Source organism: Pleurodeles waltl, chromosome 1_2 (assembly GCF_031143425.1).
Source record: "Pleurodeles waltl isolate 20211129_DDA chromosome 1_2, aPleWal1.hap1.20221129, whole genome shotgun sequence".
Lineage (NCBI taxonomy): Eukaryota > Metazoa > Chordata > Amphibia > Caudata > Salamandridae > Pleurodeles > Pleurodeles waltl.
The window spans coordinates 665,133,269-665,205,357 of record NC_090437.1 but is presented as its reverse complement, the minus strand read 5'-3'; positions in this window follow the sequence as shown (position 1 = coordinate 665,205,357).

The window sequence follows — 72,089 nt, the reverse complement described above, 5'->3', positions numbered from 1 at the left end:
GGTGCTGGTGTGGTGTCCTGTGGAGGTGTCTCCTGTCCAGTAGCGCCGGCGGAGGTGGTGGGCAGTTCATAGTCCAGGCCCCTTGTTGTGCCACAGTGTCCCTCCTGGTGTTGAGGACTTCCTTCAGCACCCCTACGATGGTGCCCAGGGTGGAATTGATGGATCTGAGTTCCTCCCTGAAGCCCAAGTACCGTTCCTCCTGCAGCCTTGGGTCTCCTGAAACTTGGCCAGTACCGTTGCCATCGTCTCCTGGGAATGATAGTATGCTCCCATGATGTTGGAGAGGGCCTCGTGGAGAGTGGGTTCCCTGGGCCTGTCCTCCCCCTGTCGCACAGCAGCCCTCCCAGTTCCACTGTGTTCCTGGGCCTCTGTCCCCTGAACGGTGTGCCCACTACCACTGCCCCCAGGTCCCTGTTGTTGTTGGGGTGGTGGGTTAGCCTGGGTTCCCTGTAGTGGTGGACACACTGCTGATTGACGTGTCCTGGGGACAGAGGTATGGGCCCGCTGGGTGGGTGCTGTGCTGGTGTTTCCAGAGGGGGGTAAGCTCTGTGGTGGCCTGTGACTGTGTGATGGGAACCGACTGTCCCGAGGTCCCAGATGGGCCGGGCTGGTCGTCTAGATCCAGTTGGACAGAGCTGCTGTCATCACTGTGGGTCTCTTCTGTTGGTGGTGTGGACATGTGTGGACCCTCCTGTGTGGTGACATTGGGTAGGGGTCCTGCAGGGGTGTAAAAGCATGATTATTGCATCTGTGTGTACCATGGTGTGCAATGGGTGGGTGACCGTGTACCCCAGTGCTTGCATTCCTGTGTGGGACCTTGTGTGATGATGGTTTAGGGGGATGTATGGGTATGTGCCGTGGCCATGCATTGGTGATGGGTGTCCATGCTTTGGTGTTGCATGCAGGGCTTGGTGTTGGGATGTGTGGTTTGTGATAGTGGGTCATGTGTGAGGAGTTGGAGTGATGGGGGTGAGGGCAAGAGTGGGGGTATGTGATAGCATGCAGGTAGGGTGGGGGATAAGGTAGTTAAGGTTTGACTTACCAGAGTCTATTCCTCCAGCTACTCCTTCGAGGCCCTCAGGATGCAGAATCGCCAAGACTTGCTCCTCCCATGTTGTTAGTTGTTGGGGAGGAGGTGGGGGTCCGCCGCCAGTCCTCTGTACCGCGGTGTGATGTCTTGAGACCACGGAACGCACCTTCCCCCGTAGGTCGTTTCACCTCTTCCTGATGTCATCCCTATTTCTTAGGTGCTGTCCCACTGCGTTGACCCTGTCCACTAATCTGCGCCATAGCTCCATGTCAAAGCCCAGCTCACCTAAGTCCTTGTTCAGTTCTGATGGAGGTTGAAGACAATCCGACCCCACCCTGAAACTGCTGGTTCCAGCACACTAGTTTTTAAAACAGTGCACTAAGAACAGAAGCTCAAGGGAAGGGGGGAAGTGGATAAAATAAAATAAAGAGACAACACCGTTCTTGCGTTTCCACTGTTGAAGTGCTGCACAAATCTGCGGCCCTCTCTGACTTCTGTAGAAACTGGTGCCTAATGAAACATAAACAAAGAACAGATAAGTACATCCTATTCCTAACTGGGTTCCTGACTATCCCTTTATTTATTAGAAATGTGCTTCTAAAAGTACCTCTTGGATCCTGGTCTCTAGTTTCCAGGTTTGGAATGTGTTACTGCTCTGGGATGTGCTTTCTATTACTCTAAAGCTTCTAAAACATTAAACAAATACCGTTATCAGAATTACCAATATCAAACATTCATCTTATATAACTAAAGCCTAAATTGCCAATAGCAGACTCACTTTTCCCATATTTCCAGAATCTTTTATAAAACAAATACTGTACTTTTATGGCAAAATACAGCATGTAATTTGTGCAAGTCCTTGATTTACTGTTTGCCTTGCTGTTAATGGTTTCCACGGTTCGATTCTTAAAAGTTCCATAAAAAAAATGTTTGCTTCACAAAGTTCCGCAAAGTATTCTTGTAACAAAGAGTTTGAATCACAATGATCGTGGAAGGTATCTTGTTTCAAATTGTCTATACACGAATCCAGAAATTGTTGTCAAAGTTCTTTCAGGTAATAAAAGTTTTGCACTTACTTGTTGCTGGCAAGAGATACTGATCAGTCTAACCTTGTCCTCTTTCTCTTTTGCAGGTTGCTTGTAGGAGAGAGGCTGAGGCAAGGAGGAACCGGAAACCGGAAGAAGGAAGAGCCAGCAGCTGCGCCCATTGAAGCCAATGAAAGTCTGTAGAGAGCAGGAGTGCCAGCGCCGAGGGATCTGTCCTCAGGTAAGCGGGAGGTAGACGAGCACAAGCACTGGGTGAGGCTCGGGGGCTGCCTTTTATAGACAGGGCTGGGTGTGGTCCTCACATGCTGCACATGTTCTTGAAAGGTGTGCAGAGCTGGGTGTGGTTTAAAGAGCTGGGTGTGGTCCTCACATGCTGCACATGTTCTTGAAAGGTGTGCAGAGTTTCAGTTATTATGCAAATGAGTTAAATTAACACATGGCCTAGAGAGGAGTGTTTTAAAGAAGCCTTGGTAAAAGCAAGGCCCAATGTGTAAACAAAACAGCACATTAAACAACATACACAGAAGCCTGGGGGGGGGGAAGGTGAGATAACAAGAAAGGCTTTCAATAGTAAGTTTAAAAGGGAGCTATTACAGAACCCACTAGTGCAGTGAGAAGGGACATGCTCTTTGCTGTGCACAAACCCTAACAGTTGCCCCCCTCAAAGGCCCTCCTACAGGACAGGGTTTTCCTGGATTTTTTAAATAAAACCGTCTAATCAGCTGTGGGGCATGTACATATGATGCTGGTTCCCATGAATTCTCAGATTCATCATATCCTTTCCATTCTACTAAATAAAACAGACGTCCACTAATTCTTTTTGAGTCTTTTATGCTTTTCACTTCATATTCTAGATTTCCCTTAATTGGTATGGGTGGAGGTGGTGGTTCAGGTCGGGTTTTTGGATTGTACGGCTTAAGCAAGGACACATGGAATGTAGTATGTACTGGATATTCTTTTGGTAAATCTAATTTTACTGTTACCGGGTTTACTATGGCAGTTATACTAAAGGGTCCAATGAAACGTTGTTGCAGCTTTCGGGATCCCTCTATGTTTAGGTTCTTTGTGGAGAGCCATACCTTGTCACCGATTTTATACATTGGGGCCTCAGATCTGTGTTTGTCTGCTTGTCTTTTCATGCTTTCCTTGTACTTTAATAAATGTTTCCTGGCTTTGTCTTGTATGTCACCTAACCTTGTTAGTCTATCCGTTACTGTAGGTAACAGAGAATCTTCGAACAAAATGGGTATAGCTCTTGGATGATACCCCTGCAAGAAATAGAATGGTGAGCAAAGTAGAGCTGAATGCTCAGTATTATTATAAACAAACTCCGCTACAGGGAGAGCTTCCAACCATTCACTAGAATAATCAGCCAATAAACAACGTAGCGTTTGAAGTAAGGTTTGGTTCAGTCGTTCAGTCTGTCCATCTGTCTCTGGGTGGAAAGCAGTGGATAATGCCATCTATTTTCAGTTTTTTACATAATTTTTTCCAAAATATAGAGTTGAACTGGCTCCCTCGGTCTGACACCACTTTGCTTGGCAAACCATATAAACGCACAATTTCCCTTATAAAAATATCGGCAAATTCTGCCGCCGTGGGTAATTTCCGTAATGGTACAAAATGTGCCATTTTAGATAAAAAATCCACTATAACCAACACTGTTGTGAAAGATTTTACAGGTGGTAAACCTACAATAAAGTCTATGCTCACAGTGTGCCAAGGTTGCTTGGGTGTTGGCATTGGTATTCACAAACCGTCAGGAGCCTTATGAGAAGATTTATGTCTTGCACAAATTGGACAGGTAGTGACAAATTGCTTAACGTCCTTTCTTATAGTGTCCCACCAAAAGTGTTTTTGCACATTTTCCAGGGTTTTTACCCAACCAGGATGACCTGCCAACGGTGAGGCGTGATGCCAAATTATCACCTGTGTTTGTAATTCAGAGGTGGGCACTAACAGCATGTTGTCGTGATACAATAAACCTCGTTGTATTGTGTTATGGGAATCCTTTAACCAATCCTGAGGTGCTATTTGCATGTGTGCATTATATAGATCTGTGATGAAATCCTTCTGTGGTACTGGTGCCAAAAACTTTTGGGGAGGAATAATGGGTTCTCCTATTTTATCTTGTTTCATGTCTGAAGTATGTCCGTATCTAGATAACACATCAGATTGAATTTGTTGTGCACCTGGTCTATAAGTTATTACAAAGTCAAATGTGCTAAAAAAAATTAACCAGCGCATCTGACGTGGTGTTAGTGCTTTAAGTGATCCAAAAAACTGTAGGTTCCTATGGTCAGAAAAGATTGTAACTGGGTACTTGGCTCCCATTAAATGGTGCCTCCATTCTGAAAAGGCTACTTTGATAGCTAGTAGTTCCCTTTCAGCCACAGTGTAATTTTGTTCAGCTGGTAATAACTTTTTGGAATAGAAGGCTATAGGATGTAACTGGCCATCTACTGCATCTCGTTGAGAGAGAACTCCTCCTAAAGCTACTTGTGAAGCATCGGCTTCAACAAAAAAAGGCAAGTCAGGATCAGGATGTTTCAGAATTGGGGCTGAAGTGAACTTTTGTTTTAGGAGTTGAAAGGCGTGTGCCGCCTCATCAGTCCAAAGAAATCGTTGCCCTTTCCGCAACAAGGTAGTTATTGGGGCCGCAATGTCTGCAAAATGTGCAATAAACCTCCTATAAAAATTGGCGAAACCCAGAAATTTCTGAATATCTTTTACAGAGGATGGTTCTGGCCAATCAGCAATAGCACTGATTTTCTTTACATCCATAGTTATTCCTTGAGGTGACAGGCAGTATCCTAAAAAGTCCACCTTGCTGACATTAAAAGTACACTTTTCTAACTTAGCAAAAAGATGATTTTCTTTTAACTTTGATAATACTGCACGAACATGTTGGGTATGTTCTTCTGAGTTCTTAGAGTAAATGAGGATGTCGTCTATGTATACTATGACACAAACGTCCAGGAATTCGTGTAGGACCTCATTTATAAAGAACTGAAAGGCCGCAGGGGCATTACATAACCCAAAGGGCATTACTGTGTACTCAAATAAACCAAACTTTGTCTTGAAAGCTGTCTTCCACTCATCCCCCTCTTTTACTCGGACCAGGTGGTAAGCTCCCCGCAGATCTAGTTTAGTGTATACAGTAGAATGTCTTAATTGATCCAACAACACAGGTATTAGAGGAAGAGGATATTTATTCTTTATTGTAGCCTTATTTAGTCCTCTATAATCGATACACGCGCGCAGGGATTTATCCGGCTTCGGGATAAAAAAGAGTGGAGATGACACCGGAGATGTGGAATGACGGATGAACCCAGACTGTAGTAGGTCATCTAGGTAGGTTCTTAAGTATTTGGTTTCTTCGTCAGTCAAAGCATATACTCTGTTATTAGGTAAAGGGGCCCCTGGGATAAGATCTATACGACAGTCATAAGACCTATGTGGGGGCAGCACACTAGCCTTTACTGGATCAAAGACGTCTTTAAAGTCAGAATATTCAGGAGGGAGACTTGGTTCATCTTGTATAACACTAGCACAGTGTAATACTGTGCTCTGTTCTGTACCTGCTTCTTGATAGCAATTGGTTCTACAGAAAGAGGAATCCAAAGTAACATTTCTATTCACCCAATCAATTTTTGGGTTATGAGTTGTTAACCAGGGTACCCCGAGAATCAAACCAAAATTAGGAGTATCTATCAGATCAAAGCTAATCACCTCTGTGTGCCCGTTCTGACAGACCATAACAAGTGGACTTGTTTGTTTTGTGATTAATCCAGAGGTCAATTCTGACCCATCCACTGCACATACTGCTTCTGGACAAGGCTTTAGGCACATAGGAAGTCCTAAGTTTTCAGCTAACTTATTATCCACAAAATTTCCTGTCGCGCCTGAGTCCAGTAGGACAGGGAGAGAATGCCTCACTTGGGTAGTAACAATTAAAACGACCTGAATTATGAAATGTCTAGGTATGTGCGGTACCATGAAGGCTGCAGCATTAGAGGTTTGATTAAGATGTTTTCTCGAACAAGTAACCTCTCCCCTTGTCGAGCTTAATCGTTTCCCGATTCAGTTGAGGAGGTGGAGGAAACAGCACCCTTTCGTGGATTTTTAGGCTTTACTGGACATTCTCTGGCAAAGTGACCTGCCCTTCCACAATATAAACATAATTGAAGTTTTCTCCTTCTTTCTTTTTCCTCTGATGTGAGTGAACCTCTGAGTGTCCCTATTTGCATAGGCTCAGGTTCAGGGAGTTTATTATCTGGGTCTTTCTTCTCGTGTCTAATAAAAGTTAACCGTGATTCCAGTTTGTATTTATCTCCCTTTCTTTCTCCTAGTCTATGTTCTAATTTCACAACTAAATCTACAAAGTCCGAATAGTCTTCTGGCAAATCAACGATATGAGCCAGTGTGTCTTTTAACTCGTCTCTCAAACCTTTATAGAAAAGGGAGACACGCTTTTCTTCTGGCCAGTGTGTCTCGGTGAGTAAACGATTAAAACTAGTGAGATAGGTCAATAAATCCTTGTTACCTTGTTTAAGATTTAAAAGCTCATTATCACTTGCCTGCATGAAAGTGTGTTTTGCAAAAAGGCTGGTCATGGTACGTTTAAATTGATTCCAATTATGGAGGATGGGATCATCTCTCTCCACGAAAGGGATTGACCAATTGGCTGCTGTGCCACCCAAATAAGACAAGACGAATGCCACTTTCGTAGCATCAGTAGGGAACTGTTGTGGCTTACAAACGAAGTGTAATTGACATTGATTGATAAAAACATGGAATTTGTTACTATCTCCATGAAAACGTTCAGGTGCTGCTAAGGGCACAGCATTAGGAACATTAACAGTGACCTCAAGTGGGGGAGGCAAAGTTGTATGTTTTGATGGCGCCCCTGTCTCTGAGGAGGTTTTAAACAAAGGCGTAAAAGCTGTGTTCCACTGAGATACCCTAAATTTATACCTGCTTAAATCCTGTTTTAAAGAGGTATTCTCCATCTTTAATCTCTCTATTTCCTCTTGCATATGTTGCAAGATGCCAGACACTGATTCATTATGAGCCAAGTCCTCATTTAGGGCTTGCGCCATATCCGTGACGTCAATGCCCTCTATTTCTTCCCCGATATTCATCGTCCACCAGAACTGACATATTTTTTTTTTTATTTATTTAAGGCTTGTGCTTCTGTCAAAGCCCAGCTCACCTGTGTCCTTGTTCAGTTCTGATGGAGGTTGAAGACAATCCGACCCCACCCTGAAACTGCTGGTTCCAGCACACTAGTTTTTAAAACAGTGCACTAAGAACAGAAGCTCAAGGGAAGGGGGGAAGTGGATAAAATAAAATAAAGAGACAACACCGTTCTTGCGTTTCCACTGTTGAAGTGCTGCACAAATCTGCGGCCCTCTCTGACTTCTGTAGAAACTGGTGCCTAATGAAACATAAACAAAGAACAGATAAGTACATCCTATTCCTAACTGGGTTCCTGACTATCCCTTTATTTATTAGAAATTTTCTTCTAAAAGTACCTCTTGGATCCTGGTTTCTAGTTTCCAGGTTTGGAATGTGTTACTGCTCTGGGGTGTGCTTTCTGTTACTCTAAAGCTTCTAAAACATTAAACAAATACCGTTATCAGAATTACCAATATCAAACATTCATCTTAATATAACTAAAGCCTAAATTGCCAATAGCAGACTCACTTTTCCCATATTTCCAGAATCTTTTATAAAACAAATACTGTACTTTTATGGCAAAATACAGCATGTAATTTGTGCAAGTCCTTGATTTACTGTTTGCCTTGCTGTTAATGGTTTCCACGGTTCGATTCTTAAAAGTTCCATAAAAAAAATGTTTGCTTCACAAAGTTCCGCAAAGTATTCTTGTAACAAAGAGTTTGAATCACAATGATCGTGGAAGGTATCTTGTTTCAAATTGTCTATACACGAATCCAGAAATTGTTGTCAAAGTTCTTTCAGGTAATAAAAGTTTTGCACTTACTTGTTGCTGGCAAGAGATACTGATCAGTCTAACCTTGTCTTCTTTCTCTTTTGCAGGTTGCTTGTAGGAGAGAGGCTGAGGCAAGGAGGAACCGGAAACCGGAAGAAGGAAGAGCCAGCAGCTGCGCCCATTGAAGCCAATGAAAGTCTGTAGAGAGCAGGAGTGCCAGCGCCGAGGGATCTGTCCTCAGGTAAGCGGGAGGTAGACGAGCACAAGCACTGGGTGAGGCTCGGGGGCTGCCTTTTATAGACAGGGCTGGGTGTGGTCCTCACATGCTGCACATGTTCTTGAAAGGTGTGCAGAGCTGGGTGTGGTTTGAAGAGCTGGGTGTGGTCCTCACATGCTGCACATGTTCTTGAAAGGTGTGCAGAGTTTCAGTTATTATGCAAATGAGTTAAATTAACACATGGCTAGAGAGGAGTGTTTTAAAGAAGCCTTGGTAAAAGCAAGGCCCAATGTGTAAACAAAACAGCACATTAAACAACATACACAGAAGCCTAGGGGGGGGGAAGGTGAGATAACAAGAAAGGCTTTCAATAGTAAGTTTAAAAGGGAGCTATTACAGAACCCACTAGTGCAGTGAGAGGGGACATGCTCTTTGCTGTGCACAAACCCTAACACTCCATCTCCCTAGCTATGGAGGTGTGCTGCACCTGTGATCCGAATAGCCGTGGCTCTACCTGGATGATTTCCTCCACCATGACCCTGAGCTCCTCCTCAGAGAACCTGGGGTGTCTTTGCGGTGCCATGGGGTGGTGTGGGTGATGTGTGGGATGGTGCGTGTTGTGATATGTGGGGTAATATTTAGTGGTGTGTTGTGTGGGGTGCGTGGATGTTATGTGGGTGATGGTGTTGTGTGCCTGTGGATGCTTGGCTGTAGATTGTAGTGTCTCTCTCTGGCCTTCTTTCGGGATTTTTGTCGTTGGGGTTTGTGGGTGATGTGGGTGTGTGTTTTATATTGTATTGGGTGTGTGGAAGTGGTGTTTGTATGTGTATCAGGTGTGTGTATTTGGAATTGTCCAATGTGGATGTGTTTTGTAAATGTGTGTTTCTTTTGAGCGCTGCGGTGTGTACCGCCAATGGAATACTGCGGTTGAAAGACCGCCACGTGGATTCGTGGGTCGTGATAGCATGGGCGTGTTTCTGTTGGCGTGACGGTGGAGGTTTTGTTTTCACCAGTTTATCACTGACCTTTGGTGTGGCGGACTTGTGTGGGTGTCTGAATTTTGGCGGATTCCGTGATGTGGGTCATAATAGCTGTGGCGGATTTCTGCGGACGCGGCGGTGTGTTGGCGGTCTTCTGCACGGCGGTAAGCGGCTTTTACTGCCAATGTTGTAATGACCCCCTTAATGATGAATCCCACCTCCAATACAGGGGATAGAATCTCTATATTAAAATATATTTCAGGAGCAATGGGGATGTTTGATCAGCAAATTTCTAGTGTTGAAGAGCAACTGTTGACATCTGGTTACTGTATTCCACCTCCGCCAAGAAAGTTGGAAAAACATGCTGAGCTCTGTGACCCTGAAAGGAGCATTAGTATAGAGATGGGCAGAAATCAGGAAAGGAAGAATGTTGAAAATAGCTGTGTCCAAAATACCTCGGACATAATATCAGTTCAAGACGTGTCCCCACCTTCACCTAAGCATCCAAGGAAACCTGTGACAGGCAGGGTGCATAATTCCTCTGTTATCAATATAAAGAAGGATGACCCAGCAAACACTTTGAGAAGGCATCTGCCAAAAAAAGTAACCCGGAGGAAAACCCCAAATAAACCAGTTGAAGTAACCTTAAATTCCCTCCTTAATATGTACGAAGCAATAAACGATTTGAAATCATTGGTCCAGACTTCACTGGACTCTTTTTCAGATTGATTAAGAGCAGTAGAGAGTAATCTTGAAGAGGGTTTAGTCCTGATGAAATCCATACAGCCTGGAGAACTACAACCCCCTAGAAAAGTTCCTACAGTATCACACCTAATTAAAAATACTGTGAGTAACCCACAATCTAAAACTCACATTAGGAAAGCTCCTATTGTTTCACATCTATCTTCAAGCTCTACGTGTAACCCCCACCACAAGCCTCAATCACTAGTCAAGCACAGGTTAAGACACTAAACAGAAAGTCGCCCTCAGATAGGGTGATTCGGCCTGTTAAAAATTCTATTGGGGAGGAGTATACACGATGGACAACACCGGAATCCTTCTATACACCAAGGGACTTTTTACATCTACCCCCAGAAGTGACACCATACGTAGTGATCCTGGCTAATGTTCCTACCCTGGGTGATCAGTATCGGGAAACATGGACAAGTTTGAGAAATAAGGGCCATATGTACGAAAGCTTTTTCCCATAGACACAGAATGGGTCAAATCCTTTCGTACATCTGGCCCTAAGTCCCTTAATTGGATTGGAACTCGGCTGGATTCTGGTATGGTGGGCCCCCTTTTTGATAATATAAAAATGGTGAGGAGAATGAAATGGATAGGTACTAGTCAGAAAATGCTGGACTGAGATTGTGTGGTACTTTCATTTAAATCCCCTGAACTAGTCGAGAGAGTTATTCACAAATGTGGGGCAAGGCATATTACTGACCAGGGTATTTCATTATTACCTTTGGGTTACTTTTATCAAAGCCCTGTGGGTCAAAATTTTAACAGAGGTCGAACAAGTCATTCTACAGAATTAATTAATGTGGATTCCACCTTTTCTAGTACCAGGTTCCACGTCCGGTCGACCCTTGAAGACTTGGATTGACTCAGTAGGGTTGAGAAAGGAATCTTTAATAAGATGGTACCAGAGATAAATGTGGAAGGGCGAAAGACAAGGCAGGAAAAACCACTTAGGGTATTAACCCCTATAGCCCATAGTGGTCTAAACCCTTTGACTACAAATAATACTCAGGACCAGAGTCAACAGAAACCAGAAATAACCTTAATCTGTTGGAATGTGGCTGGCCTAAAGAACAAGCTTAATAATGAGGAATGGATGAATTTCATTGGAGACTTTTCTTCTGTTTGTTTACAGGAAACCTGGCTCTTAAATCCCGTACATATAAATGGGTATAAAACACATCACACACCAGCAGTACCCTCAGAATATGGACGCCCTAAAGGGGGTTTATGCACGTATATCTCAAATAAGCTTACCCTAACAAGTTTAAAGATGCGAATTTCAAACGTATATTACTAAGTGATTGTAAGTGACCTTGACCAGATGATCCAATTAGTGGTCATTAATTTTTATAACAACATACCTATGGGAGAGGTGCTTACTGTCCTAATACAACTGGGAGAGGATTTAGAGGAAGTTTGTATAGAATCCAGGAGAGAAAGCTTTATCTAATGGGGTGATGATTTTAATATCCATCTCTGTAAGGAACCCTCTACTAAGATATGTGGATTGTATGAAGAAGATATGGGTCCCTGGGCTCACTTTACTCATAATCCCCAAGGTGATGCTATGAATGTACTGGTGCATAAATTTAACTTGTCTTTTATAAATGAAATTTATTCTGATGTTCCGCAATTTAGGCCAACCTTTAATGGTAGGAGAGCAGAGACAGGGATTGATTATGTTTTAATGTCTTCTCATTTCTCACATTATCTTTCTAAATTTTCACTTCATGATATAGCAATAAGTGATCACTTTCCCCAGAGCTTACACATTTCATAAGCTTCTATCTCACAGCCCCAGAAGGATAATGACGCCTTGGTAAACGATATTGAACTGGCTTCACGCAACGGTTATTCATTGTGATGGTCCCAAATAGAGCCACAGGGTCTTTTGAAACAGTTAATTTGCAAGCATACATGAGATTTTATGGACTGCCTTACGGAAGACATAGATCCAGTTAAATGTATTACTTCCTTTTCTTTGATATTGGAAGGTGCGAAAAAAGTTTTGACTAATAAAAGAAGAAAGGTGGGACAATGGAATAAAACGGGCTGGTTTGACTTGGAATGTACGAAAGCACATAAAAAACTAAAGAAGGCATTTAGGGCCAGATGTAGAAAGCATTTTGTATGGTGCAAACTGCGAAAATCGCAGTTTGCACCATGCAAAATGCCGTTTGCAATGCACATTCACAATTTGCGAGTCGGTACCGACTCACAAATTGTGAATGCGACTCGCAAATAGGAAGGGGTGTTCCCTTCCTATTTGCGAATCGCATCGCTATGCTAAATTGCTTTGTGACCGCGAATGCGGTCGCAAAGCAATTTGCAGTTACCACCAGTGTCACACTGGTGGTAACCCATTCGCAAAAGGGAAGGGGTCCTCATGGGACCCCTTCCCCTTTGTGAACGTTGCCAATAAGGGTTTTTTAGAGCAGGTAGTGGTCCAATGGACCACTGCCTACTCTGAAAAACCGAAACCAAAAGGTTTCGTTATTTTTTTTATTTTGCAACTTGTTTTCCTTTGAGGAAAATGGGCTGCAAAATAAAAATAAAAACTGCTTTATTTAAAAAGCAGTCACAGACATGGAGGTCTGCTGACTACAGCAGGCCACCATCCCTGTGAGTGCAGGGACTCGCTATGGGGTCGCAAAATGCGACCCACCTCATTAATATTAATGAGGTGGGTCTTTGCGACCACATAGCGACTCGCAGACGGTGTCTGAGACACAGTAGTGCATCCAATTTTGCAAATCGGAAATTGCGAGTCGCACCGACTCGCAATTTCCGATTCGCAAAATCGGAAATTGCTACATCTGGTCCTAAGTACCATACCAAGATTCCCAAGTGAGGTTCGGATCCGAAGATACGAACGTAAGGAGGCCATTAGGAAAAGGAAAATTAATTTGAGGGAGGAAACTTGGGAATCCCTCCATAATGCCAGTTTCATGAAAGATAACATCCTCTTCTGGAAAATAATTAATTCTCCTACTCCAGGGGTAAGACAAGACCCCAGAATGGAGATTGCAATAGCAGAAGAGGATTGGATTGGCTACTTTTCCAAGATATATGGCATTGCTCCTAAGCTAGATTCATTTGATCTTTTAACTAGCGACTCCACTCAAAATAATTTACCTCTGATTGTAACACCCCACTTCGGATTAAAGCCGGAAAAGCTCTGGGTCCTGATGGTGTCCCGGTAGACTTATATAAGGCCAACGTACAAATATGGGGCCCCATATTGACCCAGGTGTTGAGGGCCTGTTGTATTTTAGGTCCTTTACCATCATGGCAAGACTCAATCATTGTCCCCATATTTAAAAAAGGTGATCGTCTCAACCCAGCCTGTTATAGACCCATCTCATTACTTGATTCATTAGCCAAAATTGCCAGGAGAATTATCTTAAACAGACTACAAGAGTGGGCTGGAAAAAAATAACATCTTGTCTGAATTACAGTACGGATTTCGCCCAGGAATAGGCACTGTAGAACAGGGACTGAATCTAAATATTACAATTGGGAAGTATACAAAGATTAGAGAAGGTAATTTGTATCTGGCCTTCATAGATTTGTCCTCAGTATTCGACTGTGTAGTCCATGATAAACTATGGAAAATCCTAAATTAACTGGGGGTAGATATGACAATAATCCAGTTTATATGGGAACTGTATTCAGGAAGTAGGGCGAAGGTGAGATACGGGATAGGGGGGAATGTACCAGACCATTTGGTATACACAGAGGTGTACGCCAAGGCTGTGTATTAGCACCCTTCATATTCTCAATATATATAAATAAACTGGAATTAGAACTAATAAGTAAATGTAATGATCTCCCGCAAATAGGTCATCGCCCGATCCCAGCTTTACTTTATGCAGATGACGTGGTCCTTATGGCCCGGGCCCCGATAGCTCTACAAAGACTCCTAACAACCTGTGTAACTTATATGTTAGAATTGGGCTTAAATGTCAATCGTTCCAAAACCTTTACAATGAAATGTGGCAAGAGAATCACCAAGTTTAGAGACATTACCATGCAAGGTGAGAAGATTGATAGTACCTCAACATTTGCCTATTTGGGAATAATGTTTGATAAAGATACGACATGGGCTCACCGTGTAAAGGTTAAAAAATTACAGTTCATTAAGATAACTATGGCCCTGAAGAATTTTTCTAAGCGATTAGGGACGATTACACCACAGAATATGCTAAAATGATATAGAGCTAAATGCATCCCTTCGGTCACCTTTGGAGCAGGTGTATGCGGATATATCAATTGTAACGCGATTCAAACTGTGGAAAACGATTTTTTGCGATATTTGTTAATGGTACCAAGGGGCACTTCATCATATGTTAGCCACGCTGAACTAGGGGCCTCTTACTTGGTGGATCTAATAAAGATACAACCCATATTGTTGTGGTAGAAAATCTGGACCTCAGAATATGCTGGCCTAATAGGTCCGTTTTATGAGATTCTATGGCTTTAACATATTCTTTAAGAGTCCCATGGCTGAATTATATTAGGAATTTCTTCATAAAGATGGGTCATAAAGAATATTACAATAGGCCAGAACTGTTGGAAACCTTAAGCAGGAAAGAGCTGAAGTCCCTGTCCCTGAAGTATTTAGAAGATTTGAGGTGGTTAGTAGAGTCAAAAAAAAGTAGCGTTATGACCAATCAATTGATTTTGACCACGGATTGCATGCAATTTTCTCTGATGTATGTAGTAAAACCCAGACATCGTTTTCTTCTTACTCGGTTGAGGCTGGATACGTTTCATTGTTTGGTAGCTTTCCCTATTACAGGGAGTGCAGAATTATTAGGCAAGTTGTATTTTTGAGGATTAATTTTATTATTGAACAACAACCATGTTCTCAATGAACCCAAAAAACTCATTAATATCAAAGCTGAATATTTTTGGAAGTAGTTTTTAGTTTGTTTTTAGTTTTAGCTATGTTAGGGGGATATCTGTGTGTGCAGGTGACTATTACTGTGCATAATTATTAGGCAACTTAACAAAAAAAAAATATATACCCATTTCAATTATTTATTATTACCAGTGAAACCAATATAACATCTCAACATTCACAAATATACATTTCTGACATTCAAAAACAAAACAAAAACAAATCAGTGACCAATATAGCCACCTTTCTTTGCAAGGACACTCAAAAGCCTGCCATCCATGGATTCTGTCAGTGTTTTGATCTGTTCACCATCAACATTGCGTGCAGCAGCAACCACAGCCTCCCAGACACTGTTCAGAGAGGTGTACTGTTTTCCCTCCTTGTAAATCTCACATTTGATGATGGACCACAGGTTCTCAATGGGGTTCAGATCAGGTGAACAAGGAGGCCATGTCATTAGATTTCCTTCTTTTATACCCTTTCTTGCCAGCCACGCTGTGGAGTACTTGGACGCGTGTGATGGAGCATTGTCCTGCATGAAAATCATGTTTTTCTTGAAGGATGCAGACTTCTTCCTGTACCACTGCTTGAAGAAGGTGTCTTCCAGGAACTGGCAGTAGGACTGGGAGTTGAGCTTGACTCCATCCTCAACCCGAAAAGGCCCCACAAGCTCATCTTTGATGATACCAGCCCAAACCAGTACTCCACCTCCACCTTGCTGGCGTCTGAGTCGGACTGGAGCTCTCTGCCCTTTACCAATCCAGCCACGGGCCCATCCATCTGGCCCATCAAGACTCACTCTCATTTCATCAGTCCATAAAACCTTAGAAAAATCAGTCTTGAGATATTTATTGGCCCAGTCTTGACGTTTCAGCTTGTGTGTCTTGTTCAGTGGTGGTCGTCTTTCAGCCTTTCTTACCTTGGCCATGTCTCTGAGTATTGCACACCTTGTGCTTTTGGGCACTCCAGTGATGTTGCAGCTCTGAAATATGGCCAAACTGGTGGCAAGTGGCATCGTGGCAGCTGCACGCTTGACTTTTCTCAGTTCATGGGCAGTTATTTTGCGCCTTGGTTTTTCCACACACTTCTTGCGACCCTGTTGACTATTTTGAATGAAACGCTTGATTGTTCGATGATCACGCTTCAGAAGCTTTGTAATTTTAAGAGTGCTGCATCCCTCTGCAAGATATCTCACTATTTTTGACTTTTCTGAGCCTGTCAAGTACTTCTTTTGACCCATTTTGCCAAAGGAAAGGAAGTTGCCTAATAATTATGCACACCTGATATAGGGTGTTGATGTCATTAGACCACACCCCTTCTCATTACAGAGATGCACATCACCTAATATGCTTAATTGGTAGTAGGCTTTCGAGCCTATACAGCTTGGAGTAAGACAACATGCATAAAGAGGATGATGTGGTCAAAATACTCATTTGCCTAATAATTCTGCACTCCCTGTATGAATGATTGGAGTCCAATATTAGGTGTTTGTCCTTGCGATTTAATGACAGTACAAAGCACAATACATGTGGTCCTTTTTTATAAATTTTACTAAAAACTGAGAAATAATCTTTTAATTCCTTTTTTAAGATTTTTACACATCCGACAATGTTGTCCCGCCTATTTATATCTTCAGATGTCACCCTCTACTGAAATATGTTATATTTTAGCTAATTTTTTAAGCTCCATAATATTTCAGAGAAAATGTATGGACAGAACAGTAATATGGAATGTGAGGCTCTTAGATTTTTTGTAATTGATTAACATGTTAGTAATGTATAATTTATGCCTACACATCACTAAATGCTAAATAAATGTGTCTTGGAGTAGACCTGATGAGGAGCTCTTTTATAGTAGTATGAAATATTATGTTTTATATGTAAGCATAATTTTAAATTGACTTTTAACCATAAACTTTGATGCATACATTGTATTTTAGATACGTTGTTGACTGAATGGGGCCTAATTCAGGGTCCCAAAAGTGTCTTTTATATATGTGACTATGAGATGATTTTATATTGATTGTAATGGCAATGTATGTTTTCGCTTTTATGGTCCATGGAGACCGAATAAAGAATTTATGAATGAAGGGTCTGGCCATATGATAGCCATATTGGCATATGACTCCATGTAAACTAATTACTAAATCAATAAGGTGCAGCTATGAAATGTCAACAGTAATCTCCATAGCACTGTTCAACATGGTAGGTTGTTTCTTCATAACTCGAGACAACTGTAGTTTTTATCAGGTCAGTTGCTGTAGACAGGAGGCTGTAGAATTCCCTCTGTAAAAACATATACTTGAATAGGAAACCACTGTTACTTTGATGCACTCATTGCCTTATTATTGTGTATTATTTATGTTATTATTTATAATGTGATATAATTGAAGATTGTAGTGCTTACTAACAAAAAACAATGCTAATATCCAATAAGGTATTTATTTCGGGGTAATACTGATGAGGCCTTGACCAGGAAGATGTTTATTTAGCAATATTTCCGAGTCTTTCATCCAAATCTGTAGAGTCTTCTTTTCGTCTTAATGCATGATTAGTATTTGTGAACCTTACTTCAGACCTGCAGCAGTACCATGCAGTGACCCGGCCCTATGTTCCTCATCACACAGCTGCTCTTCAACATATACATGCTCCCACAGCCTTCCTTCCTATTCCAGAGCTGAAAACAACATCAGCAGGAGCATCGACTAAATCAATACACGAAAATGGAGGTACTCATTGTAGACCAAGTAGATGTGGCCTCTACAGTCACCAGTATCAAAAGAAGAAAACCCATTGGAATGCACATATATGGTGGCCTCAGCACCCACACAGCAGTTGTTTAATACACTCGTCCAACTCTTCCAACACACACACACGATGTACTTACTCGTTGCTAACACCGCAAAAAAACACACCCAGGGGCACCTGGAACCACTTCAGAGTCTGACTCAGGGACCCAGTGAAAACAGAAACGTAATGCCAGATCAATGGACTTAAACAAAGAGAAAACATGTTAAAGGCTTCTCTGACCTTTAAAATGTGCTCAACGGTAATGTTACCACAATTGAGGCGGAGATTGTCCGACTTACTTTTGATGAGCTATTTTTGCAGGTGGCTTGCATTAAGCATTGGTGAAAGGGCGCCCTGGCCGCGCTCGCAGGGTTCGGCTCTGCTCCCTCGCTGTGACCAGAGTTCTGTCTCGTGACACCCCAGATAGCCGCGAATTTGTCAGAAAGCAGTGGAACAAATGTAAAGTCACATTTTAAATATATACATCGTGAGTATTTATAACAGCGCTGTATGCGTTCTAGGACTGCCGATATCACATATTCTCTCCCACAATCACATCCTGGTATAATAGAGTTTCGCATCCCTTTATAGCCCTCTGCACCCCGCCCCCGTCATAGCACCTCGCGCCTTAGATTGTCCGGCTGCAACGCAAGCGTTCTCTGTGAACATAAACGTGCTCCTGGGAGTTAGGAACGCGTTAAATCAAATACCAGTCAACAAACCTATATTACTCTGCTCACGGATACGTCTTTCAGGGACTACTTTGGCCTCCTCAGCGGGGGCTCTGGATCTCAAATGATTTGCAGCGTGTTTCCGTGGGGCTTTCTTGGATGTCACTCCCCGCATTCTTCAGGCACCGTACATCAAAGGGACCCGCGCTTGAATGGACTTCTGCCGCCCATCTGCCCTCTCCCTTCCCTCTTAAGATAGCGGTTCCTGCTCATTTCAGATGAATCTGCAGAGGTTTCTGAACACTATCTTAGAATGTACCATTATTGTTGATTTCATCGACAGGTTCTTTCCTCTACAGAAGGTGCTAGTTTCGCGACACAAGCGTTTTCTGACCCCCAGGTATGCTTCGCCCAGTTAACTCATGCAGGGGACCCAAAGTTTTCAATGAAACAGCTGTCGCCTGTACGCCTCTGCTTCCGGCAGCGGGAAGGGCACTATGCAAAGTTCAAGGAGAGTGCTGGGCAGCTGAAGTGAAAACCGTGGAACATTACAGCCCCCCTCTGCGAAGGATACAATTATGAACAAAAAAAAGAGGAATGCGGATGGGGAGTCTGCAACTGCCCTCCTCCTCTACAGCAGCAGGGCAATGTCTACCCCGTCGCATTACTATCCAGTAATCTCCGTTCACCCCCCCTCGGATTGCCTCACAGCTTCTTTTCTCTCTGTTCCTACTTAAAAAGTCAAGTGCTATGTATGTGGCATTTGTTTAGAAAACCAGACCATGGTTCCGCTTCTCGGTGTGACAGGAACTCAGACTCCCTAATGTTATAACAGGATAGATTTGCAATTTTCATTTGAGGCCAGTGAGAAAGCTCGTGCGGCGCCAGAGGTGAAGTTTACAGGTACAATTGCTGAGACAAACTGCTTAATATTAAGCCTTTTACCATTCCGAGGCTGACGAAAATGATTATCAGTGTAATGTTAATATGAAGTGGCTGAAAATGTTGCCCGAACATATTTCCTTTCACTGCAATCAGAACATTCACCGACAAAGAAAATATTTCTCGCTATGGTACAGTCAAAATACTTTATCAGGCCTCACTTGCAAACAGTGTACAGCCTGGTCAAATTGGTGTAATATTCCTACTCGCACGTGAACAGCAGGAGCAGAATACACTGCTTGTTTGCTTTTTTGCTTGTCCCATTGGCATTTATATAACGCGTTGTAGAACTGCCATTTGGTTAATGGTGGGAGTTAGGTGTGTGACTGCAGTTTCTGTTGTGCAGGGTGAGGACGTTTCTCGGTTAGGCCTGCACATTTTGTTTATCCGTGCTTACTGATTCAGAGGAGTTAGTGACTGTCTGGTGCAGAAAACTCACACTTCATTGTGCTCACATTGCAGGTGCCACAGTTTGAGGACAGCCTTCTGGTTCCCTGCTGTGAAAAGCATCACTCTACACACCAAGGCTGTGTCCGAAGAGCAGCCTGAGAATGCCATTTCAAAAGAAAACCACCCTAAACTGGTTATAAAGGTTGAGGCAGTGGATCCAGATTCCCTGCCTACAAAATGTGTATAAAAGTCACAGCCAATGCTTTTTTATTACCAAGAAAGGGAGTGCTCCATAGTATACTCAAAAGACTGCTGTATGAATAAGGCTGGTGTATGCCTTAGAGTCAGTCTCCTCCCAGAAATGAGGGACATCACTTGAAGTCTGCACTTCCCGCTGGGGTCCTGCCTAGTGCCAAGAAGCCTGCCTACCTGCTAAGAGATAGCAGGAGCCTGACGTTCTGCAGGAGACACTTTCCATGAGGATAAGCTCTGTGTTTCCCTAGATGGTGGACTCAAGCCCTCATAGACACCAACTTAGGTGACTTGCTTCAAAATCGGGCTGTTCCTCCTTCACCATTCGTTAATCTGGATGGGTGATTGGGGAAAAACATGAAAATGTAAGTGGATGAATGAGTGCATGTGTTATGATGAGGGACATAGTTCATGCATGATGAGTTAAAGAGTGCCTAAACTCACCAGTGACTGACAGGACACTTTCAATTACAATCAGACATATTAGTATTGCCAGGTCTAGTTATTAATGAATTACAGCCTCCTTTTTTCAGAGGACAGTGTAAGCATTTTTAAAAATGGTTATTCTGTCTGCCCGTCTCGCTCATGACCAGTCCAGGAATATACTCCTTTAGAAACACACTGGGTCAAACATCCTTTGCTTTTCAGGCCAAGTTCAGAAGGGACACACAATACCTAGCAAGTTAGTGTACACACATGATTTTTGTGTATCAGATATACAAAAGCATTGACCTGTATTATTTGCAATTAAATGCATATTGAGACCTCACAGCATCATTATAAACACTTTTCTAAGTTGATAAAAGCTGTTATTTTAGTTGTTCTGGGTCCCAAAGTTCATGAAAAAAGTGAAGTACTACTTCAGTGGTGTATTCTGATTTTTGGTTTTGAAAATCTGATTACCCTGGGAGAAACAGCATAAAACACAGCCAACTATTCAGTTTGTGTGTTCATGTAAGAGAGAGATTAAGAAAAGGAGAGAGAGAGAGAGGGATACACCAGAGCAAAGGTGTTTTAGAATCGATATAGGTGGCGAGAAAGAGTGTGTGAAAGACAGAATGCATAGTGAGAGGAAGATTGTGTTGTGTGAGAGAGGATGGAGTAGAATACCACTTACTGACACATTTGCTGGACTCTTATGATGGACCTGTATGCTGACCTGTACCATGAACCACTATCCTACTCTTAAGACATCCAGAGCTATAAGAACTCTACATTTTCACTTTCAACATTCACTAAAACATTCGGCACTTTCTAGTAATGCACACATATTAAGTACTATAAAAATGGTTATGTATCACAACAAAAGGAATGGCATCAAAATGCACCTCATTTACCCACCCACACCTCTCCCTGCCCACAACCAATTGATGCATCATCAGTTCTTGCAGTCACTAATACATGCATGTGACAACACCAAACAGACAGAATCTAGCCTTGCCTGCAAGCAATATAACCTATAACTCCCAACACAAATGTCATGTTTTACTCCTAATCAAACCTGCAGCATCAGAGTGTTACTTTAAATCACATATTCCGCATCACATAATAGGTACCTGATAATTCACTAATTCGAGTTTTGGATGGTTTCATTTAGACTCAGGCATATTTACAAGGAGCTTGTGCTGCAGTTGCATAATTTTTTTAAAGCTCCTGCAGGGCATTTTTTGATCCATATTTACAAAGCAACAAATTAGGCCCAATGCATCAACTTTTATAGGCCTGCCTCAAAAAATACCTTAGTTAGAACTGGCTGTACCACAAAGTTTATTATGTATGCAGGGTAGTTGTTCCCCTGTAAATTCTCATTCACAACTGAGGCAGTGATATTTACAAGTTTTGCAATGTACGACACATCTTTACAATGCGTCACTTTCAGCCTGTAATGCCTCAAAATTCCTATGCCTCTGTGACCCAGGTGTAGTAAGTGACGCAGTGGCTGGGTAATGGGAATCTGACCAGCTGAAGTCACTTAACACACTGTAATGAGTTATAAAAACACATTCCTTCAACTAGTAGTAGGCCTACACATGTAAGAATAATGTTGTAGGACCCCTTGACCAACCCAGGACCACGGCACCTGAGATATTGACTGCAGAAATGCAATGTGACAGAGTGTACTCCATGTAAGGGACAGGCCAGGATTGTCACATATCCATAGAGGAATGGATCCCCAAGCCCAACCAAGCTTATTCCAAAACACAATAGGAAGTGCACACATAAGGTCAGTAATACATGAATTGCCACTTCGCATTTCAGCATATACTGATATCCACTCACATTCAAGTGCCACTCAATATGTCACACATACTCAGGTCTCTACGTACATATAAGTATGCTATGCCCACTGGTATGTGACATATAGCCATACTTCATACTTGTCTACATTACATTCTGGACCACAGTAATAGAGTACAAGGTGAGTTTTTCACAATTTTCCACTCAGTTACATTGGTCCCCACTCATTAAACTACTTGCATCAATCAGAACTGCTTCATCCCCTATGTTTTTTGATGCTTTGCTGAAGTTGTGCTTGTTTTAAGCCCAGCTTCAGTGATGCGCCACATTTCACCCTGATGCATTGTGTCACCCTTCCAACTGACATCCTTGGGACCTTACACCATGGTGCGCCGTATTGTAAGTAGGACGCATCCATAGAATCTTAACCTGCCTTGCCGCAGCACAAGTATTTTTGATTCATTGCTGCCTTAGCGCAGCGATGCATCATTTCTTGCAAATATACTTCCATAGATACATTCAGTTTATCCATCAGCCTGATAACACAATCATACAATTACAGTAAATTAACAAAGGCTCAGTGAAATATTTATTGTTGTCTGCAATCGCTAAAAACTGCAACAGAGAAAAACGATTACAGCCTAAGCTAAACCTAAAGACAGAAATGATGATATATGTCAATTGTTTAATTGAAGTCCCTAGAGCAGTAGTCTCCAAACCTTTTAATGCCACACCCCCCGTTGAAAAATAAAAATCATTGCACCCCCCCCGGAATTTTTCACATTTATTTTATAAAGATGGCAATGTTTAAATATGTCTAGACCTATTTAAATATTGCAGTTAAGTACTGTTTCATTGTTAAAAACACAATAACATGCTTCTGCTTAAAGCAATGGCCTGTTATCGGTATAATGCTTCTTTTGGCCTGAGTCTGGCACCCCCCCGGGACCACTTGAGGCCCCTCAATGGGGGTCCGCCCCCCCCAGTTTGAAGACCTCTGCCCTAGAGGTACTAAGTGAAGGCAAAATAAATACATAATTAAAGCTTACATTGTTAAAGCAGCGGTGACGTTGAAGAGTACTGGGCTGAACGTTGATCCTTGAGGGACTCCCTAGATCAGTTTCTTGGGCTTTGAGGTATAGGAGAGATGTCTAACTCCATACGTTCTGGCTTTGATGAAGGGGCATATCCATTTGAGGGCTGGTCCACAGATACCCCAGTGCTAAAGCTTTCTGAGGAGTGACTTGTGGACGACCACATCGAAAGCTGCGAAGAGGTTGAGTAGGATGAGTGCAGCCTACTCGGTCGAGGATGCTTCTGATGTCATGGGTGGCAGTAATGAAGGCTATAGCTGTGCTGTGGTTAGTGCAAAAGCCAGATTGCAAGCTGTTTAGGAGTTGAGGAAGTTCTAGGTGGTATGTGAGGTGGATATTGATATCTTTCTATATGAATTTAGCTGGAAAAAGAAAGGAGCGAGATGGGTCTGTAGCAACTGAAGGTGTTGGGGTCCACTGTTGGTTTCTTCAATAAGGTGTTTACTTCTACATTTTTGAGCAAGACAGAAAGGTGGCGTGGTTACGGAGGCATTGATGATAGCAGGATGCACGGGAAAGATGATGGCTCTTCCAATGTTGTAAATGAAATGAGGGCATGGGCATGAGCGGGCTCCTGAGTGGACGGTAGTCATCAGGGTAGTGGTGTCTATTTAATTTGAGAGGCTTCCAATTGCTTAGCTGCTGTTTGGTGACGAGGGAGGTGTCCTGCTGTGCATTCATATCGGTATGCTGTGGGTTGAATGTGTTCTAGATCTTGGCAATCTTCTGTTCAAAGAAGTCTGACAGGTCATTGTAAAGTGCTTGGAATGGGAGGATGATGTTGGCAGTAGCAGAGTTGGAGAACTCCTTGACAATGGTGAAGAGTTTTTTGACGTTGTTGGGACTTGTTTTCTTTGTCTCTCATAGTTGTTGGTGATAGAGCTTGAGGGTGGCTTTGTATGTGGATCTTGCAGCAGTGTTTTTATTGAGTCTCTATTTTGTCTCAGGATGTTTTCATTGGCGCTTGCACTCCCGAAGGTCATTTGTGCACCAGCTGGGTCATTTGTTCTTTTTTTGAGGTCTTGTTTCTAGTGATAGCGATGCAGTTGGCGCAGTCGGTGAGCCAGTAAGATCTTGGTGTCGACATCAAGGTTCCCGGTATGGTTGGGTAGCATTCCTGGGGGTCTTGGTCCAGTTTTCTTTTGATATTTTGTCCTAGTGTCTTGATGGGTCTTTGGTTCTTTCTGATGGGGTGGCTTGGTGGGCCACTCGTAAATCCAGTACTTTTTGTGCCACCAATAAAGTGATAATGTAAAGGATGATGCCACAGCAGCCTTGTTGAACAGTTTTAAAACTGCCATTTTAAACTGTCAAAATTACTCTGGTGCCAGACCTAAACCTTCCTTTCAAAAAGCAGTAATCCATCCCTAAGGTAGGCCTTTACAGCCCTAAGGCAGGGTGCACTATATTTAATGTTGGACATATTTATGTTATATGTTTACAAGTCCTTACAGTGAAGAAGTCCCTAAAACTATTTTCAATGTAGCAAGGCTGCCTGTGCCATAGAAAACACTGAATTACTTGATTACACTTAATAAAGCTAGGTTCAGATTGGCACTAGCTACACAAGTACTCAAAACACATATTTTCCTAGTTACATTTGTCTATTTTAGAAATAGTAACTTTAGAAAGTCACTGTTGTGCTGCTTACAGCCTTTAATCGCATATTCAAAATTAATCTCCAACTGGCACCTGGCAGCTTGCTGGCATCTTGCAAGGAAGTGTGAATGGGTCTCAGGAAAGGGAACAAAAGGGCCTTGGGAGGGATGGGGTGTGAGTTCTTCCTGACAGGATAGCCTTGAAGGTATGCCCACCAACTGCACAAGCTTCAAAGGGGCATCCTCTATCACAGGCAGGTGTAACTCAAACAACAGTATTCTCATTCCATTGTCCACAAATTCATGGTAGCACCAATCCCAACTGTTTGCAATGGGAGTTTTGCATTTCCATAGACACATCCCCAGGGTATGCCCAGAGCTCTGCCCAAGAGAAGCAAGGTTCTGCCATGTTGGATTTTTTTCGGAGCAGTGCACTGTGGGATTCTTCAGAGCCAATATCCCAGGTAATGATGTAAAAGTTGGTAGGGTTACCCCTGGGAAATGTTTCCCTATTGATCAGGGAGTCTCACCCACCCTCAAGCCTGCTGTTGACCGTGTGGAGAGAGATCCCAGGGGCTGGACCTAATCCCACTTGTACAAAGGACAAAGAGGAGGACTTTAAAGGTCAGTTGACAGACTTCCTGTTAAGTTACAGGGCCACAAAAGCTGCAAGAAGCCTTCTTTTTCCAAGAGCCTTGGTGACCAGCTCCAACTTGATTCTCCCTGGACCCTGCTGGCGGCTTCTACGAGGATGAATTCTAACCCCAAACTGGTGCCCACAAAGTACTGGCCACTGGTATGACCCTAAAACCTGCAAAACTGGACACTTTGAACATTTTTCACAACTTTTCCTCCAGAGAACCAGCAGAGACCGGGACGGACATTGAGTTACTAGTCAGATAAAATGCACTGGTTTTTCATACTGAAGGATTTCAATTTCTAGAACACTTTCCAAGTCCGCAGATAAAGGGATTTCATCAATGTCAATGTCAAACAGCATCCAAGCGCTGATGAGACCTTCCTCAGTAGAATTCTGGGCTTTGCCCGCTTGGACTTTCCTAATGTCGATGACAACTGTGCTACGTGTCCTGCTGGAGTTCAGGCTCACAATAAGGACCCACACTTCATTGGGCTGCAGTTGTCGAGCCCTCCTTTGGGTCAAGTCTGCAGCCCAACCCACTGAGGGGGTTTTCATCCAGAAAATCTTCTAAGTCAGAGGGTACACTTTCCACCACAACAAACCTGGCCCCTGTACCAAATCAGTAGTAGCTTGCGGTCAGCTTTAGTTTTTTACTTGAACCCAGTCAAATGCAACCGGATAATCGTGATAGGCATTTGGCATTTTGGGCATTATTTCAACTTAAAACGTCCAAAAATGATAATAATTGCAGTTTCCTACATCTGATTTATGCCATTCTAGAGTCTATTTATTTAATCATTTTTACTCTAGTACAATACATATTAGTGAGGATTTTATTGTGTTGTGTTGTATGCTTTTAACTGCTTTGCTACTGATAAATGCTTTACACATTTCTCCTAAGCTAAGCCTGTTTGCTTCCTGCTACAGCTACCAAGGTTTGGAGTCAGGTTTAATTTATTGAGACCTAACTTGACCTAATTGTGACATTATTACTTGATGAGGCATCACATGCTAAGTAATAATCCACTGTTTGGCAAGCGTGACTAAGGTTTTTGACAAATGACTCCAACCTATTACCGGGGTGCCCGGAAATATATCTAATTGGATGGAAAGTATGCTCAGCTCTCTTTGTTCACAAAACAGAAATGGCATTGAGCCTTGACAGAGATGTTTGAGACATCGTAGGGTGTTTACTATCTTTGCCTGGTGTGGGAGTCTTTGGTATACTATGCTCAAAGAAAAAGCAAAGAAGCTCAAATGTGATAGACCTGGCACATTTTTGTTATTCACCATGCTAAAGTGGTATCAGCTGGAATTAGAATTTACAGGGAAGAGACAAGAGATCTAATACAAATGTTCTGACTGTACAAAACGACAAACAACATAATACAGTTCTACTTATTACTGCATCCAGCAGCTCGGTCTTTTGCCACAAAACATGGAAACAGATTTATAGATGTGGGACATAGTTTACACTCAAGTTGTCAGGGAACGAGGAAAGCTATAGCAAAATTGAAAGAGAATCAGTAAACCAACTCTTCACTCATTCGAGGAAAGAGAGGAGGATACATTCAGAAAACTGTCACAATCATCAGCAAAAAGGGAAAAAATTGAGCATTACTAGGCAATCACAAAAGATGTTGTTCTCATTAAAGACAACTGTGTCCCATCATGGAGGGTAATCATGCTGTGCAGTTGAGATGATATACTTAATGATCACCATTACTTGATGTTTCTTTTAATGGAAATGGCTAGTTCAGGGGTCTCCAACCTCTTCTATCATAAGAGCTACTTGCATTCAATGAAAGTCATAAAACGCTATTAATATTATTAGTGTTGCAATAGTGATCACATCAGACAGGATTACATACAAGCCAACTCATGCAAGATTATCAGCAGCGATCACCTTATAGCATCAAGCACACTTGCCAGCGCCAATGTAAAAAAAACGTGTGATTGAATCGCTCCTCTCTGGCCCATGCAATTGAAATGCTTCTAAATTGGTAAACACAGCAGCCAAAGCTGCAAGTTTCCAAGGATGTGTCTGCCTAACATTGAATGATTTATCAAGTATTAACTTTGGATATAACAGAACCTAAAATGTGTATTTGTAAAACACATGTTCACCCTCAAGGGTATTTTGAATACATATTATTGTTGTTAAAAACTCAGTATTTGGAATGGTTGAATGGGAAATTCCATTAGAAATTCAACTATTTTTCTCCAAACATCAGCTTATTAGTTCTGGAAATAAACATATGTTCTCCTCCAATTTATGCCTTTCAATTTTACATATACTAATTCAATTAAGCAAAAGTTTCTAATATAGCAGGCTGGGCTGCAAACAGCAGAGCTATGTACACCTACCTGGAGAGCTGCCAAGAGCTCATGAGCTACTCCTTGAAGAAGCCTGGGCTAGATTATCGGGTGGATTCACAAAAGCATTTATGAGTGCGGAAGTAGTACTACAGTAGTAATCTTATATGTACTCTTACATGCCTTTGCGCATTAGATCAGAAACGTCCAACACTGTAATAGGTAGAGTGCAAGCAAGATATAGGTGGTCATTACAACCCTGGCAGACGGTGTTAAAGCGGCGGTAAGACCGCCAACAGGCCGGCGGTAAAATTTTTGCAATTATGACCGTGGCGGAAACCGCCAACAAAGACAGCCACTTTAACACTCAGACCGCCACGGCGGTACAGACAAACAGCACGGCGGTCACCGCCAACAGACAGGCGGGAGACAATGTACCGCCCACACTATTATGACAGGCCAATCCGCCACCTTTTCCGGGGCGGATTCACCGCTGATAAAAACACGGCGGAAACAGGCATTTCGAATGAAAAACGCTCACCTCTACACTCTCCACTTGGAAGGAGGACAGCATGGAGCCGGAACTTCATATTCTCCCAGCGCTAGTCTCCCTGCTCTTCTACGAGGAGTACCAACGCCGGCAGCGAAGACCACGGTGAGTACTGCACCTATGACATAGGGGAGGGGGGAGGCAAAAAACAGGGACACACACACTTAACACCCCAACCCCCACCCCGACCCTCACCCACTACAACACACACACCAATGCATATCTATACATTACAGTAACACCCCCCAAGCCCCCCGGAAGAATGAAAAGATAAAAGGAAATGAGTGCAACTATTGTAATATATCAAAATTCAGTATGCTAAAATATACATATATATATACACTATAAAAAAAATATACACCACGATTAGTAGTCCAGGTTTTGCACCATTCATAGTCCGTGGACCACTGGGCCCAAAATGCATGGGCGAGGCCCACACAAGATACCCGAACATGACGGAGAGAACACTGCAGGGGCATCTGATGGAAATACAACAGGCACCTTAGGGGGAAGGGAAAGGGGGGGCACCTCAGCTGGATGAGTACACAACGCCAGATCCACGAGGGGGTACCATGCCCATTGATGTATCCTGGGGAGTGCAAAGCCACAGTCTTTCAAGTCTCTACAGTGGGTGGGTTGCCCACAGTACCATCCTGGGGAGTACAAAGCCACAGTCTCTCAAGTCTCTACAGTGGGTGGCTTGCCCACTGATCAATCCTGGGGAGTGCAAAGCCACAGTCTGTCAAGTCTCTATAGTGGGTTGCTTGCCCACTGTACCATCCTGGGGAATGCAAAGCCACAGTTTCTCAAGTCTCTACAGTGGGTGGGTTGCCCACTGATTAATCCTGGGGAATGCAAAGCCACAGTCTCTCAAGTCTCTACAGTGGGTGGCTTGCCCACTGTACCATCCTGGGGAGTGCAAAGCCACAGTCTCTCCAGTCTCTACAGTGGGTGGGTTGCCCACTGTACCATCCTGGGGAGTGCAAAGCCACAGTCTCTCAAGTCTCTACAGTGGGTGGCTTGCCCACTGTACCATCCTGGGGAGTGCAAAGCCACAGTTCTCAAGTCTCTACAGTGGGTGGCTTGCCCACTGATCAATCCTGGGGAGTGCAAAGCCACAGTCTCTCAAGTGGATGCATGTCTCCACTGGTTCTGGAGGGGGACTGGTGCCCAGAGTGCTTCATCCTGTGCAGGACAGACGGAGTGGATGCTGTTCTCCACTGGTTCTGGAGGGGGACTGGTGCCCAAAGTGCTTCATCCTGTGCAGGACAGACGGAGTGGATGCATGTCTCCAGTGGTTCTGGAGGGGGACTGGTGCCCAGAGTGCTTCATCCTGTGCAGGACAGATGGAGTGGATGCATGTCTCCACTGGTTCTGGAGGGGGACTGGTGCCCAGAGTGCTTCATCCTGTGCAGGTCAGACGGAGTGGATGCATGTCTCCACTGGTTCTGGAGGGGGACTGGTGCCCAGAGTGCTTCATCCTGTGCAGGACAGACGGAGTGGATGCTGTTCTCCACTGGTTCTGGAGGGGGACTGGTGCCCAGAGTGCAGCACTCACCCAGTGACGGTCCCAGTTGCTTCACTGCCCCTGCCGCTAATGGGCTAGCGGTGCTCGCTTTGGCGGTCTTTGCCCTGTTCGGCGGTCCTTGCCCTGTTCAGCGGTGCTTGCCATGGCGGTCTTTGCCCTGTTCAGCGGTCCTTGCCCTGTTCAGCGGTGCTTGAGTTGGCAGTCTCTGACCTGTTCAGCGGTGCTTGCCCTGTTCAGCGATGCTGAGTTGGCGGTCTCTGACCTGTTCAGCGGTGCTTGCCCTGTTCAGCGGTCCTTGCCCTGGCGGTCCGTCCATGCCCAGCTGGGCTGTGGCTGGTGGTCCTTCATGGGTCAGCTGGGCTGTGGCTTGCGGGGCCTTCCTGGGCAGCTGGGCTGTGGCTTGCGGGCCCTCCTGGGCATCTGGGCTGTGGCTTGCGGGCCCTCCTGGGCAGCTGAGCTGTGGCTTGCGGGGCCCTCCTGTGACAGCAACGATGGGGCTGGCGGTGGCCTCCTGGGCAGCGACGTTGGGGCTGACGGTGGCCTCCTGGGCAGGGAGGATGGGGCTGGTGGTAGCCTCCTGGACAGCGAGGATGGGGCTGGCGGTGGCCTCCTGGGCAGCGACTATGGGGCTAGCGGGGCCCTCCTGGCCAGCGGGGATGATGGCGGGCTTCTCCGCCGTGCTGCTCCTCCCAGACTTTGCAGGTTTCTTCTGCCCCTTCCCCACCTTGGGAGGAGTCACAGCTGAGTCCACACTCCCCCCGGGACCCCTGTGAGCGGGTTGGCTGGCCGGAGTCTTCCCCCTCTCCCGCCGGGCACTGGCCAACTTCTGGTGCTTCACAGGGGGGGGACTGGCTGTGCTGTGGCTCAGTGACAGACTGGCTGGCCTGGTGGCCGGTGCACTCCACATACCTGTAACAACAGGCACCACTGGTCCCGGAGATTTTTTGGCTGAGGTGCTAGTACAGGACCTATGAGTTGGACGGGGGTGGTGGGAAATAGGTTAAAGGGGGACAGGAAAAGTTGTTTGGACACACTGGGACGGGTAGCTGGAGGGGGTTTGGGAGTGGAGGAAGAGGTGGTGGTTGTAGGAGGTGTAACTTTTGTGGATTTGGGTGCAGGTGCATGCGATGGAGGCTGTCGTGAGGTGGATGGCTGATGGGTGGGTGTGTGCCTGCGTTTGTGTATCTTCGGAGGGGGCGTCACAGACACACTGGGAGAGGACACAGGGGACGTGTGGATGGTAGTGCGGGTGGTGAGTGCACGTGAGTGGGTGTGGTGGTGGGTGTGCTGGTGCGGGACGTAGTGGCTGTAGTGGTAGTGCATGCAGGTGTGAGTGTAGACGAGACTGGGAGGGAGGAGGGAGACGAGGAGGAGGGGGACACAGTGGAGGCAGTGGATGTTGGTGTGTCTGTATGTGTGTGATGCTTGCGTGAGTGCCTGTGGAATGTGTGGTGCTTATGTTTGCCTGAGCTTCCCTTGTGTGGTGAAGTGTGTGCAGGCTGGTCTGATGGTGTGCTTGGAATAGGCAGAGGTACAGGGGATTGGGTCTGGGTGGAGGAAGTTGGAGGGGGGAGGCTAGAAACAGGGACAATGGCTGCCATCAGTGCTGAGGCCAGAGTTTGAAGGGTTCGATGAAGGGCAGCCTGACCAGAATGAATGCCCTCCAGGAATGCATTTGTGTGTTGCAACTCCCTTTCTACACCCTGGATGGCATTCAAAATGGTAGATTGCCAAACAGTGAGTGACCTGAGGAGGTCAATGGCCTCCTCACTGAGGGCAGCAGAGGTGACAGGGGCAGGGGCTGAGGTGCCTGGGGCGATGGTGATGCCCACCCTCCTGGGTGAGCGGGCACGAGGCGAAGGCTGAGGGGCTGCTGGGAGGGTGGTGCTGGTAGGGGGTGTGGCGGCTGTACCTGTTGAAGTGGGGGGCACAGATGTTGCTGCCACCACAAGGGAGCTCCCATCGGAGGACGAGTCCGTGTCGCTGGTTGCAGATCCTGTGACCGCCGTGGTGCTCCGCTCGCCCTCCGTCCCACTGGTGTATTCAGAGTCCGTAGTGTGGGCCTCCATGCCCATGTGCGATGCAGCTCCCTCGTGCTCTAGTGCCACTGTACCTCTGCCTGATGATGCTAATGCACACAAGAACAGGGAGACCGCAAAAAAGGGGGGGGGGACAGAAGAAAGACAGGTTGAGTGCATGGCTTACCGCTACCGTTGGCGGACAATACAGACACAGCAGCCCCCTGCACTATGTCGCGCTGTTGGTCTGTACAGTGCAATTCCTGGGAAATGGCCTACAAGGCTATGGACGACATCTGCACATATAGATGACACAGGGGCATGAAAAGCTGTACTTGCCACTCTACAGAGGTGGTGTGGGGGGCCACAGGGCCATGCCTTACGAATGGGCCTAGCCTACGGAACTCGCCCTGGCCTAGGGGAAACCACAGCCCTCCTCCCTCACCCAGACACCTTCACTGTGCGCAAAGTCAGCTGAATGATAGTGTACTCACCCCCTTGTGTCTGCTCTGATTCCCTCAAGCGCCCATCAAACTCAGGGTAGGCCACCACCAGGATCCGGAACATCAGGGGGGTCATGGTTTGACGGGCACCCCTTCCACGTTGGGAGGCCATCCCCAGCTGAGCCTCCGTCGTCTTCTTGCTCCAGCGGCGAATGTCCTCCCATCTCTTCCGGCAGTGGGTGCTCCGTCTGTGGTGGACCCCAGGGTCCGGACTTCCTTGGCGATGGCACGCCAAATGTCCTTCTTCTGGTGGACGCTGACCTACATGAAATGTACAGGGGAAGAAGAGAAGTAATTACCAACTGCACCGTCAAAGTGAGTGGCCCACATCCCTACCCTCGCCATGTGGCACATTCATTCACCGTCTTTCATGCACGCAGAACTCTGCCCCCTTCCTTCTTACAACCAGCCCTCTCCACACAGGCATAGCCCATACAACATGCTCCCTGTGTACTTACCTGTTGGTCTGGAGGGGGAGGACCCCGTCGACGAGCTTCTCCAACTCCTCTGCAGTGAAGGCAGGGGCCCTTTCCCCAGACGCACAAGCCATTGTCTCTTCCAGACCGAGGTCACAGCAGCACTTGCAGTGTAGGTCCTCTCCTGTCGAAGATCAGGTATCGAGTGATTAAACAGTTAGAAAATGGCGGTCACGTCCGCGGTGGTGCGTACCATCACCGCTGGCGTACATCGTCATTGGCTCCTGGGACCCATAGGGTCCAATGTTAACCAATGCAGCATTGCGCCGCGGTCTTCGACCGCCTACCTCGACCGTGTACAACGCCAGCGCAGTTACCTCACACCCGATTGTCCCGCTTTAGAGGTCAGGCAGCCGCCATTTCAGGGGCCCACATGGCCTAATTCCCAACTGCGTCACACATACCTAGGCCTACTCTCAACACACATACAGGCCAGATTTTGTGTATGATTGGTGTTCTGTGTAGACTGTGGGTACATACCTCTGAGTTGTTTGACTCTGTGCTTGCTGTTGTCCTTCATAGGCACCGTCCGCTGGGACATGTGAGGAGATGGCGGAATCCTCCGGTGTACCGACCGCTGGTGGACCTGTCGACAATGGAGTAAAGAAATTTGATCATCACCTACAGGTTTGACCGTGCCACAATCCAGGAACTGTGTACCCAGTTGGAGCCAGACCTGATGTCAGCAATCCGCCATCCCACTGGAATCCCCCCTCAAGTGCAGGTGCTATCAGTGCTCCATTTCCTTGCAAGTGGGTCTTTTCAAACAAATGTGGCCATGGCATCAGGGATGTCCCAGCCGATGTTTTCCAACGTGTTGTCCAGAGTGTTGTCTGCCCTGCTGAAACACATGCAGAGCTACATTGTTTTCCCTCAGGAGGAGGACTTGCCTACAGTGAAAGGTGACTTCTATGCCACTGGACATAACCCCAACATCATAGGTGCCATTGATGGGACCCATTTGGCTTTGGTCCCCCCCACAGGAGTGAACAGGTGTACAGGAATCGGAAGAGTTATCATTCCATGAATGTACCGATGGTATGTTTGGCAGACCAGTACATCTCCCATGTTTCCTGGCTCAGTGCATGACGCCTACATCATGCGGAATAGCAGCATCCCTTATGTGATGGGTCAACTACAGAGGCACCGGGTGTGGCTATTAGGGGACTCTGGTTACCCCAACCTGTAATGGCTACTGACCCCAGTGAGGAATCCCAGGACCAGGGCAGATGAACGCTACAATGAGGCCCATGGGCGGACTAGGAGGGTGATCGAATGCACCTTTGGCCTCCTGAAGGCCAGGTTTAGGTGCCTCCATATGACAGGTGGATCCCTATTCTACTCACCAAAGAAGGTGTGTCAGATCATCGTGGCCTGCTGTATGCTTCATAATTTGGCTTTGCGACGACAGGTGCCTTTTCTGCAGGAGGATGGTCCAGATGGCGGTGTTGTGGCAGCTGTGGACAGTGATGAGGATGAAGCAGAGGAAGAAGACATTGACAACAGGGACTCAGTCATTCAGCAATATTTCCAGTGAAACACAGGTGAGAATACATTCCTGCCTACTACAAGTACTTTTACACTTCTACCTCTGTCCTGTCTGTCGATTTCACCCAGTGTATGGTCACTGAGTTGTCACTTTCCCTTACAGTTTCACAGGTGTGGGTTCCAACGTGTGTCATCTGCTTAGATTCCTCATGGACTAGAGCTGTGTGACATAGGTATGTTGACATTACTATTTCCTGGAAATGTTGTCACTGTAATTGCAAATACACTATTTCAAAATCACAAACAGACTCCAGATCTTTTGGTGCTCTAGGTGTGTTTATTTACATACAAAATATTGGAGGGGGAAGTTAAATGGTGAGGGGTGATGGCAGAGGAGTGTCCATGGCAGAGTCCAGTCTATTTGTCTCATAGGTGCATTGCCCATATGGGCATAGGAAGTGGAGCTGGGGCAGTTCCAATATGGACAGGGTGACAAAGTGGGACAGTGGGTTGACAATCAGGGTGGTCTCATTTCTTGGCGGGGGTCTTGGCATCGTTCTCTGTCTTGTTCCTGTATCTCAGGGACCGCTTGCGGGGTGGTTCTCCATCTGCAGAGCGGGGGGGTGCTGGTGTGGTGGTCCTGTGGCGGTGCCTCCTGTCCACTAGCACCAGCGGAGGTGGTGGGCAGTTCATCGTCCATGCTAGTGTCAGGGGCCCCTTGGAGTGCCACAGTGTCCCTCCTGGTGTTGAGTATTTCCTTCAGCACCCCTACGATGGTGCCCAGGGCGGAGCTGATGGTTCTGAGTTCCTCCCTGAAGCCCAAATACTGTTCCTTCTGCATGCGCTGGGTCTCCTGAAACTTGGCCAGGACCGTTGCCATCGTCTCCTGGGAGTGGTGGTATGGTCCCATGATGGAGGAGAGGGCCTCGTGGAGAGTGGGTTCCCTTGGCCTGTCCGCCCCCTGTCGCACAGCAGCCTTCCCAGTTCCCCTGTGTTCCTGGGCCTCCGTCCCCTGGATCGTGTGCCCACTGCCACTGCCCCCAGGTCCCTGTTGTTGTTGGGGTGGTGGGTTATCCTGGGTTCCCTGTAGTGGTGGACACACAGCTGATTGACGTGTCCTGGGGATGGAGGTATGGGCCCGCTGGGTGGGTGCTGTGCTGGTGTTACCAGAGAGTGGAAGGTCTGTGGTGGCCTGTGCCTGTGTGGGGGGAACCGACTGTCCCAAGGCCCACGATGGTCCGGGCTGGTCATCTTGATCCAGTTGGACAGAGGTGCTGTCATCACTGTGGGCCTCTTCTGTGGGTGGGGTGGAGATGTCTGGACCCTCCTGTCTGGTGACGTTGGGTAGTGGTCCTGCAGGGGTGTAAAAGCATAATTATTACATCTGTGTGTGTCATGGTGGGCAATGGGTGGGTGACCGTGTACCCCAGTGCTTGCATTCCTATGTGGGGACTTGTGTGATGCTGGTTTATGGGGGTGTATGGGTATGTGCAGTGGGCATGCTTTAGTGATGGGTGTCCATGTGTTGGTGTTGCATGCAGGGCTTGGTGTTGGGATGTGTGGTTTGTGATATTGGTACATTTGTGAGGAGTTGGAGTGATAGGGGAGGGGGCGAGGGTGGGGGTATGTGATAGCATGCAGGTAGGGTGGGGGATATGGTAGTTAAAGGTTTGACTTACCAGAGTCCATTCCTCCATCGACTCCTGCGAGCCCCTCAGGATGCAGAATTGCCATGACCTGCTCCTCCCATGTTGTTAGTTGTGGGTGAGGAGGTAGGGGGTCCGCCGCCAGTCCGCTGAACCGCCAGGTGGTGTCTGGAGACCACAGAACGCACCCTCCCCCGTAGGTCGTTCCACCTCTTCCTGATGTCGTCCCGATTTCTTGGGTGTTGTCCCACTGCGTTGAACCTGTCGACTATTCTTCGCCATAGCTCCATCTTCCTTGCAATTGAGGAGTGCTGCATCTGTGATCCAAATAGCTGTGGCTCTACCCGGACGATTTCCTCCACCATGACCCTGAGCTCCTCCTCCGAGAACCTGGGGTGTCTTTGCCGTGCCATGGGGTGGTGTAGGTGATGTGTGGGGTGGTGTGTGGTGATAAGTGTGGTGATATGTAGTGGTGTGTGGTGTTTTGTGCGTGGAAGTTGTGTGGGTGATGGTGTTGAGTGCCTGTGGATGCTAGTTTGTGGATGGTGGTGTCTCTCTCTGGCCTTCTCTCTGTAATATTGGTTGTAGGGGTTTGTGGGTGATGTGGGTGTGTGTTTTATATTGTAATGGGTGTGTGGGAGTGGTGTGTGTATGTGTATCAGGTGTGTGTATTTGGAATTGTCCAATGTGACAGAGTTTTGTAGAACTGTGTGTATTTTGAGCGCGGCGGTGTGTACCGCCAATGGAATACCACGGTTGAAAGACCGCCGCGTGGATTCGTGGGTCGTGATAGCTTGGGCGTGTTTCTGTTGGCGTGACGGTGGAGGTTTTGTTTTTGCCAGTTTATCACTGACCTTTGGTGTGGCGGACTTGTGTGGGTGTCTGAATTTTGTTGGATTTCGAGATGTGGGTCATGATAGCTGTGGCGGAATTCCACGGCCGCGGCGGTATGTTGGCGGTCTTCTGCACGGTGTTAAGCGGCTTTTACCGCCAATGTTGTAATGACCACCGTAGTCCTTTCAATTAAAAAAATTGTACATGAAAATTGCCACTTTATTCCCATTTTATTTTCTTGTTTGATATCTTGGGCAAATTCACAAACACATCTAAAAGTATGTAAATGAGAACTACAGAAGTACTCTTTTACTTACTCTAACATGCCTTTCATTATCGGCCTCTGGGTGCTGTAAAATAATGAGGTAACAACACTTTAGGCAACATTGGTTTTCATTTCTTGATTATTGTGCAATTCATGCAACAATTTTATGTAATGTAAAGTGGAAGATAGGCGTGTCCAAGATGGAGACTGAACAAGTCGTGTAGAACTGAGTTCTGGCAACCTAGGCCCTTAAAAACACATGCTGACCCCACAACGTAACCTCTGGGACTACTTGACCGTCTGCAAATCACATGACCGTACCGGAGAACCTTTTGTAATGTTGCTGTTGCTACGGCGGAGTTGAGCATAGGGTGCAGCAGAGCATCGTGCAGGGCCGGGGCTGTCATGAAGGATCAACACGTGGTGCCGGGAAAGCAACCCCCATGGACGTGGAACAATGCAGGTCTGCACCACGCTAGAGAATGCAGGGCTGCCATGAAGGGGGCCATTTGAGGGGCCCAGTATTTATACCTCCTAGAGTCTGAAGGCTGCCAGAGTGGCTTTGTAGCAGTAAGGCGAACCCTCAGACCCATCGCTTGGGGCTAGGGCTGTGTGGAGCAGTGCAGACCCCCGTCTTTGGACATCATATCGGTGAGGGTTTGGCTGGCTGCTGGATAGTGGCAGCATAGGTCAGGCGGGACTGGGACCTGAATCAATGGCCCTTGGTGGGCAGATTGAAGTAAGGTGAACACGGTTGGGGAGGGGTGCCAGGCAGTGCCAACACAAGGCTGTGTGTGAACCCCATCAGACAATGGCAGTAGACTGGGTAGCAAATTCCCCTAACCTAATTCCCCTTTGAGGGGGCCGCCTCACCTAATTCGCTCCCCATTTGAAGGGGATGGAACGTTGTTGGGGCCAGGGGACCCTGGACCTGTCTACCGGGCCGCTGATTGACTGTTTAGTGGCAATTTTCATGTAAAATTCTTTTAATTGAAAGGACTATGGTGGTCATTACAACATTGGCGGTAAAAGCCGCTTAACACCGTGCAGAAGACCGCCAACATACCACAGCGGCCGTGGAATTCTGCCACAGCTATTATGATAGGACCTGTTCAGTTCAGTGGGCAGTTATTCTCACAGGGGTCATCGTGGAGGAGCCCTGAGGCTGTAGGGTGCGCATGGGACCACAGGAGAGCACAATAGATCGGCATAACAGGATGGGACTCCTCCCATTGGGAGTGCGGGATGGACCGTGCAGATAAAGGAGTGTGGAGGTGGCTGGCGCCTGCTACTTCACCACTGGACATCTCACAGCCCGCAGTGTTGAGTTGGCGGGGTGGGCTGGGGGCATGTGCTTCACCACCCACTAGCATCCATGTGGGGTGCCTCCATGCCCTCTTATGAGGATCTGCTGGATCATAGAGAAGTGCCACCTCTGGAGACATTCATTGCCGTCGTGCCCAGAGCTCCTCCCTTCATCATCCCCCTCCCCACTCGAGGCAGAACACGACGGACCACGTGGGACCACGCTGCCTTGGAATCAATGTCCCTCAACCCAAAATTCATATAAAAAAACTGCCACTGTGGCATAGGAGACTATTGAGACTGGAGGTAACACTTTCACATCAGGAAATCACAGTGGGTGCACTACCCTTCGGGGGCAGAAGTGCAGAACGATACCCCTGGCTCATGCCAAATGGATGGGAGCAGTTGCCCTTTGTAGTAAAGTACCATTTTTTTGGCATGGTTACCCCCACCTTCTGCCTGCTGTCAGCGTGTTTTGACTGTTTTCACTGGGATCCTGCTAACCAGGACCCCAGTGATTGTGCTCTCTCCCTCTAAATTTGGTTGCTTAGGACTTTGCATACCCCACAATTGGCATAGTGGTGTCCCCATATAAGTCCCTAGTATATGTTACTTAGGTACCCAGGGCATTAGGGCACCAGGGGTTCCCCATGGGCTGCAGATTGTATTGTGCCACCCATGGGAGCCCATGCAAAATGTGTCTGCAAGCCTGCCATTGCAGTCTGCGTGAAAAGGTGCACACATCCTTTCACTACAGGTCACTGTAATTCACTCCTATGCTAGGCCCTCCTAGCCCAGAGGGCAGGGTGCAGGTATCTGTGTGTGAGGGCACCCCTGCACGAGCAGAGGTGCCCCTACAAACTCCAGCTCCATTACACTGGACTTCGTAAGTGTGTGGAAGCCATTTTACCCATGTACTAGACACCAGTCACTCTGAACCTGTTTGATATTAAACATGTCAGAATCATACCACAATACTGTTGCCAGTCTTGGTTGTATGATTCCATGCATTCTGGGGGTTCCTTAGAGGACCCCCAACATTGCTCCTACTGTTCTTCTGGGGTTTCTGGACAGCCGGTGCTGCAGCCACCCCTCAGACAGGTTTCTGCACTCCTGCTTCTTAACCAAGCTCAGGCAGAATAAACTAGAACAAAGGATTTCCTGTGGGAGATGGAGGGGTAGCCTCCCCAAGCACTGGTATGCTTTAAAGGGCACATTTGGTGCCCTCCTTCCACAAACTAGTTTGCACCAGTCCAGGGACCCCCGGGCCTTGCTCTGGCATAAAACTGGACAAAGGAAAGGGGAGTGACCACTCCCCTGTCCATCACCACCCTAGAGGTGGTGCCGAGAGCTCCTCCCAGAGCTCCTCCAGGTGGCCACTTGATTCTGCCATCTTCAATCCAATGTGGACAGAGGCCCCTGGGAGCATCTGAGTGGCCAGGTCAGGTAGGTGATGTCACAGAGCCTTCCTGATAGGTGCTCACCCTGCTAGGTGACCAATCCCCCTTCCTGGGCTATTTAGGGTCTCCCTCTTGGATGGGCCCTCAGATTCGACATGCAGGACTTCAACAGGACTGCATTGTTTACTTCATCTTCTGGCCATTGGGACTGCAACTGGACCCTCCAGGAACCGCAAATCTGCAACTGCAGTGACAACTCCATTCTGCAACATTGTTATTCCGGCCCCTTCCAGCAACTGCAACATTTCGCTAGCTGTGCATCCTCTGAGGGTGGCAAGTCTTCAGCCTGGACAAGACGTAGAAAGGAACCTTTCTTGGAGTGAAAGACTTACTTCCCTGCATCTGCAGACACCAACTAAAACGGCAACTGGCTGCGTGGATTTTGTCTCCTTCGGAACTGTGTGGATCCTGCACCACAGGTGGTGGTCTGCAGTGGTCCCCTTGGTCTTTTCTACCAGCTGTCCAACTTGGGGGCCCTTGCCTCTCCTTGCAGGACTGTACCCCTGTGCACCATTACATTTTGCAGGTACCAAGGCTTGTTTGCCCACCCTCCAAGGGATCTTCAGGCTCTGTATAGCCCCAGCCCCCAGCTCTCTTTCCTACAAAGCATAGTCTCCTGCCTGCTGCCCCAGCGATATGGGACTCCTCTTCAGGTGTACTAAGTGGGTCTGACTGCGATTCCTGTGCCTGCTGCCAGTGGGTTGCCTGTGGGAACGGCCTCCTCTTCTTGTGGCTCTCTGAGCCGCAGAGGTTCACTCCGGACTCCCCTCCTTGGGTCAAGTCCCCAGGGCCTTGCTGGTCCTCTTTAGCCCTTCAAACCTTCTTCTCCATTTCTTGCATTTCCCAAGACCTGTTGGTGGTTTTCCAGCACCACTAACTGACTGCATCTCGACCGCCGACATGGGACATCACTTACATTACTCCTGGGATGTCTCTTCATCTCCCACTGCTGCACTGCTGACCTTCTCCGTCTACCGTAAACCTGGTCCTGCATCCACAAAGCAGTGGTATTGGCTCCTGCACCGACTAACACTCCATCATGAACTGGACTTGGTCCTCTTCTGTCAAGATCCCCTTTTGGGTTCTTCCAGTCTTGGTTGGGTCTTGACAGGTCCTTTTCCAAAGACCTCCTGTTGTTTTGGGCGAAAACCAAGTCCTTATCTCTGCATCTCACATCTTGAGGTTCCTAGTTTCTCCAGCTCCCTTCTACTGATTCCACTTCCTTGGGTGGGGGACTGTCTTTCACATTCCACTTTTTTATTATATGGTTTGGCCCTCCTCTAGGGCCCTCACTACTTGCTATTGCTTTTGCTAATGCTTATTGTTTTCTATGCTATTTACTGATTGCTCATGTGTATACAAGAGTGTGTTTACTTACCTCCAGTTGGTGGACTGCCTATTCAGTATTCTAGTATTTGTTTTACCCTAATAAAGTACATTTATTTTTGTAACACTGTGTGGTTCTTTCAGGTGTAAGTGATGTGTGACTATAGTGGTATTGCATAAGCTTTGCATGTCTCGTAGATAAGTCTTGGCTACTCATCCACAGTTATCTCTAGAGAGCCATGGCTTCCATCGCACTGCCTACACCTCACTAATAGAGGATACCTGGACCTAGTAAAAGGTGATAACACCATAGGTGCTCACCACACACCAGGTCAGCTTCCTATACCCGTGCACCCCGCCCCCTGCGATAACCTCTGCAGCCCCCTAAGATATCCTTGCTCTCCTGTGGGCGACCCCTACAGCCGTGGATCTGGTGTTGAGATGGGCCGCACTAAACAGGACAGGCTGACGGCGGGTGTCCCCGAGGCACATGGTTGCAGTGCAGATGGTGAGCATTCGTGCCCCCAGTCTGAACCCCAGTCAGCCACTCTAGTGCCGTATTTGCGTAGGTTCGATGAGATCCTTGCCGAAGTACCAGATATTAAAACCACACTAGAACCCAAGATCGATGCTCTATGGATAGATATTGTCACATGCAAGAAGACCACAAGAAACTGAAGGAGCAAGTAGAAGCTACAGAATCCACACTGGCATCCCTAAGACCATTGTTTTCAAATGCCACCTCACACATCAGGGCCCTGCAGAGGGAGGTGGCGCAACTTCATCAGCAAACAGATGATCAAGATGGCAGATCCCATTGCAACAATGTACGCATAGTGGGCATCCCGGAACGAGTTGAGGGCCCCAGCATGGACCTATATATTGAAGAATGGCTCTCAGAAACAGTCCTTCAGGGAAAGCACTGAACCTTCTTTTCAGTCGAACATGCACATAAGGTGACGGGCAAGCCTCCCCCGCCCATGGGGCTCTGTCTTGCCCTGTAGTGACCCACCTATTCAGTTGTCATGACAGGGACCACATCCTCAAGGTTTCCATCGCAATTTGCCTGTGGAGAGTACAGGACTCTCAGGTAAACATCTATCTTGATTATACCCATGAGGTACAATGTTAGCGGTCCTCCTTTTTTGCAGATGAAATGGAGCCTCAGAGATAACAACATCAAATATCCATTACAGCTCCCAGCTACGCTCTGTGTCATGCACAGCAACGACGCCATATTCTGCAACACTCCGGAGGAGGCATGCATGTGGCTGGAACGGAGAATCATAACTATCGCTTCTGCAGACGTGTCTGAGTGGGCACTGGGGGTACTGGGGTGGATGGGCTGGGGGCCACACCACTGTCAGCTGCGGGCTGGACCATCCAGGTAGCTGGTGGCTAGGGAGAGGGCCCTGGTGATAGCAGAGGTGGATCAGAGAGTGACGTCCCTGTCTCCCTCCATCCATGAGCACATGGTCAATGACAACTTGGAGGCTGGCTGGGCGCTGGCAGACGCACTGTCAGGAGGTGGCCCCTGGATGACACTCCAGACAGTGGATGAGGTGGTGTAATAATTACCTGGACCTGGGACATTAGAATACTTCAAAAGGTACTTCACCAAATCATGTGAGAGATTCTAGGTGGAGGTTACGTCCACATCATAAGAGCTGGGTGTCAAGCTCCATGACCTATTAGGCGGTTACATAGCCTTCTAACCATGTCCCCCAGACAAGAGAGCTATGGCCAAAGTTGAACAGTTAGTAACTGTGTTTATTATGTGCATTACAGTTTCATGTACTTATATGGGTGTGTGAGCGATGGGGAACTGGCAGGAGATGGGCTGGGGGCAGGCAGATGCGGGGGCGGTAGCTCCATCTAGTACTAGTGATAAGTTTTGTGCTAATTGTGGTTGTTCTGTTCAAATATGCAAATTATCCAATACTCCTTTTTGTCATGGAATATCAGTGGGTTGGCAGGGTTTGTCAAACGATACTGGGTGTACCAATTTTTACGTAGATGTAAAATACATGTAGCATTGCTTCAGGAGATCCATCTTACCGCACCAGACCTGGAGAAGGTACGCAGATGCTGGCTGGCCACATTGGTGGGGACTACATACTCCAGATATGATAGGGATGTTCTTATATGGGTAGCTCCAGGGGTGCTTTTAGAATTAACACACACCAAGACTGACCCGGAAGGGAGATGTGCAGTATTAGAGGGTAATTTGGACGGCACACCAATATCAATAATCTCCCTTAACTCCCCCAACTCCAACCAGGCAAAATGTTTGTCAAACACTCAATCTAGCACTGCTGCGCAATATATTAGCACCTTGCTACTGGGAGGGGTCTCCAATTGTGCCCCAGATAATGAATAAGATCGCTCATGCCCACCGGTAACCAGGGCCCAATCCACACTCCTCACCCAACACCTGCAGCAATGGGAGACACACGCTCTGCTTTTAAAAGCTTGGTGAAGACTACACCCCAATATCCAAGAATATTCTTTTTACTCCAGGCTGCAGAATACCTCGGTTGCACAATGTCAGACCACTCCCCCTTACAATTTTGGCTGAAATGGGGCTGCGGGCACCCGTGTATACACACATGGAGACTTCCCATGCCAGCCCTACAAGATCTGGCGTTCCGAGATTCCATTCAAGGCCATATTAATACATATTTTGAAATTTACGCGGGTACCGCCACCCACACAGGGGTTGAATGGGATGCATTCAAGAAAGTCTTTAGAGGCCATGCGATTAAAAAACTTATGGCTCCAGGTTGACATTATGCAGGGAGCTACAATCATTGGAGTGAAAAATGAGACGATATGAACAGCTCTTAACAACAGACAGGACGGCGGCCACTCCACTAGCACAACTCCTTATAGATCACTAAGGGGCACATGACCAGCTTGGTAAGTTAGGCTATAGGGAATACCATGCAAGGAAACACACAGAGGGAGACAAAGCCGACAAGCTTTCAGCTTGGGTCCTGAGTTTTGATGCTTCTCGAGTACCAATCACCGCTTTCGTGATGGGACGGGACTGGACAGTTACTCAACACACAAAGAGTCTATCAACTCCGCTTTTTGCTTGTATTAGTCCAAATTATACTCTGACCTTGAATACACTGAGAGAGATCATATAGAGACATTTTTGGATAACATTCCGATCCCACATTTGCAATCATCCGTGGCAATGCCCTGGAGACACCTTTACAGGCCTTGGAAATAGAAGAGGCAATTTAAAATATGGCACGAGGCAAAATGCCTGTAACATATGACTGGCCAATTAAATTTTATGCCACATACCAAACGCTACTTGACCCCCAATTCCTGACAGTATATAACTCCACATACACTTAGGGGATCCTTCCTGCTTCCATGCACGAGGCAACAGTGGTATTTCCCAAATCAGGTAAAGACCTCCTACTGATGGGGCCCTACCGCCCTCTCTCCCTGCTTAATGCAGATTAAAATACTTGGCAGGGTACTGACAAACAGACTGATATCCATAGTTAAAAGTAAAACTCATCCCGACCAAAATGGGTTTATTCTAGGTAGGAACACTTTTATGAACCTTAGACACCTATTTATGCTAATGAGCGGGGCGAGATCTACGGAAGATACTTCGATGAAACCCCTTATGTGCGCTCTCTGGGCACACACGCCTGAGTGGGGTATTCGAATCGGGGATAGATGGTATATTATGTCCTTATATGCAGATGATGCCCTAATATACCTATGCAATGAAGTCATGTTATTAAGTCATCTGATGGCTCTCCTATGCCAATTTGGCAGAGCGTCTGGGTTATGGGTGAACTGGGAGAAATCCTGCTTGTTTCTCCTTACATCTCTATTGGAGGAGCAGTGGGAACGGCTCCCAGCCACTCCTCTGTCATGGGGCCTTGACACCATTAAGTACTTAGGTATTAGAATCTACCACTCAGAGAGAGAGCTAATAGATGCAAATATTGTCAGAGCCTTAATGGGTATGCGGTCCTCCCGCCAGTATTGGACATCCCTCCCCCTTTCTCCAATGAGGAGAGTCGCTATATCCAAAAGGCTAGTACTTTCTAGGCTGCTATAGTTCTTCTCAGCTATCCCAGCCCTGCTACTGCACAAGATGTTTGCTGACATGCGGTCAATGCTGATAAATCTGATATGGGGTAGGGATAGAAAACGGGTGGGGAAGGACGAATTATATGCTCCACTGGAAAGGGGGTGCTAGGTGCACTAAACCATGAGCATTATTACGCTGCCGCCCAACTTTAATGGCCTATGCACTGGCTGGTCTCACATAATCAGAATGAACTATGGGTGGATTCAGGGACCGCAATCCCAACCAGGTGTGGAGGTGGATGTTGAGAACTGGCCCAGGATTGCTGGGGGAGAGCATTAATATTTTAATGAGAGTTGCCAAGAAATGCTGGTATGCCCACACATGCCCAAAACACACCCGTCACCCACACACACACCGGGGTTATCCTTATGGGTACTGCCGGGTTGTTCAGACATGCACACTTGCCTGGATGTAGCTGCCTGGGAGAGGGTGGGCTTCACAGAGTGGGGGGACCTCTTAACAGACCAAGTACTGGCCACATTTGATAGCCTGTTCAATGATATGGCATATCACCAGGCACTTTCCTGACATATGCTACACTGATGTGCTATTTGAAGCAGTACTGGGATAAAACACATGCGGAACCGGAGACATCTGCATTGCTACTCTGGGAGGCATGCGCTGAGCTGTCACTAACATTAACAGTGCTTTATTCATAGACAGAGAACAACCCCTTCAACATCTCAGAACTTACTGAGACTTTGCCCTTCATAAAGCACTAACAGATAAACAATGGACACAGTGCCTATTAGTGCAGAAGATCATATCTACTAATGCCAGACTCAAATACACCAATTCAATTACTTGCACAATACCTACCTCACTCCTAAGCGATTGGCGAATATATACCCAGGGGCAGTGGACATATGGTCTAGACATGCCCTCACATCATCCCATACTAAGAGACCATTAATGGGATCCTTACCACGATAGTGGGAGATCAACTCCACAGGCAAGAATTACATTATTTATTGTGGGTAACGTCCTGAACGGAACAATGTAAACCTCTTAATAAATTCATTGTCCTGGAATTGATCTTGGCAAATCGCCGACTGGTAATGTGCTGGAAATCTAATACATTTCCACCCATCACTCTGTGGTTATCTGACTAGCACTCAGGGATACTCGCAGAGCAGCAGGCAGTAACCCCCGACCAGGCCACCAGACTGGCAGAGGTTCTTGGAAGGGGTCAAAACACATTCTACCTCGTGGATAACCTGAGTAGGCTCACTGCACATAAAGCAGTATGGGTTCATATAGCCTGGGTTCACCACATACTTACATTCTAGCAGCGTCCCCCACCCCTGGTCCCGACAATAACATGTAGAGTAAATTAAACTAGTGACGCCAAACCCATCCTCACTTCCACTGGGACGCATACAGGAGTAAGGGCTCGGAATAACAGGACACAGCACTCCTCTTTCCGCCTGTGCACCACATCATAGCCTGTGATTTGTTTCTCACTCACAAGCCCTGCCGCTCACACACTACAGTTCAAAGATGTAATTATCATATATGAAGTTTAACATGAGTAATACAGATACATACGTTAGATTTCAGGATATAGTTCCTTTGCATGTGTCACATCCCTGAGAATATACAACATAGGTGCCAAATAAGACGTGTGTAATATCCTGCTGATTAGCAGCAATGGGAATGTAAATTAGACCGAATTGTATGTACCTATGCTATCTGCAACAAGTATTATGTACCATATTGTTTACCCAACTTTTTTCTTAATTCAACAAAGATATATTTTAAAAAAATGTAAAGTGGAAGAACTTCCAACTGAGAATAACTAGAAAAGTGGATTAAAATGAACTCTGGCTGTGTCAGAGATTCGTGTTTTTATGTTTCCTTTCTCTTGCTTAGTTTGAAAACAGAAAAGTATTCGATTTTGAGTGCAATCTGTTTGTTAAATTAGTGATGTTATTTTCTCAGCCAAAAGAGTTAACATGAGGACTGAGCAATATAAGTGATAGTGGTAAGGGGAGATTGTGATAGTGTAATGAATGCCAAAACAATTGAGATTGTGAGTTTTCTCTACTTGCATGGTTGTGCGCTTTTGTTTGAGATATCATATCATACATGGCCAGTGGCTTAATATAGGCCTCCTCAGCCCCTGTGGTATGGGGGTGCAAGCTTCAATGGGCCCCCTCAGCACAGTACCTTGGTCCGAGAGTTCCTGACTAACAGCCTGATTTACATGTTGGTGGACCAATTACTCCGTCACAGCTTTGACGGATTTCCCTAATGCCCGAAATAGAAGTCCCATAGGATATAATGGGATTTATATTTCAGCAGATGGGAAATATGTCACTGTTTTGATGTAGCAACTTGTCTGCCAAGATCTAAATCAGGCCCTAAGTCCAGAATGGGAGGCCCCATGTACTTTGCAAGGGGCCCCCTCAAGTGTCACTAGCCACTGATATGGAAAGGTGAACTAGGGTTGGGATTGAAATTTAGAGGTTGTGACTTTGTGTGAAAAAATTAACCTATACATTTAGTATCTGAACAATTGAACAATTCCAAAAGGATGAACTGAACTTTTCTTTCAGGAACTGCTCAGCGGAGGGAGTTAGAATGATGACATATTGGTGGATGCTGTTAAGTAAGCGTGATGTCAGCCCAGGAGGATGGATACGTTGCACATGTTGTGTGGCAAAACATGAACGTACATAAAGTAAGATAGTAAGGCATCTTGAAACAAGAGCAGGAGAAAGAGAAGCAAGAAAGAGTGGATGATTCACATGTTAAGGTGTGAGTTCATTAGGTTGGTGGTCTTAGGTAATGCCAAGATCAAGGGTGCAGCCTCTGATCCAAATGGTCAGAGATGCAATTTGTGTGCTGTGCAGATTTGTTTGGCTCATGGTATGCCCCTTTTTCTTGATCTTTTTTGGCCTTCTGGCAAAAAACATAATAAAATAGGGAACAGGGTATTCGGGCCCATCAGCCAGAAGAAGGGCAGCAGCTGAATGTAGTAGCCTAGTCAGAGCGTTGATCCACTTGGCAGATGGCTCAGCAGACAGGAAAGCATCCACCCAGAGAAGAATGCGGCCCTTGGAGGGCCATGTGGGACTGCAGAAAGTTTGGCAGCAGCCATAGTTTTAACTATTGACAACACATTGGTGGTCATTATGACCTTGACGGTCAAGTTACCGCCACGCCGGCGATGACGGAAGTACAGTCGCCAGGTTGGCGGTAATGACCTCCAAATAATGACCATGGCGGTAATCCCTCCCATAGACAGCCAATGTACCACACTAACCACCAGTGCGGTACGACCACTGAACACAGCGGTAGCCACCTACAGGCAGGCGGAAGACAAGGATACGCCCACCATATTATGACATAGCACACTGCCAGGATCTCCGTGTGGTAGCAACAACACCAAAAGCCTGGCGGAAACACATCATTAAAAAGGAGACACTCACCTCTAGGGACACAGAGTCTGTGGCTGCCATGGAACCGGAACTGCAAGTTTTCCCGATGCTGTACCACGCAATGGCCATCCTGCAGCACCAATGCCGACAAAGGCGACGACAGTGAGTACAGCCGCCTAGCACACAAGGGAGGTAGAGAGGGTGGGGAGAGTGACACACACGCACAACACACACCATACACACACCACACACCCAGAACCAGTTGCAGAGTAAATCAACAGTAACAGGACTCAGGAGCAAAGAAAGCTAGGACATACACCTCTGTTCCAACCACTGTAATCATGTTGGATGACAAATCAAAATCAAAATACATACAACTGCATATGTACATGCAGGCCCAAAGGCCAGTTCAAAGTCACTAATGCTCACAGGGCAAAGTCCAAGCCCCAACTTGACTCCTGACAACATTGGGACTCTACTGTTCAAGGGCATCATGTTGGAAATGGGCAGGCACCTCAGGGGGCAGGGGGAGGTTGGGGTCTACGACTCATTGGCAGGTGCTCCTAGCCCACTGGATACTGAGGGGGGCCTTGCTGACTGGTTATGGAGGGGGCACCTTGCCCACTGATTACTCAGGGGGCTCTGCCCACTGGTTCCGGAGGGGATCCTTGCCCACTGGATACTGCGGGGGCTCATTGCCCACTGGTTACTGAGGAGGCTCCTTGCCCACTTGTTCTGGAGGGGACCCTTTGCCCAATGGACACTGAGGGGGCTCCTTGCCCACTGGATACTGAGGGGGCTCCTTGCCCATTGGTTACTGAGGAGACTTCTTGTCCACTGGTTCTGGAGGGGGGTCCCTGCCCCCTGATGATGGAGGGGACTCCCTGCCCACTGGTTCTGGATGGGACCCTTGCCCACTGGATACTGAGGAGGCTCCTTGCCCACTGGTTCTGGAGGGGGCTCCTTGCCCACTGGTTACTGAGGAGGCTCCTTGCCCACTGGTTCTGGAGGGGACCCTTGCCTACTGGATTCTGAGGGGGATCCTTGCCCACTGGTCCTGGAGGGGTGTCCTTGGCCACTGGTTCTGGAGGGGGTACCTTCACTCAGATGATGGAGGGGGCTGATTGCACACTGGTTCTGGAGGGGTGTCCTTGGCCACTGGTTCTGGAGGGGGGTCCCTGCCCTCTGATAATGGAGGGGTGTCCTTGGTCACTGGTTCTGGAGGGGTCACCTGCCCTCTAATGATGGAGGGGGCTCCTTGGGCTTAGTGTTTGGAGGACCCCCCTTGGGCTTAGATTTTGTAGGGGCCTCCTTGGGCTTAGGTTTTGTAGGGGCCTTCTTAGGCTTAGATTTTTTAGGTGCCTCCTTGGGCTTGGATTTTGCAGGGGGCTCCTTGGGCTGAGATTTTGTAGGGGCCTCCTTGACCTTGGTTTTGGGAGGGGTTACATTGGCCCTAGGTTTTTGAGGTGGCTCCATGGTCTTGGTTGTCTGTTTGGGAGGGGGCGGCACTTTATCCCTCCTTTTTGGGGGTGGAGGAGTGTCCTTGGGGCAGGGGGCCGGCGCCGCACTCATGTGCCCCTTATTGGCTGCTGGAGACTTTGGGGGTGGTACAGTGTCAGATTGTGTTCTTAAGATACTGGGCTGAGGGGGTGGGACCTTCCTCTTACAGGCAAGATGGGGGAGGGGGAATGAGTTCAAGGCAGGCAATGAAAAGCTTCTTAGGGCCAATGGGGCAGGATGTGGGAGGAAGGATGGAAGTGGAGGTAGAGGGAGTGGTTGTAGGAGGAGGAGGTGTGCTAGAATTGGGTGCAGGTGCATGGACAGTGGGTGTGTGTGAGGTGGATAGCTGTTTGGGGTCTGAGTGAGAGTGTTTAACTGTCTTTGGAGGGGGGCAGACAGGGTGGGTGAGGACAAACAGGACGTGTGGATGGATGTTGTGGTGTTGTTTGCAAGTGAGGTGGGTGTGCTGCATGATGTGGTGATGGTCTTGGTGGTGACTGCGCTTGTGGTGTGTGGGGTGCATGTCTGCGGGTCTGCTGTTGTGGTGACTGTGGGAAAGGATGTGGCGTGGTAGGTTCAGTGACTGTTGATGCAGTGCATTCAGGTGTGAGTGTGGATATGACTGTGAGGGAGAAGGAGGGGGAGACAGTGGGTGATGTTGTGTTAGCATCTGATTGTTGGCTGTGTGAGTGCTTATGGACTGAACTGTGCAGCCTGTGTTTGTCTGTGCAAGTCGTGTGATGTTTTGTGTGCATGCTTGTCTGAATGTGTGCATGGGATGGGTTGGGGTGAGGAGACTGGGACTGGGAAGTGGTAGTTGGGGGGGGGGAAGAAACAGGGACACTGGGTGCCGTCAGTGAAGAGGCCAGAGCCTGAAATGATCTCTGTAGGGCCACCAAGCCACCGTGAGTGCTCTCCAGGAAGGCATTGCATTAATGCATCTGGATGCCAGCCCCTGGATGGCATTCATTATGGTTGACTGCCCTACATAGATGGATCTCAGGAGGTCAATAGCCTCCTCACTGAGGGCAGCAGGACTGACTGGGGCAGGGCCTGAGGTCCGTGGGGCGAAGGAGATGCCCACCCTCCTGGGTGAGCGGGCACAGGCAATTCGGTGGGGGGGTACTGGGAGGGTGGTGCTGGTACGGGGTTGGCGGATGAACCTGTAGCTGGGGTGGTCCCAGAAGGGTCCGCCACCACAAGGAAGATCCTATCGGAGGAGGAACCAGAGTTAGTTGTATAACCTCCTATCCTCGCCGTGGTGCACCCCTCGCCCTCTGTCCCACTGGTCCCCACGGCGTTGGTGAATTCTGCCTCCTGGGTCCCTTGGGCTGCAGCTTCTTTACTCACCAGTGCCCCTGCTCCTTTGCCAGATGATGCTAATGCAAACATGGGTAGGATGACAAAAGGAGATGGGGGGAAAAAGAAAGGGAGCACAGGGTCAATCACAGCACCAACAGCAGAGATTGCCTACACATCACTGTTACACACTGAGACTGAGAATGGCTAAGTACAACAGGAGGTAGGAGCTAAACACTGCCAGCTACACACCCACTGGGACCAACTAAGCCCTGTCTGCCATGGAAAGCCAGCTACCTAGCTATCAAAAACATGCATTATACCCTATGAACCTAAGCTGGACCACGCAGCAATGTCTAAACTGACAAACTGGGGCATCCACTGACTAGTACCCTGCACCCAAGTCCCAAGCCAGGCAACAGAGATGGTTGCCAAACACATTGTACTCACCCCCTTGTGGCTGCTGTGATGCACTCAAGCACCCATCCAACTCAGGATTGGCCACCGCCACTGTGCGGGCCATCAAGGGGGTCAGGTTCCGACGGGCATTCCTCCCTCGTTGGGAGGCTGTCCCCACCTGGGCCTCTGCGGTTTTCCGTGCCAAGCGTCTCAGGTGAACCAGAGAATCCAGCCTGACAAACATATGGCCTAAAAACTGCATTAGCCCCTCATCAGGCACACACATGACCGGTACACCTGCATTAATATTGCCACCAGCCATACCCCTCCCCAATGACATACTGCTGGCACACTCATACATCTACATGCAGCCATGTTGCATGCAACGTACGCATGGTGTACTCACCTGTTGGTCTGGAGGCCCATACAACTGCCCATACAAGGGTAGGACCCAATACACGAGCCGCTCCAACTCTTCCAATGTGAAGGGTGGCGCCCTTTCCCCTGTTGCACGTGCATGGCAGTTACCAGACACAGGTCACAGCAGACCACGCAGTGGCGATGTCATCCTGTGGAAAGTCAGGAATCAAGTGAAGTGGTAGAAATAAAATGGCGGTCACGTGGGCGGCAGTGAACACCGTCACTCCGGCGTTGATCATCATTGATTCCCATACTCCATAGAGGGCCATGTTAGCCAATGAGGAATTGCACGGCGGTGCAGACCGCCTCCCCCCATGATGTGAACGCCGGCAGATGGAGGTCACTTCCACCTGTCTCTGTATATAGGTTGCCATTTTCTAATGCTAGTACACATGTACAAATTTAAAAGTGCGTTATTGTATTTGGATGTTCCCACCTATAGAATTCCAGTGTCCAACATACAAGCATGCTCTGTGTACTCTGCTGTAGTGTGTTAATGGTTCATGTTGTCACTCCCTTCTTACTTTTTGGTCCCTTAGGTACCAACCACTGAGGAGGAATAGGAGGAGGAAGCAAGCACTCGTGTACAGATCCCTTGTGGACTTGGCTACACTGGAGGACACGCACATCATACTCACCTATCATCTGGAATGGGCCACAATCACAGAGCTGTGTGCACAATTGGAGCCTGATCTGCTGACTGATATCCGTTGCACCACAGTAATTCCCCCTCTTGTGCAGGTACTCTCAGTGCTACATTTCCTAGCCACTGGCTCTTTCCAGGTGACAGTGGGATTGGCTGCAGGAATGTCACAGCCAATGTTCTCCATTGTACTTGCAAGGGTTTTGTCTGCCATACTCCAACACATGTGCAGCTACATCGCATTCCCCCAGGTAGATTTACCTACTGTGAAGGCTGGATTCTATGCTATGGGACATATACTACATGTAATTGGGGCCATTGAGGGGACCCATATTGCCCTATTCCCCCCTAGGGCCAATGAACAGGTGTACAGGAATAGGAAGAGTTTCCACTCAATGTCCAGATGGTGTGCCTTGCTGACCAGTACATCTCCCACATCACTGCCAGGTTTCCTGGGTCGGTGAATGATGCCTTTGTCCTGAGGAATAGCAGTGTCCCACAGCTGATGGCACAACTACAGAGGCACAGAGTGTGGCTAATAGGTGAGTCTGAGTCCCCACCCAATGTATGTGAGTGTATGCCTTCAGGAGTCATACCCTATGTCATTGTGCAGGACTAATGTGTGTCCCTCACTTCTTGCAGGTGATTCTGGCTACGCAAACCTGTCCTGGCTCCTGACCCCTGTTAGGAATCTGAGAACAGGGGCTGAGAACAGGTACAATGATGTTCATGGGCGAACTAGGAGGATTGTTGAAAGTAACTTTGGGCTCCTTAAGGCTAGGTTCAGGTGCCTCCATCTGACAGGTGGATCCCTATGCTACTTCCCTGAGAAGGTCTGCAGGATTGTTGTTGTGCGCTGCATGTTGCACAATTTGGCCCTCAGATGGCATGTGCCCCATCTGCAGGAGGAGGAGGGTGACAATGCAGCTAGGGCAACAGTGGGCATTGAGGACAGTGATGAGGAGGAGGATGTGGGAAACAGAACACATATGATCCTGCAGTACGTCATATGACAATGAGGTAAGACTGTTGAACTAAACATTTCTCCATTTTAGTGTTGTGCTGTGTGGCTGTAGCATAATGCTAGTCATTACCTTTACATCTCACCTGACTGTCACCTATGCCTTCCCTTACTGCAGAGGTTGCTGTGGTTACAACAGTGTAATGCTGTGAAGTGAAAAGACTGCTGAGACAGATTTGTAGGATTGATCAACATATTACTGGACATTTACACAGGGTCATGCAGTTCATAACAGTTCTATACATTGTACATTTCCTTCAGATAAAGCACTATTACTCTAGTTGTGTCCAAGGTAGTTTATTGAAATTTGGTATACAATGCAAAGGCAATAGAGTGGGGTGATGATTGGGAATAGTCCAGTGTAGTGGGCCAGTCTGTTTGTGGCACAGGTCCAGTGTCCAAGGTGCCATAGGAAGGATAGCAATGGCAGTTCAAAGTGGACAAGGTGACACTGTGGAACACAACGGGGACATTCAGGAGGGGCTAATTTCCTGGCAGTGGTCTTGGTCTTGGCAACTGTCCCTGGTGTCTGTCTGGGTCGCAGCAAGAGTTTGCGGAGTGGTTCACCTTCTGCAGGGGAAAGGGTGCTGGTGGCCTGTGGGTCCTGTGGCAGGGTCTCGTATCCACCGGCTGCAGCAGATGTAGAGGGCTGGTCAGTACACTGGCAAGTGTAAGGGGTCCACTGGTGTGCTGTATAGTCCCTCAGTCCATTAGGCATTTAATAAAATGTGTGCTTAGAGAATTAAATTGTGATTTTCCACTGTGCTGACCTAATGTGCTTGTAGCTAAAAGTCTTTCCCATGAGAACTGCTTGATAGAAGATGCTGTTCTTGCTAATGCAACATTGTAAATGTAACATGTGTAAGAGTGACTTTCCAAGGAGAACACAATGAAGACACTGACTGGAGTATAAGCTGCAACAATATTGTTACCTGACGAGCCGGATGAATGAGGACAGTATGAAAGGAGCCAATCATTGACATGTTTACATTTTACATAAAAGTGTGGGTATTCATGACTGCAAGGTCATGGTGTGTGACAAATACTGACTCCTATTGATCACCAATGTTATTGATTGTGTCATGGATTATTGATCTGCATGTACTGGATATTTGGATATTTGGTGGGAACGTCTTAATCTTAATCGCAGTCAAAAGGTTCATGGGCCTATTCACGTCCCCTTGTAAATTTACTTATTAAGGTCAGATGCGCAAACACATGTGAGTTGCCAAGTCTGCATCATCCCCTACAGTTTAAAATGGAAGCCCCATTACTGAAGCATATGTTCTATTCGGAAAACGTGCTGTTAATTCTTTCTGCTTGAAAATTGTAAGTCAAGCCACGGGCCTGGACCAAGGAGAGGACAGCTAGTAAAAACCTCCTACTGCAGTTCTTCACTTGGTTTTAAAACCCCCTTCTGTAAATAAGATTAGCTTCTCTGCTATCCATGCAATGCCCTCTAGTGCACAGCGTATCTCTTGTTTGTCTGCTGATGCATTTCATGAATTGCTAAATTGAAAAGAGACAGAATTATGTGCCGCTTTATAAATAACAATTTCTTTAGTACGTGTATTTCAAAACATATTTTGAAATGCTGTTTTTTGTAAATGACTTACTCTTCTATCTGAAACGTTAACAAGCAGAGCATGCCTTCCTTAATGATTTGCTGGTTCAATGTGTATGCTTTGTTATGGCTAGTTAGCTGCCAAACATGTAACAAACGATAAATAGAGTCTCCCAGGGATTTGTTTCAATTAGCCTTTCTTCAGGGGTGGTCTCAGTATCAGTCAAAGCGAGAAAATGAGGGTTGCTTTCCAGAACACCTTATTTGCGCACAGTACTCTAATTAATTGTATATCTTTCTGAGACATTGGGTCTAAGAAACCATGCTGTCCTCCACGTTTTATTAATTGTTTACATACCTAAAACTTGCCTGCGACTTGCACTGAACTTTTGGTCACAGAAAATATCGTGCATAAAAAGTTACACGAGATATCAACAGGAGACAGGCTAATGTAGAAAATAACTCCTTGGATAGCAATTTATGTGCTAAACAATTTTCTGTAGGTAAAATTATGTGAAATCACATGCTACAAAATTTTGAGAAATTTGGAAATGTTGTGTAATGCAACATTTGTGGATTTCACGAGCTTCACCAGTGAAATTGTAATTTCGCCCAGGATTTACTGTACACATGCATGCACTCAGGGATGTGCCAGTGCTACCAAGGATAAACAATGAAACGATGTACAGTAATAAATATTTCTACCCATAATCATGCATAATATAGGCAAAGCATACATTAAGGATCACAAAGGTAGAATAATAGTCATAAATCACCATTGTTCTTGAACACTATAAACATAGGCAACTAACGTGCTCAAAGTATAAATAATACATGATTTACTCACATACTGACTTGTATGTGTTTGGAAATTGGCTCTATTTAGTCTTCCCCTATGAAAAATATAGCACAATTTTTCAAAAGATGTCTTGTAGTGAGGATCCAAAGGAAAATGCGGGACAGCATGGCTGCATGTGGTATTTGCAGTTTTATATAATGTGAGTTCTGCCCGAATATAGTGTGAGCTCAGCCGGAACGTACTGGAGCACTTTGCAAGCGCACCGGCTATATCATAAAAGGAATTATTCATTTTTTTAGGCACAGCATGTTGAGCCGGGCAGCGACACTACATCTCCTCTCAATGTTTCATAATTTATCCAGCCACAAATTAACTCAACTTTGGAGTTCTAACTGATTTAAGAAGTATTCCATCACTATCAGCATCCTATCAGCATTTCGTGTCAAGTATTATTATGTGACATTAGGCAGAATCAAAAAACCCTTTATGGGGATTGGGAAAGTGATTCCAATTGAATTTATCGGTCGTCCTCTTTTTGCAACATTTATTTAATATTTTGTCATGAAAGCAGTCTGTAGGAAAACATTGCATGCACAGTGGCATGTTTTTCCATCAAAAGAAAAAACAGCTACCAGGAATCATTTTTGCAGAACAGATTCAAGATGTCAATTTATGCAAGTTATGACTTATCAAGGTAAACATTCATTCTCTTTGATTTCTTGCCCACCCTTAGGAAAATTGTCATACTTTATTCTCTGCTAATCTCTGTAATGTTTGGGATTTGTGCGATAGGGAAAACCTATTTAATATTGTATTATTTTCTATTTACTGCCTTTGGTCAGTGGTGAAGAAAATGGCTTTCAGTTCCCAAATGCTTCTGAAACACATCAAAAGCAAATACCTATTGTACAGTAATCAGAGATAACGTTAAATGACACCAACAATATTCAAAATGTCACTGACTAAGACATTTAGATATAAGGTACGAGAAAATAAAATTAAATAAGAAATCACATGGTCTGCTAATCACACAATTTTCAACAATGATCACTCATAGGATATTTAACAAGAATCTTCACTCCTAGGACATTTAACAAGAATCTAGCTGAACATGTTTTGAGTTTATACAATGCCTTAAATCAACAGATCAACCATTAATTAAACACTGAAGGCCTCATTCTGACCCTGGTGGTCACCAGACCGCCAGGATCACGGTTGTGGTCGGACTGCCGCCAAAGTGGCGGTCCGACCGCAACATTATGATCATGGTGAAAGCGCCACTGTCAGACTGCCGACATAGCCAGGCTGCTGCCAGTCGACAGTCTGACGGTCTTGGCGGTTGTAATTCACCAGGGCAGCTTTGCTTGCAGCGCTACCCTGGGGATAACAAGTCCCCTTTCCGCCAGCCTTTGCATGGTGGTAGCCCTGTCATGCAAAGGCTGGCTGGAAGGGGGTGCCGGTGGCCCATGGGGCCCCTGCACTGCCCATGCACTTGGCATGGGCAGTGCAGGGGCCCCCATGGACAGCTCCGTCGTGCTTTTCACTGCCTGAATTACAGGCGGTGGAAAGCGCGACGGGCGCTGCTACATCCAGTGCACCGCCACATTGGTGCAGGCTTGATTACGAGCCAGAGTCAATGTTAAGGCCCTGTGGTGAACTCCTAATAGGGCTGGCGGTGTTCTAGATACACAAGCTGCCTGATGGTGGTACAATTTTGGTGGGAGTCCTCTGCCACATGCCAAACTTGTAATGAGGGTCTGAATGTCTAACTAGGATATCACCACACAAAAACAAGTAACTAAAATATAGTCTAGATTATAAATTTAATATTTATTTTATATTTTTTGAAGATGAAATTTCAGGCACAGTGATCATAAAGAAAATATTATTTCACCTGCTTTCAAAGTATATTTTCTAAACGTTTTCCTACAATATTATGCTTGCAAAACTGTAGATGTTTACAGTAAAAGACTCCTAAATCGTTTATTCCACGTATACGTTTAAAAAAATTGCATATCAGATGGCTTATACTTGCAGTTCTAAGCAAAAAACATATAATGATTGTATAGACATCCTGTCAATCAGTTGAAAATTGAATTTACAGTGAACCTTTGTGTGGGCACAGCAAACCTTCATCAGTGTGCTGGTTGTTCTTACAAGAAGGTACATTTTGTATACCTTTCTGCCAGTCTTCCTGCAGCAAATGGGTAAAGCTGCTGAGATAAAGGGGCTTGCTTTCCAAGTAACACATCACTATTCGTGACTCTTGCCTACTACAAACCATCCTCCAATTGCTGAAGACTCTTCTGATGTCTGCAACCCAAGAAAAGCATACATGTAGGATGGAGAATTTTAGAAAGCACAAATAAATAAATAAATACATAATAAATACACACATACATAAATAAATAAATAAATAAATTATACAACATCCCCCCGGAGGTAACCTCCACAAGGAGCATTTGTGTCCTACTCTGCTGCAGGCAGAGAAATAGTTGTGTCTCATCTCTGGATTCTTTTCTTCTTCTCGCTCTCCATAAGAAAACTAGATAATCACTGGACAGTCCCTAAGAACAATACGACTGGTCAGCCTAAGTCACTTGTGTAAACTCACTTACACTTTGGGTGTAAATGTATCCCTGTTTTACAACTTCAGCATGGACTGGATATAGAATTGTTGCTGCCACCATTCCAGCTGGACTCAGCCCTCATGGCTTCCAGCTCTTTTACAGGGGCAAACGAGTCCCCCCAGGGGCACCTCTGTCCACCAGGACAGCAAGCCACAGTGGCCATTGATACCTGTCAGGGATGAGATCCAGGCCCCAGGCCTCTCAAGGCTCTCCAACCACTGGGACTGTGGAGAGTGGGGGCAGTAGCCCCGGGTGCCTGGCACCCTTTGACCACTCTCCCTTCCACCAGGTCAGGGATGACAGCCCGACCCTGGTCCTCCCTTCTGGGGCCCTGTACCCTTCTTACAGGAGGAGCACCCCAGAGTCCAAAATTGTCAGGGTGAAGGTAGAAGCAGTCCTGCACAATTTCCCCACCAGTGCAGGAATGTTAACGTGCAACTGGTCTTCCAACCTGGGGTCTGTACCTTCAGGTTGGACCAGGGCCAGGGGTGAGGCTTCCTTCCCCCTGCCCTCCCTACTGGGGTCCTATACCCCCCAACTACGAGTGGCCATCCCAGAAGACAACATGGTAGGTGTACTGTTAGCAGTAGCCCCTCCCTCCAGGTCAGTGGGGACGCCCTGAACCTGGCCTTCTAATCCAGGGTCTGTACCCTCAGACTGGACCACTGCCTGGCAACACAGGACTACCTGGGGGTCATACCTACCCCTACCAGGTCAGAGTTTACTCTCTGAACCTGGTCATCCAACCCAGAGTCACCACCCTGCGGTTGAACCACTGCCTGGAGCACCAGGACTTTCTTGGGAGCACACCTACCCCCATCAGGTCAGAGTTTACCCCCTGAACCTGATCATTCAACCCACAGTCACCACCCGCGGTTGAACCATTGCCTGGCATACCAGGACTTCCTGGGGGCACACTTACCCCCCACAAGGGACACACCCTCCCCAAGGGCCACACAAGAGTCTGGGTGGCGCAGGTCTCCTGACCCCTGCCCATCTGCCAGAGTCTGGATTCCCCCCAACCCAGAAAGGGTTTCACCAAGGTCAATTCTGGGGGGCTCTGCTCTCAGAGCTGACCCCTGACCCTCCAGGTTCTACACTGGGGTCCGCAACCCCATCTCAACCCTCTGTCTGGACTTCGGCACCCCCTCACTAGGAGTGGTACTGCCAGACACCAGAACTGGTGGGACGCTGGCTACGGCCGCCTCCCCTAAGTTCTCCTGACACTGTGTGGTCTCCCTCAGCAGATGGCCCCACGGTAAAGGCTAGGCTCCCCTCCTGGTGTTCCCTCATGGAACCCTCCAGGACCTGACACTGGATCTCGGGCACCCTGGGCCTCAGCCCATTCCTATTCCCTCTCCTCTGAGACTGGACATGGGGTCCCTCACCCATCCCACTACACTGGGACCTACATGGGACATTGCAATCCTTCCCTACCTCACCTGGTTGGGAAATACCTAGACCATTCCCCTCAGGAGCCCCCCCAAGTGCCTCTTCAGACTCTCTGGTACTCACCCAGAGGTCTGCCTCCAGTGTAAGCTCCCTGGGGTCACAGAACTCACACTCCACCTGGTGTCGGCGTAGCTCTGGAAAATAAGGACTAGACACATGCTCTCCAGCAATTACATCACTCAGCCCCTCACATGAATTAACCTAACTACCCTTCACCCAACCATCCAGTGACTCTGCCTTGAAAAAGCACCCTGCATCACCCTCCTGAGACTGGTGAGACAGTACCTGACTGTCCATGACACTCAACCCACACTCTTCTGGGATGTCTTCACACTCCATAACCAGGACTTCTACCTGGGGGGACCCCCTCTCCCCGTCACTCTCACTTAGAGTCAGTAGAGTGTCCCTCCCAGCACTAGGAATATGACTCTCCATGCCAGTTCCCCAATCCACCTCAGGGACCCTGTGCATCACTGGAGCTATCTCATACCCCTGAACCACCAGGTGTGTGTTAACTCCCTCCGTCAAGTAGGGCACCACATCTCTGGGCATGTGCACTTCTTCAGCAGCACTGGCTATAGAATTGTTGCTGCCCCCATTCCAGCTGGACTCAGCCCTCATGACTTCCAGCTCTTTCAGTTTTAGCTCATAAGCCAAAATCATCTCTTTTATCTGTAAGTCCCTTTTCCACTCGTCAAACTCCCTTTGCATCCTCAACTTTTCTGACTTCAACCGGCAAGCCCTTTCTGCCTTTCTGTCCTGCAACTCTTCAGGAGTCAGACCCTTAGAGGACCTACTGCTACCTCTCCTGGAGACCCTCCCCCCAGGTGTAACAGGTTCCTCCACTACAACCCTTTGTAGACTCTGCACTTTCCCATTCATATCTTCTGTGTGCCCTCCAGCCTCCTTGCCTGTCACCCAGGCCCTCAGTGCCTCTTGCTGCTCCCCCTTCCTGGTGGAGCTCTTAATGGGACAGGCAAGATCTTTACAGAACTGTTTCAATTGAGCAACTGAGTACCTTTCCAGTTTCCCTAATTCAAAAACAACTCCAGCTGTTGCATCTCCAGATTGAGACATGATGGTAACAAGTGCAAAGTTCCAAAGAAAGAAAACAAGTTCCCAATGAAGTTAAGAGTCAATCAAGGGATCAGCAAAATCATGGAAGTAAGACAAAAAGAAGTCCCAAAGAGAAAAAGCTAAATCACAAGACAAGTAGTATGTGGCCACGTAGTGGTCTGAACTCAAAACAGTAGTGTACACTTAATCACTGTATGTCAAGTATAAATACAAGTCTAATCCCAACCGCTAATCACCAATGTTAGAAATTGGGTCTTTGGTTGGCTGTCAGGTTACCCCTGTCCAAGCAAGGACCCTTACTCTAGTCAGGGTAAAAGAGAATCACCCTCAGCTAACCCCTGCTTACCTCCTTAGTAGCTTGGCACGAGCAGTAGGCTTAACTTCAGAGTGCTAGGTGTAAAGTATTTGTACCAACACACACAGTAACTTAATAAAAACACTACAAAATGCCACAACACAGGTTTAGAAAAATATAGAATATTTATCTAAACAAAACAAGGCCAAAATGACAAAAATCTACAATACACAAGTCAAGTTTTCACTAAAAATGCAAAAAGAGTCTTCATGCAATTTTAAACACACACTAACACTGTTAGCATGAAAATGTACCTTTGATGCGTCAAAAATAACCAATCACGGGCGAGTGTGTGTCAAAAAGGCCTGCGATGGGTCGATTTCACTCATGATCGAGACCTTGCTTTGTTTCTCCTTTCGTCAAGTCGGGGCGCGTCGCTCCTTCTCTCCATAGGAGAACGATGCATCGATTTTGTCAGCACTCTCAGGTCCGGGCAGGCCTTGTGTTGTTTTACACGCCCAGAGGTACTTGCGTCGGAAATCCAGCCGCACGATGATCCGAAAACCACACAGCGCTGGGTTGCGATCTCACCAGCCTCCGTCAGCGATGCTGTGCGTCGTTTCTCCAGCCCCGGGCATCGATCTTCGGGTTGCGTTGCAGGTGAGCGTCGATTTTCAGCCGCGAAGCCGGCGGTGTGTCGATTTTTCAGCCGCAGATTGGAGTTGCGTCGATCTTTTCCCCACACGGCAGTCAGTGCGTGGATTTCTTCCTCTTAGGCTGCCAGCTTCTCCTTTCAGGGTCCCAGGAACTGGACGGGAACCACTTGGTAGAGTAGGAGTCTCTCCAGAGACTCCAGGTGCTGGCCGAGAGAAGTCTTTGCTGTCCCTGAGACTTCAAACAACAGGAGGCAAGCTCTAAATCAAGCCCTTGGAGATCTTCACAAGAAGGAAGGAAACACAAAGTCCAGTCTTTGTCCTCTAGCACAGGCAGAAGCAGCAACTGCAGGATAGCTCCAAAAAGCACAGTCACAGGCAGGGCAGCTCTTCTTCCTCAGCTCTTCAGCTCTTCTCCAGGCAGAGATTCCTCTCAGTTTCCAGAAGTGTTCTAAAGTCTGTGGTTTTGGGTGCCTTTCTTATACCATTTTCTCCTTTGAAGTAGGCCTACTTCAAAGCAAAGTTTCTCTTGATTGTGAAATCCTGCCTTGCCCAGGCCAGGCCCCAGACGCTCACCAGGGGGTTATAGACTGCATTGTGTTAGGGCAGGCACAGCCCTTTCAGGTGTGAGTGATCACTCCTCCTCTCCCTCCTAGCACAGATGGCTCATCAGGAAATGCAGACTACACCCCAGCTCCCTTTGTGTCACTGTCTAGGGTGAGGTGCAACCAGCCCAACTGTCAAACTGACCCAGACAGGGAATACACAAACAGGCAGAGTCACAAAAATGGTATATGCAAGAAAATGCTCACTTTCCAAAAGTGCCATTTTCAAAGGCACAGTCTTAAAATCAACTTTACTAAAAGATGCATTTTTAAATTGGGAGCTCAGAGACCCCAAACTCCACATGTACATCCACTCCCAAAGGGAATCTACACTTCAATCAGATTTAAAGGTAGCCCCCATGTTAACCTATGAGAGGGACAGGCCTTGCAATAGTGAAAAATGAATTTAGCAATATTTCACTGTCAGGACATATAAAACAAATTACTATGGGGGTCATTCCAACCCTGGCGGTCGGTGTTAAAGCGGCGGTCAAACCGCCAACAGGCTGGCGGTAAAAAAAATGCAATTCCGACCCTGGCGGAAACCGCCAACAGAGACCGCCACTTTAACACACCGCCCGCCACGGCGGGACAAACAAACAGCGCGGCGGTCACCGCCAACAGACAGGCGGGAGACAATGTACCGCCCACCCTATCACAACCCACCAATCCGCCACCTTTTCCGGGGCGGTAGCCCCGCCGATAAAAACACGGCAGAAACAGACATTTCAAACGGAAAACGCTCACCTCCATACACCCCACGAGGAATCTGGACAGCATGGAACCCGAACTACACATCCTACCAGCCATTGTCTTCCTGCTCCTCTACCAGGAACACGAACGCCGGCGCAGAAGACAACGGTGAGTACTGCACCTACGACACAGGGGAGGGGGGAGGCAAAAAATCACGGGGACACACATATGCGACACACCCACCCTCACCCTCACCCACTACAACACACACATCAATGCATAGCAACACATCACAGTTACACCCCCAAGCACCCCGGAAGAATGCAAAGGCAAAAGGAAATGATTATAAATATAGAATTATATTGTAAGACTGAGTATAAAATATATCACACATCTATAACTTTATATACATAAATAGTCCAGTCCGATATGTCCATCAGCCATTGTTCGTGGGCCACTGGGCCAAAACACATGGGCAAAGCCCACACAGGATACCTGCCTCCAACGGAGAGAACACTGCAGGGGCATCAGATAGGAAAACTACAGGCACCTCAGGGGGAAGGGAAGGGGGGGCACCTCAGCCAGATGAGTCCACGACGCCAGATCCACGAGGGGCCTCCATGGCCACTGTGCCATCCTGGGGAGTGCAAAGCCACAGTCTCACAAGTCTCTACAGTGGGTGGGTTGCCCACTGTGCCATCCTGGGGAGTGCAAAGCCAAAGTCTCTCAAGTCTATACAGTGGGTGGGTTGCCCGCTGTTCAATCCTGGGGAGTGCAAAGCCACAGTCTCTCAAGTCTCTACAGTGGGTGGCTTGCCCACTGCCATATCCTGGGGAGTGCAAAGCCACAGTCTCTCAAGTCTCTACAGTGGGTGGTTTGCCCACTGTTAAATCCTGGGGAGTGCAAAGCCACAGTCTCTCAAGTGGATAACAGTCTCCACTGGTACTGGAGGGGGACTAGTGCCCAGAGTGCTTCGTGCAGCCCTGCCCGACACAGATGCGGGCCTGCCCCTTCCGCCAATGGGCCAGCAGTGCTTGAGATGAAGGGCCAAGTTCAGCGGTGCTTGAGATGAAGGGCCCAGTTCAGCGGTGCATGAGATGAAGGGCCCAGTTCAGCGGTGCTTGAGACGGCGGTGCCCAGCGGAGCGGTGCTTGAGATGAAGGGCCCAGTGCAGCGGTGCTTGAGACGGCGGTGCCCAGCGGAGCGGTGCTTGAGATGAAGGGCCCAGTGCAGCGGTTCTTGAGACGGCGGTGCCCAGCGGAGCGGTGCTTGAGATGAAGGGCCCAGTTCAGCGGTGCGTGAGACGGCGTTGCCCAGCGGAGCGGTGCTTGAGATGAAGGGCCCAGTTCAGCGGTGCTTGAGACGGCGGTGCCCAGCGGAGCGGTGCTTGAGATGAAGGGCCCAGTTCAGCGGTGCTTGAGACGAAGGGCCCAGTTCAGCGGTGCTTGAGATGAAGGGCCCAGTTCAGCGGTGCTTGAGACGCCGGTGCCCAGCGGAGCGGTGCTTGAGATGAAGGGCCCAGTGCAGCGGTGCTTGAGATGAAGGGCCCAGTGCAGCGGGGCTTGAGATGAAGGGCCCAGTTCAGCGGTGCTTGAGATGAAGGGCCCAGTTCAGCGGTGCTTGAGACGGCGGTGCCCAGCGGAGCCGTGCTTGAGATGAAGGGCCCAGTTCAGCGGTGCTTGAGATGAAGGGCCCAGTGCAGCGGTTCTTGAGAACGCAGTGCCCAGCGGAGCGGTGCTTGAGATGAAGGGCCCAGTGCAGCGGTGCTTGAGATGAAGGGCCCAGTGCACTGGTGCTTGAGATGAAGGGCCCAGTTCAGCGGTGCTTGCCTTGGCGGTCCTTGCCCTGTTCAGCGGTGCTTGCCTTGGCAGTCCTTGCCCTGTTCAGCGGTCCTTGCCCTGTTCAGCGGTCCTTGCCCTGTTCAGCGGTGCTTGCCTTGGCGGTCCTTGCCATGTTCAGTGGTGCTTGAGTTGGCGGTCCTTCATTGCCCAGCTGGGCTGTGGCTGGCAGTCCGTCATTGCCCAGCTGGGCTGTGGCTGGCGGGGCCCTCCTGCACACCTGGGATGGGGCTGGTGGGGCCCTCCTGGCCAGCTGGCCTGCTGCCGGACTTGTCGGGCGTGCTGCCCTTCCCACCCTTCCCTGCACGCTTGTGGCCCTTTCCCACCTATGGCGGTGTGCCAGGTGGCACCTCACTTCCTGACGTAGCCAATGTAGGGATTTTGGTCCCTGGGGTCTTTGGTCGCTCGCGCCGGGCACTGGCAATCTTAGGATGCTTTTCCGGAGGTGGGCTGGCCGTGCCTTGGCTTCCTAGCTGAACTGGATGCCCTTGAGGGTGGGGGACTCCACAGTCCATGGACAACAGTCTTCACTGGTCCCGGTTTTGTTGTGGCTGAGGTGCTGATTGGAGTCTTATGAGATGGACGGGGTGGGGGAGTTGTAGGAAAGAGGTCAAGTTTGGAAAGGAAAAGCAATTTGGAAAGAGAGGGACGGGTAGGTGTAGTGGGTATGGGAGTGGAGGAAGAGGATGTGGTTGTAGGAGTGTGAAGTCTGGTGTCTTTGTGTGCAGGTGCTTGGGCTGGAGGCTGTCGTGTGGTGGATGGCTGTTGGGTGGGTGGCTGCCTGCATTTGTGTAGTTTGGAGGAGGGGGTGACAGACACACTTGGAGAGGACACAGGGGACGTGTAAATGGTAGTGGGGGTGGTGACTGCACGTGTGCGGAGTTTTCTGGTGGGTGTGCTGGTGATGGACGTAGTGGCTGAAGATGTTGTGCATGCAAGTGTGAGTGGAGACGTCACAGGGAGGGAGGAGGGAGACGAGGAGGAGGGGGACACAGTGGAGGCAGTGGCTGTTGGTATGTCTGCATGTGGATGTTGCTTGTGTGAATGCTTGTGTGATGTGTGGTGCTTATGTCTGGATGAGCTTCCCTTGGGTGTTGAGGTGTGTCTGATGGTGTGTCTGGGATAGGCAGGGGTACAGGGGATTGGGTCTGGGTGGAGGAAGTTGGAGGGGGGAGGCTAGAGACAGGGACAATTGCTGCTGTCAGTGCTGAGGCTAGAGCGTTGAACGATCGCTGATGGGCAGCCTGACCCGAATGAATGCCCTCCAGGTATGCATTACTCTGGTGCACCTCTCTTTGTACACCCTGGATGGCATTCAAAAGGGTAGACTGCCCAACAATGATGGTCCTTAGGAGGTCAATGACCTCCTCACTGAGGGCAGCAGGGGTGACAGGGGCAGGGCCTGAGGTGCCTGGGGCGAAGGAGATGCCCACCTTCCTGGGTGAGCGGGCACGGGGCAAACGCTGAGGGGCTGCTGGGAGGGCGGTGCTGGTGCGCTGGGTGGCGGCTGTACCTGTTGTTGCGGGGGGCACGGATGTTGCCACCACCGCAAGGGAGCTCCCTTCAGAGGACGAGTCGCTGTCACTGACATCAGCACGAGTCCCCGCTGTGGAGCTCCCCTCGCCCTCCGTCTCACTGGTGAAATCCGAGTCAGTTGCATGGCCCGCCATGGCCATGTGAGATGCAGCTCCCTCGTGCTCCGATGCCACTTTTCCTCCGCCTGATGATGCTAATGCACACATGAACAGGAAGACCACAAAAAAGGGGGGGAGGAGAAATAAAGACATGTTGTGTGCATGGATAACCGCTACCGTTGTCGGACAAGACAGACACAGAAGCCCCCTGCACTACGCCGCGCACTTAGGGGTCCACTTCGCAATCCGTGGGAAATGGCCTACAAGCCTATGGACGACAACTGCACACATAGATGACACAGGGCCATGGATACCTGTACTTGGCACCCTACAGAGCTGGGGGGCGGGGGCACAGGGCCATGCCTTACGGAGGGGCCTAGCCTACAGAAATCGCCCTGGCCTAGGGATACCCACAGCCCTCCTCCCCCACCCAGACACCTCCACTGCGCGCAAAGTCAGCAGAATGTATTTGTACTCACCCCCTTGTGTCTGCTGTGATGTCCTCACACGCCCATCCAAATCAGGGTAGGCCACCGCCAGGATCCGGGACATCAGGGGGGTCAATTGACGACTGGCACCCCTCCTACGTTGGGAGGCCATCCCCAGCAGAGCCTCCGCCGTCTTCCTGCTCCGCGTCGGATGTCCTCCCACCTCTTCCGGCAGTGGGTGCCCCGTCTGTTGTGGACCCCCAGGGTCCGGACGTCCTTGGCGATGGCACGCCAAATCGCGACTTTCTGGTGGGCGCTGACCTATGTGACATGTACAGGGAGAGAAAAATTTTCATGACCTTCTGCATGCTCGATGTGAGTGGCCCCCCCATCCCCACCCTTGCCATGTGGCACATGCTCTCATTTGTCGTTTGATGCATGCCTCAATCGCTCCCCTCCCCACCATCTTTCATCCACCCCACTCAACCCAGGCATTGCCCACTAAGCATGGTCCCAGTGTACTTACCTGTTGGTCTGGAGGACCGTAGAGTAGCGCATACTGGGGGAGGACCCCATCCACAAGTTTCTCCAACTCCTCCGCAGTGAAGGCAGGGGCCCTTTCCCCAGTCGCATGAGCCATTGTCTCTTCCAGACCGAGGTCACAGCAGCACTTGCAGTGTAGGTCCTCTCCTGTCGAAGATCAGGTATCGAGTAATTAAGCAGATAGAAAATGGCGGTCACGCCCGCGGCGGTGCGTACCGCGACCGCCGGCGCACATCGTCATTGGCTCCTGAAACCCATAGGGTTCTATGTTAACCAATGCGGCTTAGCGCCGCGGTCTTCGACCGCCTACCGCCGCGGTGTGCCACGCCAGCGCATTGACCTCACATCCCACTGTCGCACTTCACAGGTCAGGCAGCCGCCATTTCAAGGGCCCACATGGCCTAATTACCAACTGCGTCACACACACCTAGGCCATGCACCAACACTCATACAAGCCATTCAATGCATTGGGAATCGTGCTATGTGCAAGCTGTGGTTACGTACCTGTGGGTTGCTTGACTCTGTGCTCGCTGTTGTCCTTCATAGGCACCGTCCGCTGGGACATGCGAGGAGATGGAGGAATCTTCCCGTGTACAGACCGCTGGTGGACCTGTCGACAATGGAGGAACGACATGTCATACTGACATACAGGCTTGACCGAGCCACTATACAGGAACTGTGTGCCCAGCAGGAGCCAGACCTGATGTCACCCATCCGCCAACCCACAGGGATCCCCCCTCTAGTGCAGGTGCTGTCAGTACTCCATTTCTTAGCAAGTGGGTCATTTCAAACAACAGTAGCCATATCATCAGGGATGTCCCAGCCTATGTTTTCCAAGGTGTTGTCCAGAGTGTTGTCTGCCCTGCTGAAACACATGCAGAGCTACATCGTTTTCCCTGAGGTGGGGGATTTGCCTACAGTGAAGGGTGATTTCTATGCCCTTGGACATATCCCCAACATCATAGGTGCCATTGATGGGACACATGTTGCTTTGGTCCCCCCCAGCAGGAGTGAACAGGTGTACAGGAACCGGAAGAGTTATCATTCCATGAATGTACAGATGGTGTGTTTGGCTGACCAGTACACCTCCCATGTTAATGCCAAGTTCCCTGGGTCAGTGCATGACGCCTACATCCTGCGGAATAGCAGCATCCCGTATGTGATGGGTCAACTCCAGAGGCACCGGGTGTGGCTATTAGGGGACTCTGGTTACCCCAACCTGTCATGGCTACTGACCCCAGTGAGGAATCCCAGGACAAGGGCAGAGGAACGGTACAATGAGGCCCATGGGCGGACTAGGAGGGTGATCGAGCGAACCTTTGGCTCCCTGAAGGCCAGGTTCAGGTGCCTCCATATGACAGGTGGATCCCTAATGTACTCACCAAAGAAGGTGTGCCAGATCATCGTGGCCTGCTGTATGCTTCACAACCTGGCTTTGCGCCGCCAGGTGCCTTTTCTGCAGGAGGATGGTCCAGATGGTGGTGTTGTAGCAGCTGTGGAGCCTGTGGAGAGTGAAGAGGAGGAAGCCGAAGAGGACGACATAGAGAACAGGAACACAGTAATACAGCAGTATTTTCAGTGACACACAGGTAAGAATAGACACCGGCATATTACATTTACTTAATGACTCCTACCTCTCTACTCTCTGACTTTTTCCCCCAGTGTATGGTAACTGTGTTGTGACTTTCCCTTCCGTTTTCAGAGCTGTGGGCCCCACTGCGTGACATCTGCTTTTTTTCCCCATGGACTACAGCTGTGTGACAGCGGTTTGTTACCATCACAATGTGAATGAACATTTTGGCACGGTCATGTCTAATACATTTGTTCTAAATCACAGCCAGACTCCAGATTGTTTTGTGCAATAAGTGTTTTTATTCAAGTGCTCTAAATTGGATGGGTGGTTGCCAATCGGTGAGGGGTGATGGTGGAGGATTGTCCATGGCAGAGTCCAGACTATCAGTTTCACAGGTGCATTGTCCAAATGCCTGTGGGAAGTGGAGCAGGGGCAGTTTAAGGTTGGACAGGGTGACAATGTGGGACAGTGGGTTGACAATCAGGGCGGTATCCTTTGCTGGCGGGGGTCTTGACATCTTACTCTGTCTTCTTCCTGGATCTCAGGGCCCGCTTGCGGGGTGGTTCTCCTTCTGCAGGGGGTGGGGTTCTGGTGGCCTGTTGGTCTTGTGTCGGGGCCTCCTGTCCACTAGCGCCGGCGGAGGTGGTAGGCAGTTCTTGGTGCATGCTAGTGTCAGGGGCCCTTTGAGGTGCCACAGTGTTCCGCAATGTCGTGACTACCTCATTCAGGGCCACTACGATGGTACCCATGGCGGAACTGATGTTTCTTAGTTCCTCCCTGAACCCCATATACTGTTGCTCCTGCAGAAGCTGGATCTCCTGAAACCTAGCCAGGACCGTCGCCATCGTCTCCTGGGAGCGGTGGTATGCTCCCATGATGGAGGAGAGGGCCTTGTGGAGAGTGGGTTCCCTGGGCCTGTCCCCCCCCCTGTCGCACAGCAGGCCTCCCAGTTCCCCTGTTTCTCTGGGCCTCTGTCCCCTGGACCGTGTGCCCACTACCACTGCCCCCAGGTCCCTGTTGTTGTTGGGGTGATGGGTTAGCCTGGGTTCCCTGTAGTGGTGGACACACCGCTGATTGACGTGTCCTGGGGACAGAGGTATGGGCTCGCTGGGTGGGTGCTGTGCTGGTGTTCCCAGAGGGGGGAAGGTCTACTGTGGCCTGTGGCTGTGTGAGGGGAACCGACTGTCCTGAGGTCCCCGATGGACCGGGCTGGTCATCTAGATCCAGGGAGACAGAGCTGCTGTCCTCACTGTGGGCCTCTTCTGGGGGTGGAGGGGACATTTGTGGACCCTCCTGCGCGGTGACGTGGCGTTCGGGTCCTGCAGGGGTATAAAAGCATGGTTATTGCTTCTGTGTGTGTCATAGCGTGCAATGGGTGGGTGCCCGTGTACCCCAGTGCTGGCATTCCTTTGTGGGGGCTGTTGTGATGGTGGTTGGGGGGGGGTTTATATGTGTATGTGCAGTGGGCATGCTTAGGTGATGGGTGTCCATGCTTTGTGGACGCATGCAGGGCTAGGTGTTGGGATGGGTGGGTTGTGATGGTGAGACAGTTGCAAGGAGTAGGATGTGATGGGGGTGAGGGTGAGGGTGGGGGTATGAGTTGGCATGCAGGTGGGGTGGGGGGAGAAGTAGTTAAGATTTGCCTTACCAGAGTCCATTCCTCTGCCTACTCCTGCGAGGCCCTCAGGATGCAGGATGTTCAAGACTTGCTCCTCCCATGTTGTAAATTCTGGGGGAGGAGGTGGGGGTCCGCCGCCAGTCTTCTGCACCGCGATGTTGTGCCTGGATACCATGGAACGCACCTTCCCCCGTAGGTCGTTCCACCTCTTCCTGATGTCGTCCCGATTTCTTGGGTGCTGTCCCACAGCGTTGACCCTGTCGACTATTCTGCTCCATAGCTCCATCTTCCTGGCAATGGTGGTGTGCTGCACCTGTGCCCCGAACAGCTGTGGCTCTACTCGTACAATTTCCTCCACCATGACCCTGAGTTCATCATCAGAGAACCTGGGGTGTCTTTGCAGTGCCATGGGGTGGTGTGGGTGATGTGTGGGGTGGAATGTGTGGTGCTAAGTGTGGTGATGTGTATTGTTGTGTTGTGTGAAGTGCGTGCAAATATTGCTGGGTGACAGTGAATTGGGCGTCTGGGTGCTCGGATGTCTTTTCTCGGTGCGTGTTCACGAATCTCTAGGAGTGGAGGTTTGTGGGTGATGTGGGTGTGTGTTTTATATTGTGTTGTGTTGGGTGTGTGGGAGTGGTGTGTGTATGTGTCTCAGGTGTGTGTATTTTGAATTGTCCAATGTGGT